The following is a 72089-nucleotide window of genomic DNA, read 5'->3' as shown; positions in this document are numbered from 1 at the left end:
AGGGTCATTATTGTTGATTTGTAATAATTTTATTTTGAAATGATGAGAAGAGTTGTTATTTTATGAGCAGAGTAATTATTTGATGGGTTGGGCGGTCCAAAGCTGCCCAACTAACCCTACCCAACTCAAACTAATAAGGTATTTTTGCGGGCAGGGTTGGGCATCGAGCTACATTTTGCATCCCATTCATTCTTTGGGTTGGGCATCGGGCAAGGTCTTGCCCAACCCAACCCTACCTATGTGCACCCTTACTAGCTAGGTATGATGATAAGTATCTTGACTACTCTAAATAAGCTACTTTATTTGATAGAATATCAGAGACATGCAATATTTGTGATTGTGCTTGGAGTATGAACAGTGGAGCTAAAGGAAGGAGAGGCAAGGTCAACTTGTAGAAGTTAAGCAATATTTTAATGAGCATGCTGATTAAAATATATTATTATTTTTAGAGACCATAATTTTATTTCAGAAGCTAAAATATATTTTGCTATATTTCGAAAGTTCTATGCAATTTGTTTTTATAAACAACGTCATTAAAATTCTAATTTTGACTATACATGTCTAAAATTTTGCCAAATTCAGGTGTGGAATGAAATTTTTTAGAGGGGCACGAGTTTATTTTAAAATGGGAACATAATTTTTTTTTTTTTATGAACAAAGGAATGCTAATTTGTTATAACGAGAGACATTTGTTGTTTCTTTATATTTATAGAATCAACAATTATTAAGGCATTGCATTGAAATAATTTGAGAGAATACTTTAAAATGAAAACACAATCCTTAGGATATCAAACCCCTAAACCTAATTGAATAATAAACTTTAAGCTCGTCTAATTTATTTTTAGAAATTGACCTAATTGAATGCTCTATATAACTGAGTCCCTGACAAAAGAAAAGAATACTCTATGTACCAAATTCAATTAGCTTTAATTTTTTAATTTAGGGATAATTTTGACTAATATTTTTAAACTTTTAATCACTCTATTCATATGCAATGAAATCTTCCCGTGCATCGCCTCAAATGCTGACAAGTGTATTCAAGCGTGCTGATATATCTATCTATATATATATATACACGCTCCTTCCATTAAAAAATGTGAGATATTTTTTAAAAAATTAAATGTTAAAAAATGTAAAATATTTTTAATTTTTTAAAATATAATCATTACTTTTTTTAAAAAAAAATACTCCTATTAATAGACTTTATATTTATTATGAAATGTTTAATAAGAATAAATATAAAAAAATAAAATTAATTTAAAAATAGATAACTACTCTATTAAAAGATGAAATTTAATTAAAATATCTTATATTTTTGTATAGAGGGAGTATAACTTTGTGAATAATGTACTTTTATATTCAAATAAAAAAGTAGTTACACATTCAAAGAGACGAAAAAAATATAACTACGCAAGTAACAAGCATTTTTCATCGAACGCTTGGCTTAATTTATTTCCAATCTCTGAACCTTTGTGACTACAGAAAATTTGAGTCAAACTATACAGCCAGTGTTCTTCAGAGAGTTTTCATTCCTGCTTTGGTCCTGTCAGATAACAGCCTACAGGCCAAATCCTTGCCAGAAGAGAAAGACATACACATTGGATAATGTTCGGTACTTGCAAATGTGTTTTTCAGAGCTAATGAGAAATATATCCTCGTTTCCTTTCTGGAAAACAATTTTCTACAAAAATATCCCTAGTTTCTGGCAAAGAAAAGGAAACAGGGCATTTAAGATGCTCATTCGTCATAACATTAGTGAAGAGCACCAAGTTTGATCAAAACTGGACACAATAATCATGTAAGAAACTGGAGAGAATCGATGAAGGGAACCTGGCAATATCAAGCTGGCAACATATAGCATGATCCGGTTTTCTAGTTAGCAGACAAAATCCTATACAAGATCTGGTATTCATGCAATCTTACTAGTAATAGAAGTCAAATCAGAAAGAGAACCGAGCAACTTCTTCATCTTCATCCTCATCTATAACATCATCGTCTTCAGTATATCTCTCCATATCATCATCAATTACCTCATCCTCTTCCTCCTCTACCTCATCCATCAAGCTTTCACCCTTTGTTTCCTTTCCCTTTAATCCAGTGCTCAAGACTACAGTTTGTCCACCAGATTTCTCCATATCCCTTCTCAATTTATCCATGTTCTCCTTCCTGCGCTCTTCCTCCAGGCGCTGCTTCTCTGCTCGCCTTTTATCAAGATCAGCCCTACAAGTCGCAGAGAATACAACACAGTTTATTTAATGGCAATGACTATATATAAACTCAATGGTACTTTAATGAATGTAACTAATGAATGATTTGTCAAGCTCAGACAATACTTGTAGCTTTCCATGTATTCCTCTGCACTGGCTTCAATGGCCTTAAAGAAGGCGTCAATTCCTGCACCAGACACTGCAGAAACTCCAACAGACCTTAGATTCTTGTAGAACTCATCTAGCACGAGAGAAAGGCTCTGAGTTAAAGTTGATGTGTAAGAGTGGTCTGAACTCATTGCTACTTGGAATGCCTCAAAATCCTCCATCCACTACACACATGAATTCAACACAAGCCATCCATAAATTTTGAACTTAAGAAATGTGTAGCAGCTTTGATCGTCCACGGGATGAAGCACAGAGAGCCAAGACATAAAATAAATAATAAATTTCTGTACTAAACCTTCTCCAACAATATTCCTTTTCCACTTTGCCTAAATGTAATTTTAGCATTTATTTAGGCCATTTATACACTAAGTGAAGGCCAGCTGCCAAAATTCAAATCCTACCCATACTGGACAGAGAAACATTTTTTTTTTTTTTTTACCTCAAAGCAGAGAAAGAAACTAAGAGCTACATAAACCACTTTTACTGCAACGCAAGGCTAATGCATGAAAGACAGAAGAAATGGTAGTGAAATGATTATACAAAAGATAGCATGGTTTCATTGGGGATTTCAAAATTTCTTCGCTTATTTGTACTCAGTATTTATTAGTTGAGCATCATTTAACAGTCTTGGTTTTTTTTTTTTTTTTTTTTGGGACCAGATTTAACAGTCTTGGTTTTGAACCATCCACTTTTAGTAGAGAAGCATTCAGGCAATTAATAGAATTAGCGAATTACAACATCAGAAACAATATTCACTCATCTCCAGGCTTGAAGAACCTAATCTCAAGGTACATGATCTGCACTAAAAGCTAACGTTCAAGAATTCATTAAAGATGGGCAATACCTCCAAGGCAAACTGATGCTGTGCCACATCAATCTTGTTGAATGCCAAGATGAGAGGTAAGCGTGTCTTGTAGAGGATACTACAAGCATAAAGCATGTTGCTCATAAAAGTAGTGGGATTTTCAGATCGAGGTGTATCAACAACATAAGCTACAACAGTGGGAAATGTGGAGGCAAAAGCTTCTGTGATGATAGCACCAGAAGCAGACCAGGTGAATATTTCAATCTGACCAGGGGTATCTACAAGAACATAATCAAGTTCATCCGCTCGCTTTTCAATGATAGAAACTACCTGAAATTTAGCAATAGAAAACACCAGTTACACAAAATCAGCATGACTTAAAACCAAAGGGCAAAAAATGCTTGACGGAACCATGTACAGATCTTAAGGCCTAGAATTTAAGATTATAAGCACCCCCCAATCACATTCTCCAAATAAAAAAAAAAAACTCCAGATGGGGAAAAAAGGACCCACGAAAGGTGAAGTTGGCACGGCCCCCTAACTAGTGATAAAAATAACCCATTGCATAACATGTTCTCGCAATTTGAGGTAAAACTTGAAAGGCAGTTACTACAGAAGAAGACAGAATGAGATGCATCCATTTGGCAAAGAAGCTCATTTAGTTACCCACAAAGTTTACCTCATCAAACTTGGTAGCAAATAAGTTGAGCGATGTCAAAATTCCACCATTTGGACCAAGGTTGAACTGCTTCATGACTTCCTTGTACTTAACGGTGTCTCTTATGTCAATGTTGGCACCAAACGGGAGCGTCATGACAGCAGGATCAAGATTCATCACATAGCCCCTAATGTTCGACAATTGTGTGTGGCAAACCAAACGATGGAGAAACGTTGTTTTCCCACTCCCTAAACAGATAAGAGGTTCACCTTGAGTCTTTTAACAAGAAAGAGAGACAAAATATCACAATTCAGGAAATACTAACTATAACAAGTAAATTGAATCACCTGCCATTCCAATAACTAAGATTATGACTGGCTTCCTTTTGAAATTAACTGATGAATTCCCAGATGACGATCCTTCAATATGCAGCTGCTTCATTGTCTCAGTTAGCTCCATTTTCTTTCTCCTTTGCCTTCAAAATAAATAGCAATGAAATTACATAAATTTTACTGAAAATTCTTAATCTCCAAGCTAAATCTTCTAAAAAGAGTGTTACGGCAAGTATTTTTAGATAGTTACGCCTTAGGGCATCATACGCCAACTTAGTGTGATGTCAAACCTTCTAAGCATAAGAACTTCAATAGAGTCATGAATTCAGGCTCCTCTTCTAATTTCACTCGTTTTCTACAACATAAAGAACGCCTATGAAGGAAAAAGTAAGTTTCAAGTGAGTGAACACCAGAAGAGTCATCCATTTTGGACTGAAACTATCATGTATTGTTAAGGATGCAACACTGTGAGATGAACTCTTTGGCCTCTACGTTCCGAAGCAGAGATGGTTGATATAGGGTCATTCCTTTTAGCTCTCGTGGGTCTCTCGAGTCTCTCCCCAGCAATTTTTCATACCGAAACCGAGAAAGAAGAGAAAAATTTTCATACCTCCTCCCCGATGCCCACCTGTGCTTCGTGCCACTGCCGCCGCGCTCCACCGCGCTACCGCCGCTGTGCTGTGCTGCGTAGTGGTTTGCTCTTTTTCGACCAGTGTTCAAGGGAGAGAGGGCGCGTGATATTTGATCGCGCAAGTAGGGTTACTTTTGATTCGGGCTGCCTTTGATTCCAAGGAGGGGCAATCTTGTCAATAAAATTCATAATTTAGGATATTGTTGTCTGAAAATTTTCAATTCTAAAATTAATAGATATAACTAGGGCTTGTTTGGTTTGCTAAAATTTAGCTTTGAGAAAAGGAAAAGAAAGAGGAAGAGAAAATTGAAAATTCCCTCACTTGGTTGACAAGAATTTAGCTTACCAAGAATCAAATTTTAAAAGAGAAAATTAAAATTGGGTTTTCCAATTATAGACAAGGAAAATTTTAGAAGGGAAATTTTTTATTTTAGCCAAGATGCCCTTTTATCATTCTTTTCTCCTGTACCACCTCTTTGACTTTCTTGGTCTAACAACCATTGTCATCCCTCATCATCACCCTCTTCATCATCTTCTCTAATTGTCACTATTGGGTTGTACATAAAGTTAAATAGGCGCAAGGTTGGGTTCAATGGGTCTAAGTTTGAAGAAGAAGAAGATCGCCAGACACTGAAGCTAGTGGTTTGGGTTCAATGGTCAAGGTTTCAAAGAAGAAGTAGATCGATGTCTATTATTGAAGCTATGGGTGTCAAGCTCGATGGATTTAGAGTTCAAAGAAGAAGAAGACTGACGGAGGTTTGATGGTTATGGGGTTCAAAGAAAAAGCACATCATCGGCCATTATTGAAGCTGTGGGTTTTAGATTCAATAGGTTCAAAGAAGAAGAAGAAGATTGGCAAAGGTTTGATGGCTTTGGGGATTGAAGAAGAAGAAAATTGATTAGTTGTAATGTATTGATTTATTGTATTTTTAGAATGAGACAGCTACAATTTTTTTTAATGATGAGATTGATGCAGACGTCGATGTATAGAGAGGAAGAATGGTGGGGAAGAGGGCATAGATAATACTGTCTTTTCATATTTTAAAATTCATTTCAATGATATACTCAAAAAACATTTCTGCCCATTTTTTCAATCATATCAAATATACTTTCAAAATTCATTTCTATTTCCTTTTCCAGTTCTAATTCCATTTCTTTTTCTAGTTTTAATTCCATCAAAAGGGTTCTAACAAACCAAACAAGACGTTTAAAGAGCCCAATTCTCCTAAATTTAATAAAAGTGAGTTATATGTTATCAAACAATTCAATTTTTAATTCTATTTTTATTTTCACTTCTCAAATTTTAATTCCATGATACCAAACATAACATTAACTTTGAAGAACCAAAGGTCAAGACTCAAATTTATCCTTAGCCCCTTTGGCATATTTGACTAATGTTTGACTACTATATCGGTATTAAAGCTTTGGTGGCTAGTTGCGGTGGTCCTGTCATAGGCAGTGACAACCTCTCACTAGGGATGAAGTTTTAGTGGCTAGTGCAGTGGCTTCAATGATGAGGGCAGGGATGCTTTTGTTTCCAAGAAAAAAGTAGGGATATTTTAGTACTTGATGCCTAAAATGTTATTACATTAAAGGACCTTAAGCTTATAGTGTATTTTCAAAATGTGTTAAACCTCAATAATAAATAAATTCATTTGGAGAGTCCTTAATGAAATTCTCAGCCTCTCTATTATATCTTAAAGCTTCGCTTGGCATGAGCGGATGAGTGATGAGGGGATGGGAATTGATAAAAGATAAAGAATGACCATTTAGGATGTTTGGCGCATGAGAGAGCTATTCCATTAACTAGAGAGATGGTCAATGTTCCTTAGGGGTTGGGAGTGATTTTTCTTTTTCTTTTTCTTTTGACCAAACTATCATTTTTTGTTCATAATTTTTTCACTCAAAATTACCCTTCAATTTTTTTTTGCTCTCTACTTCTGTTGTTTGCTACTCCACCTTTGTAGACTTCCCTCTCTATCTTTGTCAAAAATAGGCACTATGTATCCTTTGTCATCATTAACTTCTTCTTCCACCTTCGTCGATTTCTCATGCTCTTCCTTCATCAACCTTTCCCTCCGCCCTCATTGGCAATCTAGTCTCATTTGAGTTTGATGGTGAGGTTGACAATCTCATGATTTTCTTAGATTATTTGTCATTTGATTCTTTGTCGTTCAATTCTTAAACAATATTTGTCCTTCAATTTTCATTAATTTGAACTCCTAGTTTTCTAAGTTCTTCAATGAATTTTTCTAGGTTTGTTGTTCAATTCAAGATTTTGCTATCCCAACTTCTATTCCTAGGTTCATGAAATTTGATTTCGATTCTACATCATTGAGCTTTTATTTTAATTTGGGTCCATGAAATTGGATTTTGGTTCCATATGGTTGAGCTCCTATCATGTCAATCTTTATACATAGTAGTCCTAGCAACAAGGCTCAGTGGGTGGTGGTAGTTTTGGTCATGATTTAAATCAAATCTTTCCACATACCAAACATGATGTCATAGGGCACTATTCTTAGCTAACCCTTAAAAATACATCCAAACTATATTTAGGATATATTTTTGTCAAAACCAACAAATAGTTGAATTTCCTAAATATACTTTTATCACTAAAATTCAAATAATATCCCAAATTTTATTAGGTCTTGGATTTTCTTATAAATGATTGACAACTTCATTAAAATTAATAACAATAAGATCTCATGTAAGTATGTAACATCCCAAATTTATTCTTGAATTTAAGTAATAATAAGAATGGATTATTTCATGGTAAAGGAAAATTACCATGTAATCATTTAAGTAAAGAAAATTTATCTAAAATAGGTTAAATTTTAGTTATAATATCAATAAGGGACTTCTAAAATAAACCATAATAGAAAGGAAAATATTTATAATAAAAGTCTATTATGGCCCAATTACTTAAGACCAATCTTTTTAAAAGCTTAATATACACAACTATAGTAGAATAAATTCCATTGTAGTAGAATTGCTCAAAATCAAGTAAATTAAACTCATTGAAAACCTAAATAACCAAACTCAATTAAAAAATAATAATAACAAAGATAGAATCCTAAGTTTGAATAACTGGAACACATTAATTTTAAGTAAAGGCTAGTTTAAAATAGAGTTATAAATAATACAAAAATATGTGATATTGATTATACTTGAAGACCTTTGCAAATAGGTTAGAAAAGTCATTTTCACACGAGTCATTCTTAAATCATAGTTTTTCCCATCCATGAATCCTTAGTTTTTTTATCAACTTTAAACTAGTCTCCTCAATAAACAAGTAAAGACAAGCTATGTTAAAGTCCCTCAATAAAATGTGGGACAGTTTCTTAGCAAACAATAGGACGAGTGGCTAACCATTAGTTACCAAATGGCAGCCATACCATATTGATTTATCGCTATTCCTCTCCCTAAGGTGAACTCCCCTTAATCATCGTCATGAGATATACACGTGTTTGATACATTAGCATGCCATTTCTAGCATTCATCATGCTCAAACACAAATAACATATCTCATTCCTCACTCCACATTCCACACACTCATAATCACAACACATCACATAATCTCATTGAAAATTTACTATATTCAAGAATCAACAAACTTCTTGTTTATGCAATGTAACATCCCAAAATTTTAGTTATGTTATTTAGTTTATTCAAAGGACTAATGGATAGAACTTACTTTGGATGAAAACTTGAGAAGTAAGAAAGGAAAAATGTAATGACTCATCTTAGTAAAATAAGTTAACTAAGCTAATCAAGCCATTGTTTGATGGGTTATTCAAAGGAACAAGTGATTTTACTTTTAGATGGGACCTTATGTATTTTAAAATAGGCATTTCAAGCTTTTCATAGAGTCCTAATTTATAATTTTTAAAGGTCTGTGAAATAAATTATGAATTTTTAAAGTTTATTAAAAATGGGTGTTTCTCACATAATTTTCTGTGAGAAATTCTGTGAGAAGTGTCAATTTTTTTTAAAAAGGGACATTAGTAGAACGTATCAGATGCAAAGAACATTAAAGAGAAAGTGGGTTGCTCTGCTAGGGCACAAAATTTCCATCTCAAGGCTTGTTTTGAAGAATCTAATCATTCCTAATCATCAAAGTGAGGTTTTATCTTCAATCCACTATTTTTTTCAAGTTTCACCGGTTGGTTTTCTTCGTTCACTTAAATCCAAAAATATGGCTAAAAATCTGCTATGTTTGAGTTGTTTGGTAGTTAATTTATGCTCTTGGGAGTTGATTAGAGATTCTCTTTTTAAAATTTTAATGGTGGGAACTTAAATGTGTCACTTTAGCTCAAACCTTATGTGCTCAAGAAAGGGGTTTTAATTTTTAGAGCTTTTTCTCATTTGAGACTTGTAATTTGAGATTGGATAACATAATAGAGCCTATTGGAATAAGAAATTTAGCTTGGATTATAAGCTTGGAGGATGCTTGAATTTTGCTGGAATTTATATCCGAATTTTTATGGAATTTTTGTTGGAGCAAATAGGATGTTGTGTGAACAAGAGATTTATTTGATTGGAAACTTTAGATAACAAAGAAGTTTTGTTTAAAGTTTCATGGTGTTTGGAGTTGATTTGGTTTATCATTTTGAACTTGAGATTCTTACTCTGAAAATTTGGAAAAAAATGCTTATAAGATGGAAATAAAGGCCATTGATGGAAACTAGTAGTAAACTTTTGTTGTTGGGCTTGTAGGCCTATCTTGAGCTTATTGGTGGATTTGAGTTGGAGATTGGTATCTATTTACTCTGGTATTTCTAGTTGTGGTTCCCCTTCTAACATGAAGGTTAAGGGTAACTAGGAATTTATTTATTTTTGTTCTTAATTGCCAACAATTATAAATGTATAAAATTAATGATAATTAAATATAGTGTTAAATAAAATTATGAATATTCCTATGATCATGGAAGATTAAATATGCTATGGAATTGAGATTGAATATATATATATATATATATATTGTTATACTATTCTAGCTGTATTATGTTGTTGATATCAATTATGAATTCTTCATTAACACGTGGTAATGGTGCATGACTCTAAACTATTTCACCTATAGTCGGGTGGTAGAAGAAGCATGTGGCTAGTTGTTAGCCTACTTTACTAAACCATTTACCTTGAGCTCGGTAATAGAAGGTGATAGGGCTAGAGTACTACACTAAATTGGGGCACTTTTGGCTTCAAAAGGTGTAGGCCCACTAGTGCCTAAATCCTAAACTACTTAGAGTAGAAGGGAAAGGGCAGGGATGTACTATCATTAATCTAGGACTTGGTGCTAGAAGGTGATTGAAATTATTATGATAATGTTGAAGTATCAGTAATTTTAATTAACATGATTAAGAATGTTAAAAAATTTACTTTTGGTTACTGAGATTTATCTCACCTCTTGTTTAACATTTTTCAGGTGATAGCTCCAATAACGCAAGAAAGGCACTTGAGCAGTGATCTCCCTTTTCCTAATGCAAACCACATCGCCTTTATCCTATATATTTAGTACATGTGCTATAAATTGGGAGTTTATTGTACAAATGCCAAGTGTTAGATTTTGATTTATTTAGCTGACTTTTGAAATTATGTAATATCCTTTAATTCTAGTAAATTGTACTTTTAGACTTATGATTAGTGTTGGTTATGGTACTGTAATTAGGTTGAATGTTGTAATGTTATTTTATAGACTGTTTTATTATCTTTATGATTGCGTTAGGCCTCAAAGGTGGAAGCCCCCTCTACTAGCTTGGGCTACACTATTTATGTATGTGGTGGATTCATTGGGGCAATATCCTAGGCAAGTCTTTGAAAAATGTGAAATTTTATTTTATAAATTGTTATATTGAATTATAAGTTAAGGGTGTTACATGCAACAAATTGCCCACCATAACTTGATAGATATAACCTTTACCACAAAATCACATTTACTCACATAATATTCAAAATCCTCATTAACCATTATTTTCAAAAGCCACACTTGCATTAGAAGTTTCTAAGAACATGTGACATGTCGTATTCCATATGAACATAAATTCTCATATTCATTAACATGTTTATAAAATTATATAATTAATCAATAAGTAATGAAACACAAAATATAATTTTTTTATTACCTCAAACTTTTGAGAGGTTAAAAGTTATCTCTCAATAAAAACTTATTTTTAAGCTAATCCCAAGCTCAAATGATGCACAAAGTGGTTAATCTACAATTAACAACACTAACCATCATTAATATCACTAATCACACACTTTTAACTTCCTGATTTAACTCTTTAACTACCCAAAAATCTCAACCTTGGGTTTAATCACAACAATTAGGTACATTAACTCCCATTAGCTCTATTTAACTTCTTTAAACTCAACAACCACCATTATTGGCTTCCAACAACTTCCAACTATCATTTTAAATGCTCATTTTCATCTAAAAATGAGAGCCCACTCTTATGGAAATATAAAACCATCATCCATAAGAATAGATAAATTAAATAACTCACATTAACTTCATTTAAACTAATAGGACCTATAGCCCCATAAGTACAAAAGTCAACTTCCCATAGAAACCCTAGCTAAAAATCTAGCCAAAAGGAAGATGGAGGAAGGATGAAGCTTAGAGAACTTATTAAAAATGATTAAGGCTCTAAAACACTTCCAAGTGGCTGTATAATATGTAATATCCTTAAATTATAATTTGGTTATTTAAACTTGATTAGATTGATTAAGTTTATTAGAAAGGTGTATGGCTAGAAAGGTCTAATAGATGTGTTTGTTTATATTTTCAGCCCTAAAATAGGGATCTGAGGGTAGTCAGGTCACTCACGAATGAAAAGAGGAAGAAAATCTGAAGAGGAAGGTTCTGTGTCACGTGCCGCAACTTGTAGATAGGCAGTTGTGACACGTGTGTTGAATACGCTTGGGGAGATCTTTTCTGTGCCACATGTCGCGATGCATGGCCACTTTTCTACTAAAATACAGTCAAAAATTGACACAAAATAGATGAAAATCAAGAGAGAAAATGAAAGAAACATGAGAGATACTACTAAGACTTGAGGAATTCAAACATTGGGAGTACATTGTAGTTAGAAAACATTTGAGGTAAGGTTTCTAAGTTTAAATCTTCCTATGTTCTTTCATTATTTTTGATATTGGGAGTTAAGGTTTGGTTGAGAATGATAATTTTTAGTTTATATAGATTATGAGTCTAAACCTATTAATTTAAATTGAGTTAATGAGAGTATATTAAGCTAATGAAACATAGTATTTATTGTTTTATAATGATTGGTGGTTAGGAAGCATTTAATATGTGAAATTCCAATATAAGTATAAAGGTTAGGACAATATGGCTTCATTAATGGCCATTAAAGAGTTTAATGATGTTAATGAGGGCTAAAGGAAGCTAAGAAACCCTATGAGTATTTTCATTTAAGGAAAGAATGAATCTTGAGAGTGAAGAAGTATTGAGTTAGTAGTGGTAATTATCCGAAAAATGGATATTGATTAATTATATTGTAAATGTTTATAGAGTAATCTTATTGACACCATTCAAGCTTCTTGAAGCTTCAAGAGTAAGTATTTGAGGGGTGAAACCTTTGACCTCTTAAGGGTTTGAGATAATTAAGGGAATTTTATCTTGTATTGTTATGTGTTAATTAGTTTTTTGATTAATGTTTGAAAATTTAAATGTGTGAATTTGAATGAAATACAAGTGTGGCATAAATTGTTTGAAAATCCACTATGATGATTTTTGCAAAGTTGAGGACATGATATATGCAAATATTTATGGAATAATGTTGTGGAGTTCTATGATGAGTTTTTCCCTAGAGTTTAATGATTAATTGTTACGAGAATTCAACAATTATGTGTTTTAGGGGAGTACAATGAACATGTGTTAATAAAGTATTATAAGTATATATGATTATTGGGAGTTCAATGATTTGTGAAAATATGGAGTTCAATAAGATTGGTAAAGTGGAGTTTAACGATTTGATTGTGTGAATTATGTGATTATCATGTATATGATTGGGTACAATGATAAGGTGATACATGCTTGATTATTAAGTAAATGCATGCTTTAAATTGTGCATATCTATCTATTGCATAATCTTGAGAGGTGGGAGTTCACCTAGGTAGAGGAGTCAAGATTTAAATCCACATGGTAAGCCTCCCATTTGAGTTGATGGCTTCCTTGGTTTATTTTTTTATATTATCCCACTTATTCATCAAGGGATTGTCCTACTAGTTCAACGAAGGACTTGAACCTCGCTAGCTATCTACTAGTTTAATAAGAAAGCTAGTTTAGGAAGAATGACACCCTATAGTGTGAAAAATAGGGAAAACTGTGAACCATAAATGAGATGGGAAACTTTAGCAAGGTAACATCTCAAAAGTGTTTTGGCTAAGGTAGTCTCACTATATAGATGAACCTAATGTGTGATAGCCTATAGTTTCATGTTAAAGGAATGAGGAAGATATAAAGGAGGTATGATTATGTATATAGTGAGAAAAGGCACATGGTTGTCACATCGTGACCCTAGTGAAATAACAAATGTGAAAGCCTTGTTCTTGTGAAATGGCATTAATTTAATTCATATCTTATGAGTATGTATTATTGTAAATGAGAATGTAGATATTCATTCATGAAACATGTTTTATAAATCAACATCGATCATGATCTCATGTGTATGTCTTAATGAGAATGAAAATATTCACTTATGCCCTTGAATATATACATGTTTCAAATTGCTTTTTAATTTGTCACTTACATTCAAATTAATTGACATGCATTTGTATGAGTTAATTAGACTTTAGTTACTGAGTGGTTATACTTATCCCATTATCTTCAATATTACAAGAAATAGCTCAAAAGGATAAGACGAAGAAGAACAAGTAGAAGCATAGGATTATCATCCTATCCGTAGGCCTCTTTTATTTTAAGTATTTATGTGTATATGATTTTTTATGTTGCCAATTAGGACTAATTCATATTGGAACTTACTTGCATTATATACCATGTGAATTATAGAGTGTATTTTGGGCCCTAGTGTGTTTTCCTGTGATCTGTGATATTTATAACAGGGCCAAAATACTAATAAGAAATGATTATAACTGGTGATTGTTGTGGATTTTATAATGAAATGTGTGATTTTAGCTCCCCTTTCTATTTTTGAGATTTAGGGGTTAAGCATTAAAATTATGATTTATAAGTATTATGATTATTGTGGTGCATTACATGGGTTCACTTCAGTCCATTGTATGTAGTCTAAGTGGTGTCAATGACTTTTAGCTTTTGATGTATGAATTGGACACTTAGTTTGGTGTAAATTGATGAAATAGTGAGAGTTTTTGAAATATGTGTCCAAATTGTAAATGAGTAATAAGTTGAGTGTGAAATTAAAGCCATTAGTTAGAGCTTTGAAATGTTTTATGTAGACACCTAGTTTGAGGTATGTCGAAAGTTGCCCTAGAAGCTATCAATCTGATAGTAGAGTTTGCTTTCAGGAAACGTGTAATGCGCCATGATGCATTATGCAACAAGCCATATTGCATGGCATAGAGGCTTATGAGCTATGGCGTGAGTTACTATAAGCCATGGTGCATGCCTCAAATTTTGTAGAACTCTTTTGTTTTTTGATTCTAAAGCAAATGCACTAATTCTTTAAATGATCCCTTGCTTCTGCATTATCTTTATACTTTGATTTGTCAATTGTAAGACATTTTGAAATGGTCTTAGTTTTGATAATTTGGGATCCTATCTTTACAACTTAATTATGAATTGGGTAAATTTGTCTTTACCTTAAGCTAATCTCTTAATTAATTGAAATTTGGACTTAATTGGGGTATAGTAAGGGAGGAGATTACATAATCAAACCTTAACAGAGCAAGTAGTTAGCTCCCACATTTTCTCTACTTTTCTTTCCCTATTTTTTAGAACCAGAATGCTTGATATTAACTCAGAATTTGGCTACCAATGTTTTTTCTCCAATTAGGCCCAGATGGCCTAATACCACTTTAGACCCTATTAAAAAGGTGTAGATAATTCCTAAAAGGTTCATTCACCCTTTCTAACCATCCTCAAACCCATTCAAGATTGAATTTCCCTAACTATTCTCTATTTACTTAATTAATCAAGGAGTTAATTTTTATGATGTTACATGATTAGTGTTCAAGAACTTGTATTAACAATAATTAATGTTTTATTATATGTAGATTATGTTGTTGACACTGTTAGAAGTGATAGATTGCTTGTATGGGAAAAATTTACTAGAAAGAAGTAAAGATAACTTTTACTAATATGTTGTGGTTTGTGCTTTGTGATTGATTTTGTGTATTTTGTTGAAAAATAATGTTGTATAGAAAATTTTATGTGTGGAAATGCATATTATTGTTTGTTTGGAAAAATTGTTATTACCAACTGGGATTATACTGTATATAATTATGTTAGTATGTGAATTATTATTTGGAAGCATGATACAACTTTTTTGAATTTATTCTTATTTGGAAATATTATTTGCATAATTTGTAGGATTTAAAAATGTTATTGGGGATTTCTTGTTTGGACTTTGTTTGGGTGCCACATGGTACACCCTTATTTGATCAATGAGTGGCTTGTAACTTAGACTATCTTACCTTTGGCTAGATGACTTAGGCACTAGGCATGGACTTTAGTCCTAAAGTAAGGGGGATATAAGGTGTTTGTCATGCATTTTTGTCCAACTTTTTTAGAAATATGTTTGGTATGCCTCCTTAGCAATCACATAATTAGTTACATTACATGCATCATGACATATTAACATTAGTTATTGGGACTTTTATGTCTTATTCCTTATGGTTAATAATTTTTCAGGAAAGAGTACAGTTGGAGAAGCATTAGAGGTGTAGTGTTGGTATCGGATTACTAACTTGTTGTCAGGCCTTATTTGGTTGTTGAGGTTTTGTATATTTTCCAACCTAGGGCATTTTATTGTTATGAGCATTTAATGATTCCACATTTTGTTTAAACTTGTATATGATTGCTATGAGTTTGTTTTGTACATTCATGGCCTTATCTTGCTATTCTCCAAGTATTAAAATTATGATTGAAGTGAAAGATTTTCTTATGATAAGTTATGATGAATATGCCATTATAAATTATGTTTAGTAGCTGTGTAACATCTTGAAATTTAAACTTTGAGTTCTTAAGTGTTCTGAGTTTTTAAGTGTTCATAAGGGTAAATTGGTAAAATCAAGTGATTTATGAGTTGATAATATTTTCAGATGATTAATGAGATTAATAGATCATTGGATAGTCTCAAAAGAAGGCTAACTCAGATTTTAAGGGGACTGGGAACAGAGAGAGACCTAAAACATGTTGAGTCTCTTTATGCCATTAGCCGTGGTGGATGCACTATGCACTATGGTGGATGTATGAAAATATGATTATATCAGATCACACATATGTTTGAAATAGAAGGGAGAAAAGAAAGAAAATGCCGAGGGTAATGGATAAGGGCTTGAGGTCTACTAAAGCTTTGGCTTATAAGCATTTTAAGAGCATTTTGGTCAAGAATCATGTAACATCCTTGATTTTAAACCAGATCATCTAAGCCCAATCAGATTAATTAAGTGTCTATTGGTGAAGTGCGTGGCTAGAGAGGCCTAACAGTCATATTTGGTCTCAATTTCAGTACTAAATACAGGTTCAAAGGAGAATTGGGTCACTTAGGAATGAAAGAAGAAGAATTTCTGAAGAAAGTGATTCTGTGCCACACGCCGTGGCTTGTGGATGAGTCGCCACGGCACATGCGTGGTAGCACACCTGGAGGTGCCCTCTGTGCCATGCATCGCAGCACATTATATGTTTGTCACAGCCCATGGTCACTTTTTTGCTATAATAAGTTTAAAATCTAATGCAACAGACAAGGAAAGAAACGAAGAACATGGTCACTTATTTGATAAAAATGTACTTTAACTCCCCCTTGTATGTTTTTGAGATTAAGGGATTGAGTAGTGAAAATATGATCTATGAGTATTTAAGGTGATATGGTGCATTGCACAAGTTAATTTTGATGATTTGCATGTGGTCAAATTAGTATTAATGGCCATTGGCCTTTGGTAATTGAATTGGACACTTGGTTTTGTGAAAAGTATTGAAAAAAATGCAAGTTTTGAAAAGAGTGTTCAAATTTTGACTAAGTAATAATTTAATTATGAAACTAAAGCCATTAGTTAGAGTTCAAAAAGAGCTTTCCATAGATACTTAGTTCACCTCAATCGGACATCGGATAAAGAGTTGGGTGCCTTAGAAGTTGCCCAAAAGCTATCAAATTGATAGCAGAATTCACTGTTAAAATTCATGCAATTGCACCGTCGCATATGGTGCCACAAGCTACAGTGCATGTCACAGAAGCAAACATGTTGTGGCACATGTTTGAGGAGCAGCAGCCTACGCCCCAAAATTTTTCATAATTTTCTTGTTTTCAAATTCTTTAGCAAATATACTCATATGTGAAATAATTACATGCTTTCATATAATTGTGAATTCTTTTTTGTCAATTGAAAGGATTTGAAAATGGTTTTAATTTTGTAAACTTGAGATTCCCACTTTTTAAACCATTTGAAATTTGATATGATGTTAACTACCTTAATCCAATCTCATTAGTACCTGAGAATTGGAGTTGAACATGGATTATAAGGAGAAGGATATGACAAATCATCCTTGGGTAAGCTTCCTATACCTCTCCCTTTACCTACATGTGAAATTTTGGTAGATTTGGGTATTATTGAGGCTTCATTTAATTTTGCCTTAGGTTTTGATATAACCTATTGGCTTAGATAGGGCCTTAGGGAGTTAAGTCAAATTTCTAAACCTATGTTTGAGGATTTTGTAGTGATTTAAAATTTTAGTTAGGGTTTGGAGAAACACTAAGTGAAATTTGAAAAATTAAGAGCAATATGGTGAAAGTTTGTACTTATCTAAGTGTTTTGGTGTTAAATGAAATTAATAGAGTGTGTTAGAAGTGTTGATAGTGTTAAGTAGGATTTTTAAGTATTGTGGGTACCCAAAATTAGGTGAAAAAGGGATTTAATTAGAGTTGTAATTGATAATTGGTATTTAATCTTGTAGATTAAATATTGATCGAGCTCATTGAGCAAGTTTACTCTTGTGGTGCTAATATTTAACCATGGTAACCCTTTTGTCAGGTAACTAAATAATTCATTTCTATATGATTAATTGCTTAACTATTTGTGAGTAAATATATAATTTTACATATATGTGTTTTGAAAGTGTTGCATAATGTGAAAAAAGTATTTTGTACATGGAAAATGATTCAAAAATAATGAATTTATAAAAGTATCTATATATGAGTAAATATATGGATTAGATACAAACATGCAGTTTGTATGTGAGAATTGGTAGCATGATGATAGTAAGGGGTGAAAATTCACCCGTAGGAAGGAGTAGTGGAAGTCTATATGGCAATTGTTTTCCTTAGTGCCCAATGAGGCACGATATTAGAAAAATCTTTCTCCTTAGTGCCTTATAAGTATAGTGTTAGAGAACTCTCTCTCCTTAGTATCCATGTGGGGTATGGTGTTGGAAACTTGCGCTCTTTAACATCTTTATGATATGGTGTTAGAGTAACAACACCCTTATCATGTGAGATAGGGAGAAACTATAGTTCTATGTGGGATAGAACATTTTTGCCTGAGTGATTCTATCATTGGAGATGTGCTCAGGTTAGTGAGTGCATGGTTGGCCTAATGGAGCTTATGGTTTCAGTTAAGGTGAGGTGGAGGTTTGGATGGTAGATAGTCATGCTAGTAGAAAAGATATAATGTGAAAATGGTTTTCTATGAAAATGAATGTGTTTTTATACTATGTATATATGATCTTTACTTATTTTACAATTATGCATGTTTATTACTAATTGTGAATTATTTTGTTACTGAAATGTTTATCTCAACCTTGTGGTTATACTTTTAAGGTGAAGGCTCTGATAGGGGCAAAGAAAAAGAAGGTGCTATTAAAATTTGAGAGGCTAAGTTTGAATAGTTCTCTCTTTCTCCTTTTTATAGTTATAATGAATGATATGTATTAATTATGCTAACTTAGGATCATACATTGATTTTTGGGTTCATTTGCATGAAATTGTGTAATTGTGGGCATCTTGTCTTGAAATGATGCATTTGTAATGAGATTGCTATTACAGGTCGTGATATTGATGCAAGTGAAATTATTATAATGCTTGATATGTATGTGGATAGCAATAAGATGCTTATTTTGAGCTTTATGCACACCCTAGATATATGTCAAAATTGGGTTTTAATGGCCAAAATATATATGACTATTTAATTAAACTATTTGTAGTCCATTTAAGTTGATTCGGTTGGTTGTAAGGCTATTGGCACTAAGTTGGAGAGTTTTATACACCCTTGTTGTGGTTTTGAATTGCAATTGGTCAATTTCATTTGTGATTATCCAACTTTTAAATGGTATAATGTATGGTTGTAAGACTGGTGTCAATAGTTAGGCGGTTCTAAGAGCTATGAGTAAACACTTGAATTGCTCAAATCAAATGTTCGATAGTGAAAATGCACGTTCCAAAAGTTGGTTTTGGAATGCTATATTGACAACTGTTGTCATGATAGTAGGGGTACACTACACTGCACCACACAGACCAGATTGCTTGATTTTGATCATTGTATGTATGATTTTGGTTTTCATGCTTTCATTACTTTATTTTACTGTTTTAAAATATGGTTTGAATTCAAACATCATTTTCAAAAAGGTTTCTTAAGATCTCAATATTTTAAACTATTCTTTTAAACCATTGGATTATGATAATCTTATATAAGAAATTTTAATTAATCCTAATTATTATAATGGTATTTATGTTTGTATTGTGTTTTGATAATGTTAAGGCAAACATTATAGCTATAACCTAACTATTGATTTTGGTAGTATGTGGTTAAAGTGATATTTGATTTAAGTCATGTTATACATATGTGAAGTGGTCAAGTGGTTCACATGGTTTAGGAAGTTAAAATATTTGAAAGGTATGTTTTTTTTACCCATAATGGGTTTTTGTGGGTAAAAAACTTCATGCAGAAAATTTTTTGTACAAACCCAAGTCATTAACTATTTAATATGATAAGTTTTGTGTGGATATTTGAATAACTCAATTTAGAGTTGTGTAGAGATAATTATTCATGTCTAAAGTTTAAAATTTTTATTAATATGTCATATGTTAATAGGACATATTAGTTGTGGCACATGTCATTTTTAAGGAGCACCTCTTCTTTGTCATTCACCTTATAGTCATGATGAATGGCTCAAAAATTATAGAATTACCCTTGTTTTGAACAATTTTTTCTTGGGAACCATGCTCCACAATTGTGCTTGTTTTATATCAATATTTTAAATTTTTAAGTATTTATTTTAAAGGGATCCCATTTAATAAATTATTAATCCTAGTTGATTCTTTCTTAATTTATATTATTTTATTTTATACATATAATTCAAAAATTATTTTATTCAATTTGTTAATTATCAATTCTCTTACCTCCAAATATTTTAAAAATAAAGTAATATAAATTAAGCAACTACTAGCTAGAATCAAAATAAGCTGATTTGTGATATTCTAATTAAATAAATTACAAATCAAGTGGTGCTCCTAGTGCATGCAAAACTTTCTCCTCTGGATATTGCACATGTTAATAACATACATTCCACATTCAACATCCAATAACGTAAAATAAGAAACGGATGATAAGATTACCAAGAAAAAAAAAAGAAGAAACTGAGATAAAAAATTAATAATATACATATAAATATGAATAAAAAATCATTATTTCTTTATCGTTGTTAGAGGTAGTACAGGACATGAGGACAATGAAATGAACGCAGTTTGGTCTTTATCGTTTTGGATAATGACAAACCGTAATGCCACGTAAGGTTTCGTCAACGGAGTAGAAAATGGACAAAACATCAAACCCATGCAATTGCAAAACAGCTAGGAATTCCCACGCATGACGCAACGGCAACTATCTAGCTGGACGCTTCCCATTTTCTGGAATTGTGAGTAAAAATTTTTCTCAGTAACCAAACAGGAAATTCTACCGAACCAATGAGGATTTCCACCATGTTATCCCCTATCAGATGCACTGGCAAACCTTCCGCTCTCTCTTCCATCTCGCCATTCCAACCCCAGAGTTTTCTCCCCATCAAGAAACCATCTTTTCTCGAAATTCCAGTCTCAATCAAGCAAAAACGGTATCTCTGCATGGCTTCGAGTACTAGATCAGAAGATGGATCTCAGAAATCATCGATTCAGGTTCTTTCTTGGCTTATATATTTTTTTGGGGTGATCGTTTTTCCCTTACAAAATGAAATGCTTTTTCTTGATTATGTGGAGGATTCTGACCTTCAAGTACTTACTGAGCTCTGGATAATCAAAATTAATTTTTTTTATTCCTAATAGTGTCTTATATATAGAGAAAACATCCTGAATTCTGAGTTCCCAAAGATGATTTCTCTGCAGGGAGGGGAAGCATTTTTCAGGAGCGTTTTGGAAGGCATGCAATCAGTGTATTTGAGTAGAAACCCCACAGCGAAGGCCATCTTGGACCTTGTTGAATCTACTGACAATAGTCAAATCTGCTATGACCATCTGGCATTCAGGACATTTGGGGTATTTTTTTTTCCGACTTAATTTACCAAGTTTCCTCCATGACTCAACTTTACTTGTTTAAATTATTGTGTTTTTTACTGGTTTAGCTGGTAACGCTGAAATGCTGAAGTTGAGAGATTAACACAAAGAAATGGGGTGTACGGGACTTATTTAGTTTACTCACATTCCATGCTTCTGAGTCTCTCACACAACACAATATACAATAATTATTTAATGCAGAGGATCTAAATTCTTTTACTGTATGAACTAAGTATAACTACAATACATTGATCAAAAAATGGTATGTTTAGATTTGATTAGAGACCTTCTTCGGTTATCCTCCACCAGGTGCAAAAACTAAAGAGGCATTCATATTTAGGCTCAACTAATATAGATTTTCCACTTTGTTCATTTATTTGCTTTTGCATTATGCAAGAGTTTCCTTGAAAATGAATGATAAAATGTTCTGTTTTTTTCTCTTGCCCTTGAAAATGTGTGACATTGCAGGTGAATGGCTACGGAATTGATTCGATGGCTAGTTTTTTTGTGGATTATGGCTATAGGCCTCAGGAAGAGTTGAGGTTCCCAGCTAAAAAGTTGAAAGCCCTGTGGTTTTCTCCTCCTAGAAACTCGTTTACTGGTTCTGGCAGTGGTATTCATGGGCCTTTGCCAAGAGTTTTCATATCAGAGTTACTTGTAGACCAGACAAGTCCGCAAGCTCAGGTTTGTTTCCACAGTAAGAATGAATGATATGCTTGGTCAGCACTTTAAATCATGTTTTTAGTTTATTCCTTCCAAGCCTTGTGCAGTATGTCTTTCTTTCTTGGCAAAGTTGAAAAACTGATTAGATTTTTTCCCCTTTTTCCGTTGCAATGTGCCCATTACTCATTGCTCCACAGTGTAGGATTCACATATGAACTCTTTCCATCTTGCATTCCATCACTTGAAAAGAAGTCTGATTTATTTATTTTAAACTCTCAGACATGTTCCTTCTTCGTCTTGAGTGAAAACATGGAGAGATGTTATTGTTTTAGCCATCTCAGTTGTAAAAGTTGTGTTTCATGACTTAAGCAACTTGATAGCTGTGCTTGTGGAAATGCGTCCTAAGATCAAATTGGATCATCTACCGTCATACATTTGAAGAGATAGTGATACAAAAGGAAGTGACTGTGGATGGGATCCACTTCCCCTCTTGCACCCATTCTTTCTCTCTCTCTTCCTCTTAGTGCACTATATGTGCTTATTTTTGCAGCTGCAGAGGATCTGAATTGGTTGAGATAGGGTTGCATCCAAAAAATTCATATTCATGCAGCTAAAGCAGCTTAATAATTATAAAATCCTGATTGAAATTTCAAGGAATTAATTTTTGTAACAATTTCTGTGTAATTAACGGCACTATGTTCAGTGTGCTTGGGGTGTGAAACAGATTGGATACTCTACTCTGAATTTTATTATAGCACTTCAATATCTTTTAGAATTGAGATTCAATATGACTGGTTGCTTTGTGATCTGCATTATGCTATGGTATATTTCTGAATTTCATATCTGAAGTATTACACGTTTCTGTAACTTGCTTGCGAGATGGAACCTATGGCCTATACTTTTCATTTCAATGGCCAGATCATGTTTGAAGCATATTGAAATTTATTTTCAGGAAATAATTAGAAGATACACCAGTACTTCTGGTGTTGGACACAAGTATGCAGCTTTAGCAAGTTCTCTTGGAATTTTAACATGGGATAAGCCCTCTTATTCTGATTTTCAAACATTGGCAAGGTATTTGATACTCTCTATACGAATAGTAACATCAACTTCAATGTTAAGTCATTCTTTGCATCCATGATACAGATGATTTATTTAAAATGGATGAGTACTATCTTTGGATTTTTTTATACTAATTGAACTTGTGTCTTTTTTGCAATCCTTATTTCTTGGTCTAAGTGTGTTACGGTTTTAATGCACAGTGAAAGTGAGTATGCTGCTTGGACCCTCGTCAATGGACATGCCCTGAACCATGTTACTATTTCCACTCATCGACTGAAGTCACATTTGAGAAATATAAAGAATCTGAATCAGTTTATTGAGGAAAACGATATCAGACTGAATTCTGAGGGAGGAGTTCTGAAAGGTTTGTACCTTGATTTGTTACTGGATATACTGAAGTCTCCTAGATTTTGTTAACAATCCAATCATTTATCATACATTGGGCTGGTTTTTACTGAAATGTGAAAACATGGGTGAAAAGTTTCACCTTTTTCTTTATTTATTTACCTCTTGAAAGTTAGAAAAGATCTAATTCTTGAACTATGTCACTTGCATGTAGAATGGAATGAAATAAAATGAAAAATAGAATTAAAAAAATATAATAATTTTGTAGATGAAACCTGGATTTGGATCCTCTGCATTTTTCTTCACTGAAGTTCTGTGAAGTTGTTTGGTTTTTCAACTTCTTTTCTAACTAAACTCCTTTTGCTATCATTAATTTCGCCAACTTCATCAAAATCCAAATCCAAAGGAACCCAACTGGACAAAACCATCATTGTTTTTATTACATATTTGTCATTTGCACTTTGATAAGACCCCATCTCCTGTCACCATCAAAACTCACGCAAAGGAGATATAAAAAGAATGGCAAAGGGCTGAAAAGATGAGACTATTGGTTTAGAAGAAAATACAATGGGTAACAACCAGATGAGATAGAAAAGTAGGGGGAGTAAAGCTAGTGTTTTGGTAGGGGCAATCTACTTTTGGTCTTTAAATCGGTAAGATCGGTATGTTCGTGTAGAAGGAGGGAGGAATTTTGAAACTGTGAGGGTGAGAAGAGCTCTGGCCTCTCGAATGCCAGATTGAGGGTGGAGGAAGACTATCTTTCTTCATCATTTTCTTTAGTTATTTTAGTGTGTTAGTGAGTGGCTTGTGTTTGCTTCATCCTTCTATCTTTCTGCTTAGTGTTTTGTGATTCTATTCTGTGGGTGTATTTTGTTTCTCTGTAACTGTAATTTTGAGATTAGCTTGAATCATTATTTCTCTTGTAATCCACTTTAAGCATTCAGTATCAGTATTTTCAGTCCCATTTGAAGTGTATTTCTGGTTTTTTTGCTTGTTTTAAGGTGGCTAGAATAGAGGGTCCTATCACAGTTCCAGAGTTAGGTAAACAATATGTTTCTTAATTCATTCGCTTACTTATTTGCTCCTTGATTTCACTCTCCAACTTTCACTGAATGGAGATTCGGAGTTGGAGGAACTGCTCCTTCTAGTTCATAATATAGTACATACTTTAGAAGCATTGTTTAGTCCAAAATATAGGACATTGGAAAGTTCTTGTAATTTTTTTTCCATATCGCTACTTTTTATTTTTCTTTTTGAAAAAAAAAAGTTCTATTGGAATTTCAATTTCCATTATGAAGGCACTTATATATGAGATTTAATGAGGGTATAATTAGAAATGTATAAATTTTTTAATAGATTAAGGTTTCAACTAACTCATTTTAAAACTGTGAATTAATTATCAATGTTTTATATTGTGAATCGGAGGATGTACACTTTGTGGAGCATGGTTTTCTAACTTGCAAGCCGAATAATTGACACACTAACTTCACGGCCGGTTTGATGTAGAATGGGAATGGGAGTGAAAAAACTCGCTCCCTTAAACATGCAAAACACTCTAAGAAAGTCACTTTGCCATCTTTCCCTCACATTCCTTTCCTCAAATTTGTTTTCCATGCACCAAATGCAGCCTAAAGGTATTGAATATGAATTCACCTCATAGATCATTGCAATTTATTGTTCATTGCCATTAAAAAATCATATGATATGACTAAATATTTGTCCCATTACCAGTGAGTCCTGACGATCTTCTCCTGCAAAGCTCAACTGTAGCAGATTCAGTTGATTTCCTATTCTCTGATGGCATAACCAAATCTGTTCCATGCTCTTACATCGAATTCGCTGAGCGCCTTGTACTGCCTCAATATAGAAATTTGGCTGATTCAGAGGTAAATATCAGTCTTTGTTACTGACCCTAAATTTCTAGGTTCTTATTCTGCAGAAGTTTATAATCTGCAAGTTTAATCATGCTCTTGGCTAGAGACCAATTGTTGACAATGATGACTTTTATCAATATGTTGCATAAAGTTAGAGTGGTTGAACTTTGTTTCTTCATGGATCAATTACTGTTTATTGAAGTGACATCAATTTTTTTTTTTTTTTAAAAAGGGGCTGGGTAGAAATGGCCATACTTGATCTTAAATATAATAGCAGCTTTAAAAATCTGCAGCTCAATAGTAAATATTGGAAGCTCAGTTGTAAATGACTGATCCTTCGTGATTTACATTTGCATGATAGTTTTTGAAAGTCTACGGTTTTAACTTAGTAAGGGCATTTTACTCGCTGTTTTTTTTTTTTTTTTGGGGGGGGGGGATGACAATTTCAGACTTTGTGAAAGCATTAAATGTCATGGAAGGAACATGATCTTTATTTGTAATTAAAAAATAAATAATTATTAAAATAACCAATGAAATGTGACTGATAAATTTAAAAAGTAAGCAGTAAATTGATTTTTGGTAATCAAGTAAGGTGTAATTTAAGTAAGGTTACTTGTGAATTAATAGAAAGTTAGTTGTGAATAGATATATAATTTTATGAATCTACGAATAGTCACTTGTGAATCTAAGAATAGTCATTTGTGAATTTATGAAAATTCAGTTGTAAATGAATGAATAGTCTTGTGAATTTATACATTACTTGTGAAAGAGTGTCACTTTGAAATAAATGGAACCTTTATTATAAATGGATATGAATAGTTTTAATTGTAATTCAATGATTTAGGTACCTTTCATATTTTTAAATATTCATTCACAATTGATTTTTCAAAAATTCATAAGTAGTTATACTTAAATTCACAGTAATGATGTATATATTCATGAACTTGATATCCATTCACAATTGACTTTTCATATATTTACAATTGATCTTTTTTAAATTCACGTCCAGCTTTTCTTAAATTCATGAGTGACTTTCTATTAGTTATTGCAATAATTAGAAGAATTTTAATTGCAAATAAAGCCATAGTCCTTCTCTGACATTATTTCGTTTTGAGGTCTTCAATTGTCATTAATGTCTTTGTAAGGTCCATAATTGTCATTTTTCTTTTCAATTTTGCTCAGCTAAGGACCTGGTTTCATAACTGTCATTTCCCCTTGATCTATTAATTAGAGATAAAATCATTAATGCTTGTTTGTATGACTTGAACAGGTCAAAGAGCATCATAGGAGGGATGGCTTTGAGGTTGGAAATGCTGATAAGATCTTTGAAAGCACATCCAAGGTGCAGTTAAGTGGAACTGGATCATAAGATGACCAACCAAGATTAAGTACCCTTTATTACTTTCCTTGGGAAAGTGTTAGCATATTATATCTGGATAGTCTAGATTAAATGCTTTTATAATTCATCTAGGTTCTACCTGTAAAGGTGTGTTAAGATTAGGTATTTAGATTTGATATTTTCTCATCATGAAAAATCCTGATATGATTTATGCACCTTAGGCTAATAAATCTCATGTTCTTGAAAATGGAGCGACTAATTTACAGAATTTTAAAATGAGATAGAAAAGAAAATTAGAATGCTGGACGATGTGAGAGACAGTTGTAGAAATAAAAATATAATTTAAAATGAATTATGAAAATCAAGTAAGCGTGTTAAAATTTTATTATATATTTATAAAATACAATTTAGGATATTGATTAGGATGTTGTTGGTGGTCATGTTATTGAGAGGCTAATGAGTTATTTGTCCTACTGGTAACATTACTTTTCTCGTTTAGAATGGGTCTTGGGTTTGAATTTAGTGCTGACATGTTTGTGTGCGTTCATTCGGCAATACATGTGGCATGATATTGATGTTCGTTTTGAGTTTTACTGATTCAACCATAGGTCACATATGAGCTCTAGGTGGAATTTCTTCTTCCCAAATTCCATCTCTTCTAACTTCTTTTTTCGGTTGGTTACTAATTTTTTTTTGGGAAATAAAGTCAAATGACTGTGTTAACTAAAAAGCATAAACAATAGTCTTACAATTCAAAAAAATAAAAATAAAAAAGGATAATTACAGAGAAAAAGATCAACATGCCTATTATTACTATTATGATCTATCATTAATCAGCTTATTGCATAAGATACAGTTTATTTAGGTTTGACTCATGAAACTGTGCAATGTTTAATATAGTGGTATATTTGTTATGTAATTAGTCACAAGATATCTTCGTTTATTAAGAATAATTTGGTCTTTTCACATTAAAAAATAATTGCACTTGGATTTTTGGACCAGCAGAAGTATATTAGAATGAGACTACAAAGAAATTATTTTCCTTCAATGAGCCTCATATGAGATTCTCCCATTTTTTATATGACACTTATTTTATTTTTCTCAACTAAAAATCAAAATCTAATTTTTGTACATAATCTCATTTAGTACTTGACAATAATATTTAACAGAGGTATATTGAATAATAAATATTAGAATAAAATATCTTAGTTTAACATTTTAATAAGTATGGGGTAACAAATTTTACAAGTTATTATCTATATTTTGATTTTTTTTGGCAAATATCTATATTTTGATTTGATTTGGTTTGGTTTAAACGGGGTGAGAAAGTTTTAGAGTGAAGATAAGTTGTTATTTTTTTTTCCAAAATTCATAATAAAAATAAAAGAAAAGGGGGAGAGAAATTGATTCATTTAGGCTTACAAAAACTTATGTATATTACAAAGAATAAAAGATGAAGATGAATTAATTAATTTACACTAATGAAAAATTAAATACTCCCTCTGTTAAAAAATTTAAAGCATTCTTTTGAGGGATTTGATATTAAAAAATATAAGTTATTTTTAGTGTTGCAAAGTATAATTAGTGTGCCTTTTTAAAAGAGCCCATAATAAATAAATTACTTTATATTTATTTTAAAGCGAAGTGTTCTATTAAATGAGGATAAATATATAAATATGGTGTTAGTTTGAAAACAATTAACAACTTTATTGGAGCAAAATTTATTTAAAAATATCTTATATTTTTAAACGAAAAGAGTATCTTTTTATTTAATGTTGTAAAACTCATGTTTTTTAGTAACTGCACATCTATAAGTAATATTGATGCATTGACTTTTTCTACGGTAGCAATGCTAAAAAAAGAAAGAATATTTGTCTTAAAGGAAATAATATAGGGAGAATTTCAATGACCACACTCATTTAAATTTAAAATCCTTAAATTTTTAAAATTTCATTGCAGTTTAGGGATACTGATTTGATATTAAATTTTTTTTAAAAAAATGAAAAAATTGCTCTTATTTAAATTAATATTAGAACTGTCCTACTTAACTTGTTAATTGCCTCACTTTACTTATTCATTTTCTTACAAAATGTTAGTTTGCCCTACTTTACTTGCTCATTTCCTTGGAATGAAATCAAGTGAAAGTTTAACAATGAATAAGTGAAATAGGACAATAAATAACAGTTTATAAGTAAATAAACAACATATAATATAGGAATCAATAAGTTATATTAAGATAATTCAAACACTTAAAATAAAAATAAGCTAAGTAGGGCACTTAATAATAGTCCATAAGTAAATTAATAAATAAAGTTGGATAATGAGCAAGCAAAGTAAGGAAGTTCTGATATTAATTTAAATGAGGGGCAATTTTGTCATTTCTCTCATAAATTTAAATCAAATCAATACCCTTAAATTGTAGTGTAATTTTAAAAATTGAGAGGTTTTGAATTTAAATAAGTGTGATCAATGAGTTTTCATTGAAATTCTCCCTATTATATGTTCTTTATGCCTGTTAAGAGTGGTGATTTAGGACTAAGGCCAAACCAGCGAGTGAATATCTTGTTGCTAGCTAAACATATATCCTTTTCAAGAATCTTATAAGACAATCCCTTTCCACACCAATGCCTCAAAATTATTTTTAGGCACAACTATGGAAGCTCAAATTGTCTATGAAGTATCTATTGTGTGGGGAAATTGATCAACAGTGCAATTCCAAGTGGGAATTCATTGCTAATGTGTTTGAATAATGTCCCTTCATAAGAGCCATATGGTTTGAGCTTTAATCATTAAAACTGATTTAATTGGCCAAACTGGAATTCGTTAGTGGATAAGGGAATGGAATTTCAGTTTGGTAGTAATTAGGGATAATTGTATTAAAACTGATTCCTTGCTATGAAGTATCTGTTGTGTGTGGAAATTGATCAACAGTGCAATTCCAAGTGGGAATTCATTGCTCATGTGTTTGAATAATGTCCCTTCACAAGAGCCATATGGCTTGAGCTTTGATCATTAGAACTGATTCAATTGGCCAAAGTGGAATTCGTCAGTGGACAAGGGAACGGAATTTCAGTGCGGTAGTAATTAAGGATAATTGTATTACCACAGCTCATATGGTGGAAAAGAAATCAAGCAATTCATGAATATATATGTCATTCTAATTCCTTAGAAGATCATAAGAGATTTCAGTGGAATTATTCGTTACCTGGATTTTGCTTGTAAGTAGTCTTTCCCCAAGCCAATTGTTCATCAATCACAAGCACCCATCTTACAAAATCAAAATGTCTTTGATTTAATTAATCGAGGATGGACTATTTGGATCAAGAAGTTCAAGAGCAAAAGGCATTGGAAATGTGCAATTCTTACCAGATTCATGGGAGATCTTTTACTATTCTTACCTGAATTTAAGATCCCTCTAATCTATAGCTTGCATGTGTGCCAAGCTGGATTATTAAATTTTTCCAAGACAATGCAAAACTACCTGAATTTAAGATTTCTTGCACGTGTGTGAAGCTCTCTCCTCTGCATTATTAAGTTTTGCCAGACAACAGTTGGGACTGAGATTCAATAAACATAATTGGCTTCAAGACTCACTTCCTAGCTATATCCCTTAATCCCTAGATTGCCCTTCCTCCATTGATAAAGATCTGATTCACAAGTTAGAACGAGTGAATCTTAAATGCCTTGTTGGAGATGATTGTCCCTTTCCGTTCTCTAAGAGGCTGAAGAAATATAGTCACCCAGACAAAACAAATCTAGTGATTCAAGATGACCCTAAATTGGTTGGCAACTGCTCCTTTGCTAAAGGTAAAAGTCCTGGTAAATTGAAAGGCAGAAAGACAAGAAATTTCAAAGCTAAATAGATTGATTTTGATGTCCTAGTTGATGTTCCAATTAAAGGAGATCTTCCTCCTAATGTGGTTTTTCTTCCCCCACATTTTCTCTCAATTCTTCTTCTCATAGGCTTAGTGGCTTGCCTTTAAGGGCCACCAAGTAGCCATGAGTCTTCTAGCCTAGAATTGTCAAGGTTTGGGGGCTACCCTAACTAAGAATCATCTCAAATTCCTCTGCTTTACACATAAGCCCTCATAGTTTTTCTTCTAGAAACAAAAATGAAATAGAATAAGATCAAGTGTCTGAGAAGAAGAGATGGTTCGATCATGGTTTTTCTCTAGATCTTAAGGGTCATTGAGGAGGACTCTATCTTTAGTGGTCTAATACTGTTACTTTGGAAGTTCATACTGCCTCAAGGAATTTTTTCCACACTACTATTTATAACACCTTTTTTCCCTCAAGCTGTTGCTGTACTTTTGTTTTTGATCCACCAAGAGAAGAATTGAAGGAATTATGGTGGAGTCAAATAATCCATTAATCTTGGTGATGCTACCCCTTGGTTCTGTATAGTTGATTTCAATGAACTCCAATATTGTTATGAAAAGCATGGTGGAAGGACTCTTCTACCTAAGTCATCTAAACTTTTCCATCTATTTTTGTGTTCTTATAGTATGATGGATTTGAATTACAGTGGCCCTAGTTTATGGCCAACAACCATAAAGGAGAAGATGTCATCAGGGAAAGACTTGATTGCTTTATTTGTAATGTCAATTGGAGACAATTGCATAAGAATGCTTTACTCTTAGTTCTTGATCTTGTAGGGTTTGCCCACTCACCATTTTTGCTAAACTTGGAAGCCAATGTAGTTCAAAAACTTAAGAAATTTTGTTTTGAGCTCTTCCAGCTAGATCATCCTAAGTTTCTTCACATTGTTAAAGAAAATTGGGACTCTCTTAGTCCTAATCTATAGATGGAAATTTCATGGTTTAATAGGAATTTTATGCATACAAGAAAAGCTCTTTTGGTTTGAAGCAAACATAATTTTACTAATTCTGCTATCCTAGTTAGTAAGCTAATGGTGGAACTAATAGGATGTTGTGAAGGCAAATGGTCTGACACCAAAGCTAATCTATCTCAAATGCGAATTGGAGTTGCTTGAGAATAAAGAGGAAAAAAAATGGTTCTAACACACCCTTGTTAACTGGTGCAAATGAGGTGATAAAAACTCCAAAATTTTCCACATGAGCACTATCTGTAGGTAGCACTGGGCAAACGGGTTGCAGGCCAGCCCGTGGGCTAGCCCGCGCGGGCTGACAGTTTTGCGGGTTGGGTTGGGCCAGCCCACCAGATAAAACGGGCTAGAAAATCCAACCCAACCCATTTTCCAGCGGGCTAGTCAACCCGCGGGCTAGCCCACAAAAAATTATCAAATTTTTTTAATAATTTAAAATTTATATAATATAAATATATATGTATTTATTTCATATTTTAAAGCAAATTAGAAATTAAAAAACTTATAAATAAATAAAATAAATATAAAATTCAACCAAGCAAATTCATTTTGCTAGATTTTTATTATTAATCATTTTCTCACCTAGGTGTGCTATCTTTGTCACTAATAAAGAAAATTTGAATATAAACTCATATTATTTTTCTTAGTGAATTCATATTTATAATTTCAATCAATAGAATTTATGAGATTAATAAATAATATATATTCAAAACATTTCTATAAAAACTAATAAATCATCTTCATAAACTATAACAAAAATTTTATTTGCAAATTGTAAAAAGAATTTACACTATATTTTAAATGTAAAGAATATATTTAAAAGTTATAAATTATATATTTAAGAAATATTATCATTATTGTAAATTTATAAAAAGATTAACCCGCTTTTTTGCGGGTTGGGCTAACCCAGTCCGTTTTAAAAAACGGGCTAATTTTTTCAACCCAACCCGTCAAATTGTGCGGGTTAAACGGGCTAGCTTGCAAGCTCAACCCATTTTCCCAGCTCTATCTGTAGGCACTAGAAAAACAAGATTCAAAGATTAAAAAATTAGAATGGAGATTGGATAAACTCTTATAAGGAGATCAATTTTCAATTGTCCTCCTTTTACGACTCCCTCTTCCAATCTATGGGCTCGAGGGACTTTTTTGATGTCCTTGGCTTTGTTGAATGGCTTATTACTAAGGAAGATAATGAACTTTAGGTGGCTCCTTTCTCAAATCAAGAAATTAAAAAAGTAGTCTTTGATTTAGGAAGCACTAAAGCCCTTGGCCTCGATGGCTATCTAGGAATGTTTATCATAAGGTATGTCATATTGTAGGTAGTCAAATCTGTGCTGTGGTGAAATAATTTTTTAGCAATAATGGATTTCTACGGGAACTTAATGAAACGGATCTAGTTATGATCCCAAAATTTGATATTCCTGAGTTTGTGGGTCCATTTAGACCTATAAGTCTTTGCAATTTCTTATACAAAATTTTCTTCAAGCTGATTGCAAGTTGATTGAAATCTATCATGCCCCACATAATGTTTGAGAACTGAAGAGCTTTCATCCAAGGGTGAGTTATCCAAGACAATATTTTTATTGTGTATGAATTCTTCCACTACTTAAGAACCGGAAATGGTAAATATCCTAAAGTTGCTATCATAATATGTAACATCCCAAGTTCTTAATCCGAAAACTAATTAATGATTAAGGATAAATTAGTAAATTAGTGGATTAATTAATTAAATCATAATTTAGAATTTTGAATTTATATTTTGGGTCATTGGATAATCATATGATCAAGATTAGATGGAAGTAGAGTGATCCAAGAAAGAATAGGAAAGCTAGAGTGAGAAATGACTCATTGTGCTATATGCTACGGCATGGCACAATATACCGCAACACATGAAACAATAATTTGACTTTAAAGTTAGGTGTCTAGCTAATGGAATGAAGAGAAGGGGAACGAAAACATAGAAGCATTGTAGAGAAGGAGTAAAGCTATACTAAGGCAAGGAAGTTTAAGCACCTAAGAGATAGTTTCGACTTATTATCTACTAGGTAAGCTTAATACCTTCTTACTCATCTAATCTATCCCATTCTCTCTTAATTTGAGATATAGAAAAATTAGATTGTGAGGTTTTGAAGGGTTGTTTTCTAGCCTAATAGCCGTAAAAGGGTTATTGGAAGTTAAATTAAGAAATTATAGCTAATTTGGTGGTTGATTGTTGAGTTTTGAGACTTTGGCTCAATTTTAGTCTTAATTGTGAGGTTTTAAATTGTGAAAAGCCTATGTTGATAGTAATGGATTCAGCAAAAGTTGTAAGAAGTTTATGACAGTTGGTTAGGACTTAAAGTGGTCTAACGATAGAGATTAGAAGCTTAAGCTAGTTTAATAGTAGTAATAAATACTTATGCTCAATTTAGAATTTACATATATCACTTAATCTTTGTAGATTATTATGGCGCAAGTGTTTATTGAGTCACTACTATAGAAAGGTGTATAATTGACGCCCTATAATTGACGTTTATTTGAAAAAAACGACAAATAAAAAAGGCGGAGAATACTTGACGGTTTTTACGAAATAAGCGTCAAATATTTAAGTAAATACTTGATGGTTATTTAAAGATAACCGTCAAGTATATATATTTGACGTTTTTTATAAATAATCGTCATATAAAGCTAAAATTTACACGTCGATCTTCAATAAACAAACGTCAAATTAATAGTAGAAAAAAAATTAAATTTTTTCACATACTTGATGCTTGTTTTGAAATAACCGTCAATTTTGTCTGCTATATACTTGACAGTTGTTTTAAAACAAGCGTCATATATGTAATACTTGACAGTTATTATGAAATAACTATCAAGTATTGTCATTTAAATTTCCTCCAGATTTTTTTTTCACTCTCCATTTCTGCAAATCTTTCGTCTTCAGAAACAAACCCAGAGCCACCGAAACCCATTTTTCGTCACTCTAACTGCCAAAAAACACATTTTCGATCTCGATTCTTAAGGGGTTTTTGATTCTCGGCCTCCATAAGTCTCGTGGGCACTCGTTCATTTGGATTCTCGGTCTCTATCACTCTGCAACAGACTCTCCTCTCTGTTTTTCTGCACAATCGATGTTCCCTCTTCTTGTTGAGGTAGGTTCTTGCTTTCCTAATCATTAATCTTCATTTTAAATGTATGGGTTGTTGATTTTGATTTTCATACGTAATAAATAATTTTTGTGTTATTTATTTTGATCTGCATTGTTGTTCTTCCCGGTGAGTGTTTGAAGTTTTGAGTTTTTGGGTACTTAATTATTGAATTAAGGGATCATCCAATTATTTTGTTGATATGAGGAGATTCATTAAGGATATGAAAATAGTATACCACCTAATTACCTTATTTTTAATATTTTTGATATTTTAAATTGATATTTATATAGTGTTTGATGTGGTTTAATATGATTTTAATTAAAATTAAGTTTCTTATTAATGTTGTTATTATTGTTGTTAGATTATATATAGTCTCATTATGGATAACTTGATTTTTTTAAAGGCATAAAGACCTGGTAATATTCATTTTAAGCCGTTATATATACTATTAATTTTTTTTAAATTATTCTTGAATATAACTTTATGTGTTTGTTGTTGTGGATGCTGTTGTTGTTGTCATTTAGATTAATAGGAAGAGGGGATAAGGCTCGGGAAACTCTCTTTTTTAAGTTGTTATGCTGTCGAAATTATTTCAATGGCTAGCATTAAAATATAATTATTAGTTTTAAATAAGATTAAAGAGGGAATGTGCAAACATGTGGTTAGTGACTTATTGACTAATTGATCTTTGTATCTAATTTTCCCACTATCTAGGAGTAGTCAAAGTCAATAATCATATTTCCCTCTTAATCTTTCTAGGAATTATGGATAAGAAATGGATGTCTGTCAATCGTCTATCCAAGGAATATTGGGATGGGGTGGTAAATTTTGTTAAGCTTGCAGTTAAGCATGCGGAGGATCCTACTAAGATTGTTTGCCTATGTTTAAAGTATGGTCTTGTGAAGCGGGTTAGTCCAGATACTTGTGAAGAACACCTAGTGATTAATGGGATGGATCAAAGTTACAAGTGTTGGACAATGCATGGAGAGACAAGAGATGATATTGGTTGCAGCCAGAAGCATAGTGAAAGCTGTGCATCATCTCCTGATGATTTTGACACATGCACACTTGAGGAAGATTGTCTTGAATAGATGGCCAAAGCAGTTGAAGAGGACCTCGAGGATTATCCGGAAATGTTTGAGAAGTTGAAAAGTGATGTGGAGACACCGTTGTATGCTGGTTGTAATGCATCAAAGTTGTCAACAGTGTTAAAATTGTACAACATGAAGGCAAAACATGGATGGAGTGATGCAAGCTTTACTGAGTTGCTTGGGTATTTGAAAGTAGAATTACTTCCTAAGGAAAATGAGCTTCCTTGTCGAACATATGACGCAAAACAAGTATTGCGATCAATTAGCATGAGTTATGAAAAGATACACTCGTGCCCTAATGATTGCCTTTTATTTCGGAATGAATATGCGTCGTTAGTCGAGTGTTCAAAGTGTAATGCCTCATGCTACAAGCAGAACGGATCAAGTCCCGTGAAGGCACTATGGTATTTTCCAATCGTGCCTAGATTTAGACGCATGTATAGCAGTGCAGAAATTGCGAAAAACTTAACATGGCATGTGGATGAAAGGATAAAAGATGGCATACTTTGTCATCCTGCTGATTCTCCACAATGGAGAAAGATTGATTATGAGTACCCTGAATTTGGGGAAGAGAGTAGGAATCTACGCCTTGCATTGTCTACCGACGGGATGAATCCTCATGGGATTCAAAGTAGTAGCCACAGCATTTGGCCAGTCATTTTGGTGATTTAAAACCTTCCTCCATGGCTTTGCATGAAGCGCAAGTATATGATATTGTCCATGCTAATTGCGGGACCCAAGCAACCTGGGAATGACATAGACATATATTTGGCTTCTCTAATTGATGACTTGAAGATCATGTGAGAGTCAGGTATAGAGGTATATGATGGGTATAGAGAAGAAAGATTTAATTTAAGAGCTATGCTCTTCGGTACAATCAATGACTTTCCTGCTTATGGCTATCTGTCAGGGTATAGCATTAAAGGGCAACTTGGATGCCCTATTTGTGAAGAGGGAACACATTATATGAGGCTTTAGCATGGGATGAAGACTGTTTACCTCGACCACCGTAGGTTTTTACACCAAGAACATCATTATCGGCGGTTGAGAAAAGCGTTCAATAGAAATCCAGAAGAAGGTAAGACACTTTTGCCGTTAACTGGTGATGAGTTGTTTGAGAAGATTAAGGATTTGGATATTGAATTTGGCAAACCATTTGCAAGGCACCTTGGGACAACCGGATAGAAGAAGAGATCTATTTTCTTTGAACTCCCTTATTGGACCACCTTGGATGTTCGACATTTTCTTAATGTCATGCATATTGAAAAAAATGTCTGTGAGAGTCTTATTAGGACTTTAATCCAAGTGTCAGGAAAAATAAAAGATGGCATAAAAGCAAGGTTGGACATGGTCTCTTTAGGAATAAGAGAAGAATTAGCACCCCAAGATAAGGGAAACCGTACCTTTCTCCCTCCGGCAGCTTATACGCTATCTAAGAAAGAGAAAACTGCATTTTGTGAGTTCTTTAATGTAGTTAAAGTTCCTGAGGGTTACTCTTCAAACATAAAAAATATTGTATTAATGAAAGATTTGAAGTTGAAGGGCTTAAAGTCTCATGATTTCTATGTTTTAATGGAGGATTTCATTCCAGTTGCTATACGTGCAATTTTACCCCCTAAAGTATGAGAGACGATCACTAAGTTATGTTTGTTTTTCAAGTCCATTTGTAGTAAAGTGATTAACCCACATAAGTTGCCAAGGTTGCAAGCTCGAATTGTATTAACACTGTGTGAGCTTGAGATGTATTTTTCACTGGCATTCTTTGATATTATGATCCACCTAACTGTTTACTTGGTTAGGGAGGTTCAAATGTGCGGGCCTGCTTATTTAAGATGGATGTATCCTATTGAGCGCTATATGAAGATTTTGAAAGGCTATGTGAAAAATTGAAGTCGACTGGAGGGTTGTATTGTTGAACGGTATATTTGTGAAGAGGTTGTTGACTTTTGTACTGAATACCTGAGTCATATTAGCTATGTTGGGCTTGCAAAGTCTCGATATATGGGTAGAATAAGTGGAGAGGGGATCATGGGAAACAAAGTCATTACTATGTCAAGTGTACAATGGGAGCAAGCCCACTTATATGTGTTGCACAACACTGAAGAGATTGAAGAGTATGTAGACAAGCATATGGCTAAACTTAGGAGGGACAATCTCAATAAATCAGAAATTTGGTATACTAGGAAACATAACAAAACTTTTACAAGATGGTTTAAGGAGCACATTCTTCAAAAGTTAAATGTTAATTCCAATTCAGTTTCTAACAAATTGAGATAGTTAGCTAACGGTCCAAGCAGACAGGCCATTTCTTACACTGCTTACCTTGTCAATAGATACACATTTTATATAAGAGAGCAAGATGATAAGAACACAATGCAAAATAGTGGTGTAACTCTTGTAGCTCATTCCATGCATATTTCCAGCACTAAGGATAAAAATCCTATCTATGCAAACATGTCATACTTTGGTGTAATTGAGAATATATGAGATTTAGATTACATATCCTTTCGAGTTCCAGTTTTTGGTTGCAAGTGGATTGATCGAAAAAATGGCTTGAAATTTGATTACCAATTTGGCTTTGTACTAGTCAATTTAAACAAGGAAGGGTATAAGGATGAGCCTTTTATTTTAGCGCAACAAGCCAAACAAGTGTTTTATGTCCCTAACCCTGCTAATAAGGGATGGTCTATTCTTATGTTACATGCAAAAATAAATAAAAATGTAGCAATTGAAGATGACCCATTCGAAGGGACATCAAATCAAAGTAACGACACTGTTGATGAAGCTCTATACATGAGAAATGATCCCAATGAAGGCATTTGGATTTCAAAGAGGGGTAAATTATTTCAGCATAAAAAGAAAATATTTCAAGGAGGGGGAAGTAAAAAACCCAAGTTAAGGAAACAAAAAAGAGCAACTTGAACATATAACCTTTGAATTAATTATGCCATTTTTGTTTCATGTTTGAATTAATATAGTCGATTATATTTAAATTAATCATGGTTGATTAATTTTGGAATTTTATTGTGTTATAGGTAAATGGCTTCAGATTCTGAGTCCACTGAAATCCCTCCATTAGATCCGGCTACAACTTTTACTGATGCTCCATCGTCACACAAAAAATTGGAACAGGAATATTACAATATCCAGCGAGGCCTAACAATAATGGAAGAAGTCACAAAAACAAGAGCAGCAAGGAAAAAATATCAGTGCAGTGGAACAAGAAAGGCCAAGCCATCAAATCTGCAAAGTTTATAAGTTATATTGGGGTTGTGGCAAAGACAACTGTACCTATCACACAAAAATCTTGGCGCAAAGTTGATCAAGCCACGAAGGACATTGTTTGGGAGACTGTATCTGTAAGTTGCATTTGACTAAGTTATATTCTATTATAATATTTTAAATTGATGCACCTAACATATTTATTTTATTTTACAGTCAGGATTTGAAATAGACGAAAGCAAGAAGGATTTTGTCTTTCAAAAGGCTGGGAGGGCATTACGGTCTTTCAGACATTTTATTACACAAAAATATTTGAAAGACCTTAATGCTGAATTTGTAGCCCAAGTTCCTCCCCTATTACAGCCTTTAGTAAAGCAAGAAGATTGGGATGCTTTTGTTATCTCTCGGCGCGAGAAGGAATTTAAGGTATTTATGTTTCTAAAATTTAAATTTTAGTGCCTTTTATTGAATATATCTATTTGTACTAACAGGATATTTTTGTTATTGATTAAAGGGACTGAGCGCCCAAAATAAGAAGAGAGTAGCCAAGAATGAATACCCTTACAAAGCAGGGAGGTTAGGGTATGCAGGTGTGGAGCAGAAAGAAGTTGAGGCTGAGGGATCGGATGTTACCATATCCCGCCAAAGACTCTGGGCATTGGCACAAACAAATAAAGATAGAGTGATTGACAACCCTCGTGTGAAAGAGGTTGCTGAAAAAATTGTAAGTGTTATTCTTATCTATCAATTAATAAATGATTATTAAAAGGCATACTAATTAGCTCTACTTTTCACAAGATTCCCTCTCTCAAAAAGTATCACAGGGCAAGCTTCCTAAGCATGAGGATATCTTAGCTAGAGCGTTGGGGACCCCTGACCACCCTGGTCGTGTTAGGGGTGTTGGCTTCGGTGTCACAAAGAAGCAATACTTTGGCAAGATTAAGAAGCGAACATCGGCTTCTTCATCCGAGGTCTAAGAGTTGAGAGAAGAGCAAGCTGTTATAAAGCAATAGCTAGAAGCCCAAGCGAAGTTAATTGACATGCTATTGAAGGGCCAGATCCCTGGGAAGCTTTTGGGTGACGTTAGCCCCAGCGAAAAAGATAGCTGCATAGTCCCTTCAGACAAAATACCCGAGGTAATGCATTTTCTCTTTTAAATTTGCTCAACTAATTTTTTATCTAAACAACTAACGTTCTTCATTTATTTAGGGCGAGAATGACTACAACTGTTTAGCAGACGATCTGTCACGCAAAGTAGTTGCAACGAGACGCGTGTATAACATTGCCAGGGACAAAATCCATAACCTTTCCCTCCCGCTCGATTGCATTAGGGTTTCCTTGCTTGTTGCAATCGACCCCAAGTATCTATTACCTTATTCTACTGATGAGATGCAGACGGTAGGAGATGCGTTGGGGAGCTTCGTTACATGGCCCAGCCACCTTGTTATGGCTAGTACACCAAAGTTGACAAAAGACCCAAAGCCGCCAAAAGACCCCTTGTCACCAAAGAAAAAGGTATATATGATTTATATAATTATTTAAAATCTTTAATATATATATATGTGTGTCTAACTTTTTCATTGTATAGCCAAGGGGGAAAAGCAAATTGAAGAGTAAGGTGTCGGGCCATACTAAAGAGTCAGTCACAATTTCGCAACATGCAGTGCCTATGCCTATTGTAGAAAACAAATTCCGTGACTCTCTTGAGACCTATACTTCGGCTACGAGGATGATTCGTCAAGAGCCGATAGGGGATATCATTAATTTTGACGATGGGCTATTTGGTAGAGCATCATTTGAAGTCGTTCGAGATGAAATTTTAAATGAAATCCTCAAGCACGATATGGCGAGCACTAGTTTGATGACTTTCTACATGAGGTAATTCTTCAACATTTATTAGTTAATTTCTTAAATTATTTATGTGTGTGAGTATGCAAGCATATTAACTTGTATATTTTTTCACCCAAGTCACCTTTATATCTCATTTATGGTTCCTGGTGGCCTCGAGTCAAAGATCAAGCTGGTTAATCCTCATGATGTCTCTCCCCACAATAATATTACAAAGGAAGCCCTTGAAAATCAAGTAAGAATGCTTTCGGATCAATTTCAAAAAAGGGGAGCAGCGAAGAATACTTTATTTCTCGCTCCTTACTGTCAAGGGTGAGTTGTTAATATTTGTTACGAGTAAATATTTTTTTATATTTATTTGTTTGGTAACATGTGCTGTTTCTTGTTAGGGGACATTGGATGCTTATTGTGGTTAATCCCGTTGCTCCAAAAATATGGTATCTCGATCCCTTTAATGGAGAGCCAAGCAACAGGGAAGATATGGTGGTACTTTTTAATGAGTAAGTTAGATTTTTTTACTTGTTATTTCTTTTTAATTTTAGTTGTCATTATATATATTTCTCACATTCATTCCATAATTCCTTCTTAGAGCTGTGGTGTTGTATCGCACTGCGACCGACATGACTGTGTCCCCTAAGATGAGGGCATTCGAATCTTTAGAGAAATGGGTCACTGTTAAGATATTCGTTTAATTGATCAAGTTTTTAATCAAGAAATTGTCTCATTATATTTTACAATTTCATTGATATGTATTTTTTATAGTGTCCATTCCAGCCAAATTAGAGCAATGACTGTGGTTATTACTTGATGAAGTTCATGAAGGACATTATCACTCATGCCCCTACCACATTATCTAACAAGGTATATATATAAAATTTAATTACACTTCAATTATAAATTTTAAACAATTTTAATTAGCTACCTATTAACTTGAAATTGTTGTAACTATTTGCTTACAATACTTCGAGGACGTCTATTGCGTTCGTTATACGACTGCACATGTAGAAGAGGTCCTTGAAGAGGTGGCCTAATGTGTTTTCAATATGTGAGTAGCAACAGTAGTTAGGCCAGTACAATAGTTAGTGACATTTATATACATATTTTTGGGCCAATTTTTATGGGATAGGCCGCTTAATTTTGAAACATTAGTTTGCAAATAAGTTTAGATTTTAAGGTTAAATGTATAGGAATTTTTATGTTAATTAGATAGGAGATACTATTACAAACATTCATTATATTGTATTATTTTCATTGCTGGCTGGCTGTTTTTTATCTTTATCTGTATGCAGGGGGCTGCTTTAAAAGCAGCCACCATATTTAAAAAAATTATGTCATTAATACTTGACGGTTATTTCAAAATAATTATCAAGTATCAATATAGTTGATGCTTGTTTCAAAACAAGCGTCAAGTATTTGTAAATATTTGACGGTTATAAGAAAACAAGCGTCAAGTATTTATGGCCAAAAGAACTGGCAGGTTTTGGCTATAAATACTTGACGCTTATTTCAAAACAAGCGTCAAGTATTTATTATGGGAAGTACATATTTACTTCATATACTTGATGGTTTTTTTAAATAACCGTCAAGTATAAGATTAATACTTGACGGTTTTTAACCATCAAGTATTATTTCTTTAATATATGTCGCACCCTTACTTGACGGTCAAGTATTGTGAAAAATAAGCATCAAGTATGGGTATTTTCTGTGGTAGTGAGTGTTTGAAGAGAAAATAACAAAAAAATACCATGGATAACATTTTTTGGTAATAAAAAGGTTGAGATAATAAGATAATTCATACTATTTATTGATTTGTTTAACTATTTATGAGTAAATTAAAAAATTAAGTGTTTATTATATATTTAGGTAGTATGAGTTAGAATTTTAAAAAGAAAAGAGAAAATGATTTTAAGAAAGAAAATATTATATGTTTATTTATGGTGTTCCTAACTAAATTTTAAAGGATAAGAAATATGAATATGACATAGTGTGTGAATTGCATTGTGTGTGAAAGTCTAATAATGCATTATATGTGTGTAAAATTTATTATCATAATAGTGAGGGTAGGAGTTCATCCTAAGAGGAGTAGTCTTGGAAATTCATATAGTCAGGTTAACATCATGGGATATCTGGTGTAGTAATATGTGATGTACTATTACCATACATCTAGGTAGTAATGACATGATTATGAGCTCTTTAGTACCTGGAAGGATGTGGTGGAGTATACGATACCCTGATTATTTGTGTTATAGGAGGAATTTATAATTCAAAACTGGGATAGAATACCTTTGGTCGAGTAGTTTTCTTACCCTATGTTTGGCTGGGTAGAGGGGAGGGGAAATTTTAAAATTTTCCTTCCCCCCTCTCCTCCCCTCCTCTTGTTTGGTAAGGTGGAATGGGAGGGGAAATTTTAAAATTTTCCCTTCCCTTCCCTCCAAAACCTTCCCCCCCTAAATTAGGGGGATGTCCCCCTCCCCTCCCTTCCTCCTCCTCCTCCCTCCCCTCCCCTTAAACCAAACAGAGCCTTATAAAAAATGAGCTCGGATCAATTTATATGGAATTGGTCCAGTGCATAGCCTATGGATTTAGTTAAAGGTAGATCCTGAGGTTTACATGGAGAGTATGATCATGCATGTAATATTGAATATATCAATATATATATATATATATATATATAGTAACATGTGATCTATAATAATGTTTTATTTACTTGTTTATAATTTTACTTGTTAATAAATAGTTGTGAATTATTTTAGTTAATGAGAATTTGTCTCACCTTATAGTTACTATTTTATAGGTTGAGACATCAATAGGAGTAGAGGGAAAGACTTGGGCCAAGAGTAGTGAGACTGCTATTGTATGGCTCTTCTTTGTAATGTGTAATGTGTAATGAGTGTCTTTGTGTGTGTGTAAATGTTTATAAGTTTTCATAAGAATGTATTAACATTTTGGTTGCACTTGTATAATTGCATAATGTGTATATCTTAGCCTGAAATGTGAGAATGTGATAAAATGTGACAGGAAAATTGAGATATTAGTACAAGTGCATGTTATATGTTTTGGTTTGATGTGGTGTATAGAATTTCGCCAAGATAGATTATTTTATGTAAATATGCAAAGTGGCCTTGTTGATGTGAATTAAGGTATTTGGATGGCCAAATTGAGTTGTCAATGCATGGTTATTGATATGATTGTCTAATTGTTGAATATTGTCCCATTGGATCTGATTGAGGCTTGAAAATGACTAATGATACAAGTTTGGCAAATAGGACTCTTGGTTGCCAAGAAATGACATAAAAATGTTATTTTGCATCAGGGTGTTCAGTTTTCAAATGAAATATTGGAATGAAGTGAAACTTATTTTATTAGTTAAATTATGAAATAAGCTACGTATAAGTACTTAAATTACTTCAATCAAACCTCATATGTGAAAATAGGGGACATCAAAAGTTCATTACAAATGAGCTGTCATGACAGTAAATGCTGTCATGCGCACCATAGCATGTACAAAATGAGAACTACATTTTATGTGCCATATGTTAAGGCATATGTGCTTGAATAGGCAAAAATAACATTTTTGCCCTTGTTTCCTTATGTAATATGATTTTGCATTCCTATTTATTTCTATTGTGTACAAATACCTATAATTTTGAGTTTTAACCTATCTTTTAAAAGAAGTTGAGATCCTAAACATTTTCAACGATTTATTTTCTATAGTTTAACCTTTGTTGATTATGGTAAATGTAGGAGTTTAATGATTTCTAATTACCTTTGTGTGGTAAGTTGAGGTGATTAATTGATAATGTTAAGGCGAACATTATAAGATAGATATGAATAAAGCTAGAGCCGGTAATTTGGGTGGCTCGAGCTTAATTCAGGTCGGGCTTATTCGGATCAGGCTTAAAGCATCCTACCTCTTCTAAAAAGTTTATATAGCCAAGCCCGGCCCTAACACTTTCGGGTTTCGAGCTTATTCAGGCTGGCCCGAATACCCAAAACTTTTAAAAAATATTTTTTCTTTATTTTTTGAACCAATTTTAATTTTTAAATAATTCTATTAAGCGTAAAATATTATCTTAATTTTAAAAGAATAAAATAAAAAATAACTTATCAACTTTGTATTTAAATAGCTCTGTTTTTATTTTATTATATTATGTATAATTTATACATGAATGTTTCCTTTACTTGTAAATTAATGTTTTAGTTATTTAAATATTACTCTTATTATAGTCATATATAAATTTTTATATATTTAATAAAATTATATTATTTTAATTATGATTAAATTGATTTCAATTCAATCACAGTTAGACTACTAACTTAAAATTATTATCTCGATTAGTTCAAAATTTTTAATAACTTTTAGGTAAATTGTACTTTTCATTTTTATGAATATAAAAAAAAATTGCCATCATTATATTATATAAAAAAATTATTTAATTATGAGTAAAATATTATTTTTTGAAATCATTTTTCTTTAACTTTTATATTATTTAACTCTTACATAAAAGGAATTCTTATTCTAATTTACACTTAATTTTTAATCAAATCTAGCATGGACAATAACTAAGTAATTATTCAAGAATATTACTCTATTTATTATGTTTATCTAATAGTAGAGTCGGGAATTTGTGCATGTCTAAATTTTATTTTTAAAATTATTTTTACTTTAAAATTAATTATCTTAATTTATAAAAATATAAAATTATTTTTTTATATGCAAATGATTTATAGGACTCAAATTTTTTTTTTAACAAAAATTGGGTCCTAAAATATTAAAATTAATATTAAAATATATTTTAAATATTACTTTGAGATATTTTATTGATTAAAAATAATAAAAATATGAAATATAACTATTTTTAATTTTTTAAAAAATAACTACATTAAAACACTATATATATAGTATTTTGGTATAAAATGATATAAGACTTAAAAAATTAATTAATATTTATCATATTTTATATATATTTTAATATTTTTTTATTCGGGTATTCGGGCCAAGCTTGAACGCAATCGGGCTTGGCCTGAATTTTCTCGAGCCTATTCGGGCCGCCCGAATAGACTCAAACAATAAAAAAATAATTTTTTCTTTTGGCTTGGCCCTAAATTTTTCGGGCGGGTTCAGGCTAGCCCATTAGGCTCGACCCAAATTATCAGCTCTAAATAAAGCCTTTGACCATGCTGAATGAAACTTTCTTCAAGTTATGCTTTTAAAACTAGGTTTCTTTGAGCATTGTGTTGCTAAAATTATGGCGTGTATTACTTCTGTACACTTTAATTTTCTGTTATTAGGTAGGAAGATCTCTAAAGTTGTTATGTCCCATATAATTATAAAAAATTAATTAATTAATTAAAAGTTAAGTTAAGACATTTTGATATTATTTTTATATGATTTAGATAAAAGAAGTGATGGTTTAGTGGACCCTTATTAGACAAATATTCTCCAGTTTTAGGTTCGAATATCTATTGCATTGGGGAGCATTTTTTTAGCTTTAAGAAATTTCTCATTTGCCCTACCAAAATTATAATAAAAAAGAAGCAGCAGTAGGAGATTTTTTCCAATTCCTTCTCCCTTCCTTCTCATTTACACAATACCGACGGTGAGAAGAGAGAGAGAATGTTCACAACCCATTGTCCAAAACCTCACCATTTCTCTCTTCTTTCATTCCTTCTCCCTATTTCTTTGAATCAGCCTGAGACCATGAGAAATTTTGAACCCAAAGCCCCTGCCATCCTTTGTCATCTTTATTCTTCTTCATTGTTTGCTGCTAGTGTTCGGGCTCATCATTAATTCACTGTTATTGGGGTTTGAGCCACGAGTTTGTCCTCTCCCTTATTTTTTCATCGACCTCTTGTCTTCTTTTCCTTCAGGCAACAGTAGCATTCAGACACTCTCCCCTATTCTACATTGTCTCTGTGCTTGTGTGGCTGGTGAGAAGCTTCAATCTTCTTCTTCTCTATACATGGCTTGTGTGTGTGTGAGCTAAGTTTTGGCTCTCTTCCTTCTCAATGCTAGATTATTCTTCTTCCTGGTTTAGTGTCATTTACTCTTCTGGTAAGTGAATCTCACCTCCCTTTTTCCCTCATATGTGTGTGTTTGTGTTAAATTGTTGAAATTTGATATTCCCTCTTTTTAAGGTGCTGCTTGTGTTTGGTAGTAGGGATTAAATTTTTTTTCCTAAGCTTTAAACTAATTTTATAAGGAATGAATTTGGGAAGCTCTATAATTTGAATATGGATATAATAATATTGTGGAAAAGGGGCTAGAAGAGGAATAAGGTTGGTAATTCAGTATGAAATATTGGTGCATGCAAGTATTAATAATAAGTGTGATACAAGGGCTATAGATTAATTGAGTAATTAAACATGGTCTATGTAAATGTTGTTACTTAAAGTATGACTGCATAATATTAGTAGAAAATTTATTTAACTTGTAATAGAGAGTCTATTAAATTCTTCATATATGTTTGATAGGGTTTTTGGAAGAAGAAAAAAAAAACTTGATTGAAGTTGTAAGAAGGGAATTTTAAGACTTACTGGATATCAGGTAAATAGATAACGTTCCCAGTGGATGGAGTGAATGTCTTTCACTTACCTCATTTTCTTTTATTTTGGATAGATTTTTCTTCTTTTACTTTTATGATTAAGTTTGTTTAAAATGCAAAAATAGTTTATTCAAGCCATGAATTGATTTGTATAACATTTCTTATGATATTTACTTTCCTAAAGGTATTATATATGCATGGACTGGACAAATCACTTTGAAAATAGCATTTATATCTTATAAATAAAGGATAGTTTGAACTCAAAGGACTTTCAGTTTCCATGCATGCCAAAAATATTTTATGGGATCAAATACAGAATATTGATTGCTAATGACAGTTTTGTTAGCTCTTAACACGTCATGGCATACCTAATTAGTGGGGTGCATAGAAGGTGCTAGCCTCGTATATCACCAATATACATGGGGGAAGGATTAAATTTCGTGAATATAATCCAAAATTGTTATTCATGAGATTTATACTTGTGCCTGTTTTTTGTGACTTTCCAAACATGCTAGATGTTACTTTCTCTCATGGATTGTCTGTCCATATCGTTATTCGCTATGTTTAAGTCCTAATAGAAACTAAGTTTTTTTAGTTATATCTTTGCTCTTAAGAATTGTATTTTCATAATTGTTTTAATATAAAAGCTATATTTTAATTGGTTGATTATGATTATCTATTTTTTCTTTTATTTTGTGTACTCAATTTTCAAAAATAAATTGTGATGTTTTTTATCTATACCATTGGTAATTAGATAACTTGTTTCCTATTGTTTATGTTTATGATTTTCATTTTACTTATTATTGTTTTAGAACGTTTATTTACTGAAGAAGTTTTTGGTGTTCAGCTAATAGAAGTGGACTGCTTTTCAGTTGACCTCATGGGACTCTTGAGAAAAGAAATATTTTGGTGCTTTAATTACGCTGTGGATTAATGTAAATATTTATGTATGTTTTTTTGTTATAGGGCACTCCATGAATCTTATAGGCAAGAACCTTGTTTAAAGCATTTGGTTTGAATGTACATATATATTGAATAGAGTAGAACTTTGAATGCTGGTTGTATATTCTTTTTTTAGTAGGTTGTAGAGATTTTGAGAAGTCCAACTTATAATAGAGATTTTGTTAAGATTTCCACAACAAGCTTAAGTATTTTGTTCCTATTAATAGTTGCTTAGTATAAATAATGATTGTGTGATAAAAATGTAATTAATATGTTACATATGTTAAGGCTTTAGGTTTATGAAATATGAGTTTTCTTGTACTCTGGCCTATCACACTTTGGCAGTTTAGGGGTGTGACAAAAAGTGACTCCACAAAGGGGATTAGGCAAGGGGACCCCTTTTCTGCTATCTTTTCATTGTCATAGAAGATATGTTGTCTTGAATGTTAATTAATTTTGCTTATCGTTCCCTTTTAATTGGAGTTAGACTTGCCTAACACTACCACAAGTCACACACTCATTCTTGCGAATGATTCTCTATTCATCACAAAGCTACTCATATAATTGTCTGTCGCTTATTGAGATTTAAGGAATTATTGTTCTACCTCAGGCCAAAGCATTTAACTTTGATAGATCATGCTACTTTTTCTCTCCTACCATGCCCTTAATACTAAGGAAGAACTTTGTCAAACTCTTTGGCATATATGAAACTACTTCACCAGCCAACTATCCTAGCCTCTAAAGCGTTGGGGGGTAGATAAAGCCAAAGCACTTGCTTTTGTTAGAGACAAATTTCTCAAAAAAAGTGCAAGACTAGAAAAATAGACTCCTCTCTCAAGCTCAAAGAGAAGTCCTTATAAAAGATGTAGCTCAAGCCATTCCACATATTCATGAATTGTTTCTAATTCCTTGTGCAAACCTATAAGGATCTTAATAGAATCATCTCCGGCTTTTTGGTGGGGTCAAAAAGAAAATGAGAAGAAAATGTATTAGATTGCATGGAGTAAACTAATTAGGTGTAAGTCTTAAGTAGAATGGGCTTTAAAAGACTTTTAGACCTTTAATCAAGCTCTTCTTGCCAAGCAATGTTAGTGTTTGATGTCCAATCTGTTGGATCTTTGGGCAAAGGTCATCAAAGGTCCAAAACTTCACTTTTGCAGGCAAAGAGAGGTGCATGACCTTCTTGGGCATGGAATAGTATAATATTGCCTCAATGTCTTTTAATTCAACCATTAATTCATACACTACTATAGTAATTAAGGATTAACTACCCCTAATCTACTTACCATGGTAGAAAAAAGAAATTAATTATAGTTAAGAAAAAACTAATCATGTAGAAAAGAAAAGAGTTAAAGGTCTACTATAAAGATACACTAAGTTTATAAGTTTATTTATAATGAGGTATGAAATAAGATTAATAAGTAAAATTGATCATCGATAGGAGTTTTAAAGTCATTTAATAACTATTAGTATACTAGAAAATATTTAAACCTGTTTTCATGACCATCAAAATAAATAATCAAATCATTGAGATCCAAAGTCATTAATAAATTTCAAGCATAAAAAGGTCCACTTAATCATAAATCAAAATTTAAAAGCATTTGGAAGCATAAGATACCCTTTGGGTTGGAAAACAGGAGTAAAAAAGGGTTTAAAAAATGTCTTTTCGTAAAATTTTTGGGCCTCCATTGTGGTTTACCTCAGTCTATTTGGTGAGACCCTTCTTTATGCCACACACCATGACACACTATATAAAGATAGTAGCATTTTTTCTATCAAAAGCATAGCACTGAGGGCAAACTTTGATGCATCCCAAGCCTTTGTTTGACATCCGATTGAAATGATTTGTGTGTTTATAGAAAGTTATTCAGTAAAATGGTTAATGGCATTTCAAAATTGCATTAACTGAAAACTTTTGGGACACCTGGAACAAATAACTCATTTTTCATACTTAAGCACTTTCAAAGTATCCAAAACCTAAATCATGTGACAAAAGCCTAAACAACAACTACTTAGTCCAAGTCCCATAGCTTAGAACAACCTATACAATGCCACATTACATAGATTGACTGTATACTCATTTTCACGCCTAACCTGATTTCAAAAAAACCACAGGGGAGGCAAAAATACATAAACCCATCATTTTTCTATTGTACAATAATTCAAAATAAACATAAAAACCTACTTACACCAATATTTAGTCCTTATTTGACATTAACATCATATATAATAGTGATAGGGTATTAAATACAATCAATTTCACAAATATTATGTATTGGTGCGAGTAAACCAAAATAATTATCTTAATTGGCAATTAATCATCATAAATTACCAATTGAACAAAAAGAAAGAGGCATGTTCTAGTAACATATTTCTATGCCTCAAGCTCCTTTTCTTTAGTCTTCTTAGAACTGAAGCTTATAATATGAATAAATAGGGGTGAATACGCTATTCAATAACTAAGGATAACTCTAAATCATGCACATGCAAGTTAAATCAATTAAGGCATACAAAATAGGCATTTGAAATCCAATCAGATACACACACACACCCCACAATATCACATCGCATGATATTATACATGCATGATCAAATACTCCTTATCTCCTCCATTGTCGACTAAATATGTGGGCTGATAATTTAATAAGATTAAGTTGATGTGAATAAACTAGCCTAAGCTTACCAATTATAAGGAGCTACTCAGCCAAAGGTGTTACATTTACTCTTAAAACTATGAATTCCTCTAATTCTTGAATTCATCAGGGTGTCATATGTCTCACTATTCACTAGGCTAGGGTGAGGTAAGGATAGAGTGTAGGCAACCTGTACTTACACTTATTTTTAGGTGAGATTTAAAAAGATCTGATCCAGAGCCAAACATCAAGGACACCTATGATGTTTGTTATATTCCACGTGGAAATAAAATACCAACTCCTAAAATACCAACTCCTCTTAGGACATTCTTCCACCTAATTATTGAAAAGTCTTAGCATATTAAATTAATGGTTAAGAGCCATTTTTATCCCTCAACTTTACTTAAAAGTCAATGGGGACTTCAAACTCAATTATGGGTCAATTATGTCCCTTGACTTTAAATATTCACTTTTTCCTCCCTCATCTCCTTATCACAATCTTACAATTAATTAACTATTAGTGGGCCCCATATTATATTTTTTTTTATATTTTTAATTATAAAATATCTGAGTTGAGGGTGCCTAGTAGCCCTTCAAATAAAAGTTGAATGCCTAATGAACATTAAATGTTTTTAATATCAGGATGAATGAAGGAGAAAATTTTTAACATTGAGGGACAAAAGTAACCTATAGTGAGTTTAGAGTCCCTATTGATCTTTCGTTAAGTTGAGGGATAAAAATGACCTTTAACCTAAATTAACACAGCATGCATGTAATGTCACAAGTTTTTATATCAATTCATTCCATAATATATATCACTTCCAAAAATATAATTTATTTCAATTGATACCAAAAAAGCCACATTTGTATTCCATTTTCTAAAACAATAACAAGTTTATATTTGAATAAGAACCACATTAATCATGTTCACAAACAATCAAAATCAATCCAATAAGCAATTAGCACAAGGTGAAATTTCTCTCATTTACCTCAAACCTTTGTGAACTCAAAGGTTGCTCTTAACACTTGCTTCTCTGACTTGCAATGATTTCACACAATTGCATGACAAGCAAAACTAACAACTAACAACAACCAACATCACTAGTTAACAACTATAATACCATTTCTAACACCCACTCACACTTTAAAAACTCACTTCCCAACCACAAACTCAACTTCACTACCCCATGAATTTATTAATTTTCATTAACCTCATTTAGCTTCCATTAGCTTAAATAAAAACTAATATATCATCCAACAATTTAAAATTTTACTCAAAATGGCTAAGGTTGTCCAAAATCCTAGACCCAAACTCAAAAACTTGTAAAACTTCAAAACTAAGTTTATATGGGTTAAGTAACTTTCATTAATCCCATAAGAATCAATTGGTTCAAGCCTACAGCCCTAAGTCTAAAAATGTTCATCATCTTCCAATCCTAAAACTTGAGTTAAAAAATCATGTAGAGGGGAGTGGAGAGGAAATAAAAGACTTACCAAGATGAAACCAAACTAGAAACACCTCCAAAATGCCTAAAGATTGAAGCCCTAACAAACCAAAAGCCTTCCCTCATTGAGTCTCTCTCAATCTCGTTCTTTCTCTTTTCCTCTCTACTATTGCAAGCTTTAATAGATAATTTACATTTCTGACCATCCATTATGGTGCATGGTGCCTCCACCATTGTGGATGGAACATAAAAGGCCAATCTAAATTACTCCTCAGTCGTGGGCCCAAGGGGCCCAAATCACTTCCAGCCCAAATCCTAAGGATGTATCCATATCAAGACAACCTGTTAACCATCTTTAGACATCAATAAACCCATTTATATGAACTTTCACCTAATTACTCTTGTTAAATTAATTTCATCCAATAGTTAAAATTTAGGATGTTACAAATAGCCTACTTGTTGAGTGAGAAGTCATTTTGCATAGCATTTGTTGAAGTGTGGGTAATGGTGCTAATATTTATATCTGGGAAGATCCCTAGATTCCTATACTTCCTAATTTTAAACTCCACTCTCCCCAACCAACTGTCCAAGCCAAACAACTTATGGTGGATTTCCTCATTACTGATAGCACCTGGATCTTTCACTTTTGATGGATTATCACTCTCAAGAGGAAATGCAAGCTATCCTTAGCATGCCCTTATCCAGCAGGCCAATTCTAGATAAAACATTCTAGTTAGGAACTAAAAATGGGATTTACAGTGTCAAATATGGTTATTAATTAATCTCTAATTTAGCTTGTCATCTCTTTGAAAGCTAGCACCTCTTTTGCACTGCATAAAGGTCTATAGAAAACTATGTGGAAGCTATAGGTGTCAAAAAGAGTTAAGCACTTCATTTGGAGACTATTTAATAATGCACTCGCTTCCAGTGAATGCCTTTGGAGAAACACTACCGTTCTAACCCTTTCTATAGCTTGTTGTAATTATGAAGTTGAGTCCGATGAGCATCTCTTACTCCGCTATGAGTAGTCAAGAAAGGCATGGCTCACTAGCTTTATTGGGCTGCACTTGATAATTCCAATGGAGTATATAGGTGGTTTTTGGAATTCTCTTTAGCCCCTAATACTGATGATTGGCACTTAGCTCTTTTTGCTATGAATTGCCGGTTTATCTGGGAAGGCAGATCTGCAAATTACTTTGAAAACATCCTCTCTTTCACAAGAGAGAGATTTTGCACCGCTTCACCATTTTCGAGTAATGCTTTTACTTTGTACAAAGCTCTTTGCCTTGCCTCAAACCATGGCTTTGCTTTAGTGGAGTTTGAAACTGACTGCAAATTACTTGTTGATACCATCAATTCTGATTGCATTTGTCTTGAATGGACTAGCTCCATTCTCATGGCTGACATAATACTACTTGGTCCTTATCTTGGATCCCTAGAACAGCGAGCCTAGCTAGTTATTGGATAGGTAAAGAGCATCATAAGGGGGTGTGCCCTTCTGGATGGAAAACTTTTCTGCTTTTGATGCAGATGCTTTGTCTTAGGTAATGATATTTCTCCTTTGAAACCCCAAAAAAAAAAAAAAGAACGGTTGGCTTCAAGAAATCTCCTATAAATCAAATTGCCTTGCATGACTAAACGGGCTGGACGCGTTGGTGCAAGATGTCCAATCCTTTCTCTTCTTTTTTCTTTAATCAATTTCGATTTTTATATTTCTCATAATATTTCTTTTTCTTTTCCAAGAGCTAATCACCTTTACCTAACCCATTAAGGAAGTGATTTTTAAGTAGTTTTTCTTTTTTTTTTCTTTTTTATTACTTCTTTGTGCTTTTTAAAATTTGTCTTAATATAAAAAAAAGTACTTTTGAATAAAATCATCCAAATATATATAAATTTTCCCCTAAAACCACTCTTGCTGGAAAAAATCTAAGCCAAAATTGCTTTTGCCAATATATATCTTCTTTCAAAATCATTTGTTTATAAAATTAGGTTTATGAAATTTTGCAATGTTGGCTCGGAACTTTTACAAATAATTAAAAGAAAAAAAATTTCAAATTATTTTGATACATTATTTGAATAAGTCCATAAAGTTAATCAAGTGCGATAGTAGAGCATGAAAGAGAATATCCTAAAAATATAAAAATATACAAAGATATCATAAATTTTGAAATAATTAGATAATAAATCTTTGTTATGGACAAAGATAAACAAAAATATCATAAAATATGAAAATCGTTAAATAATAATTATGTTTTAAGATTGTAATAATCAAAAATACAAAAATAACTTCTACTTTATGTAAAAGCTATACACAATAAATCACTTTTCATAAAAATTTCTATACTACCTAAAAATTACTTATTTTCTTAAATATAAAAAAAAATTGCCTTGATAACAATACAAACCGCCATTGCTCAGGCATCATCCATTTCGGTTTCTCAACTGTTATTGAGGTCCATTCAACCAAAAATGCAGCAAAATGTCATGGGATCATTACTCTCTCCCAAAAGGTTAATCAATTAGGGCGTGCGGTACATCCGCTTATATAGCCAGAACCCTCCCCAAGTCCCGCTGATGTGGGACTTGATAACTCTTCTGACCAATCCGTGATGCCCCCATCATGGGTGGCCCACCAGAGGGGTCCACCGACTGGACAAACTCGGGTTTAGCTCTGATATCATTTTGTCACGGGGCTATTACTCTCTTCCTAAAAGACTAATCTATTAGGGCGTGCAGCGCACCTACTTATATAGTCAGGACCCTCCCCAAGTCTCTCCATGTGGGACCTGACAAAAAACTACTATATTAAAAAAGAGATTCTTTGCTAGTGTTAGACAAGTACATTTCACCCCAAAAAAAAAAAAAAAACACTCACACATTAACATTACACTCTTCCACATATAAAGATTTGTAACATTCGTCTTTTTCAAGCCCATGGTGATTACAATACAAAATTGCAGCTGGATTTTCAACAATAAATTAACTTGCCGACTTCATCAAAATGCTACAGCGATGGAAGTTAGTATTCGTCAAGGTCCATTCTATTACTTTGAATTAATCATATGACATATTGGCCCAAAAAAAAAAAGAATAAATCATGACATAAAATGAGACCAGCCGAAGTCCCATTCAAATTAATCCCTGCGAAAAATGCTGGAGGTTGCATTTACCTTTAGGGAGCGTTCAGGGACATAAGCAACACCTGTAGACGAGAAAGTAGACACATAAGAAACAAGAGAAAGTTAGCATTTTGCAACATGATTGCAAGTCAACAATTTGAAAGCAAACAAACATGGTAACTACAAAAAGATTGAATACATCTTTAAGAAGTTGGGACAAAGAAATTTTAGTTTTTTAAATTTATTTCAATTATCAATTTGGTCATCTAAGTTTAATTTTTATCAATTTAGTCTCTTGTATTTTTTAAATTATCATATTAGTCCTTTAAATTTTAAAACATAAATTGACTTTTAAATTAATCTAATGTGTAAAGTATATGGCTAAACTATACTTTTAATGCCTGAACTTTACATGAGATTTTTATTTTGATCCCTTAAATTTATAAAGTGTTTTTCTATTCATTGAATCCTAACAATGTTAGTTCTATCACACAAAAATTTTACATTAGATTTTTAAATATTGACAAAACATTATAAAATATTGACATATTAAATTTAACTTTTTTAAAATAATAGTGATCGACACAAAAAAATAATCATATAAAACTAATGGTATTAGGGTTAAGGAACTAAAAAAATACTTCATAAAATTAAGGGAGTAAATTGAAACCTTGTATAAATTTAAAGGATCAAAGGTATACTTTAACTTAAGTATATTGATAACTTGATATGTATGTGTGGCTAAATAAGAACAAATTAAATCCTTAAAATAAGTTTAATTTTAATCAATATAGCCTCTTATATTGAGTTTTGTTCTTTTGTTTTTTAAAATTTGTCTTTTTTTCCAACCAAAATAATTACACCTTTCATTAATCTACATGGCTGCCATCGTATTCTGTTATCTATATTAATAGATTTTAACAGTATTACTTTTTTTTAAATAATAAAAACTAAATTAATAACCAAGGTAAACTTAGGGACCAAATTGATAATTGTAGTAAATTTGAGGGATTAAAAATTTCATTTCTTAAGGAAGATCGAGAATGCAATTTAGTAGAAAAAGAATGGTAAGGAAAAAAAAAAGTATACAAACCTTTTTCTTTGACATCAATTTGCAGAGTGTCAAGAATAATTATACCATCAGTCAATGGAAGTAGCTCAAGCTTGATGGTGGCTGAAGATTGAGATGGTGTAGATCTGATATGGGCCAAACAAAGTTGTGGTCAGTATAATTTCAAACAAGAATTTTGAATGAAAAAAGTTGATACATTACCCTAAAGGAACTCTACTATGTAGCCACAAATGTGAACAAATCAAGTCAGAATTGGGAACAATATCATCACTAATGGAATCAGTCTGAGGTATGTCATCATCTATTTGTTTCTCAGTCTCTTCACTATCCAGTCTTTTACTATTTACTCTTCCCAAGCATTCTGCGAACCCAACGAAAGGACTCACTGGTGTAGTTGGTGAATTAAGTGAAACCACTGAAGGTGGTGAAGTAAACGAGGCTGGAGCCAGTACCGTCAAAGTTAGATCTTCTAATGTGAAATTAGAAACTTGAAGAGTTAACACCTGACATCAAAGCCATTGATTCAACTCATTGTATTTACTTACCAATACGAGTAAACCAAACAGAATTCTTGAGCAAAGTCCCAACTTTGAGATACTCAATAGTTAAACATGTATACAAACCTGAACAGGAAGTTGGGAGTTTCTTTCATTAGGGTGAAAGAGACTGTCCTGACATCTCACATGCAACAGATATCATAATATCCCTTGAGGTGCGTGGTCGCCAACTAGTTGGCTGCTTAAAGAACAACCTTGATGCTAGTTTAAGTAAAAAAAAATAAAAAATGGGTCAAAAAAAATTATTAACCGCTCAACAATCATTAGACTCCATAGCAAACTAAGGGGACAAATCTTACCTGTATAATTGCACCGGCATGAGACCATAATAGCATAGTTATCTTCCATTAAAGCAGCCTTCCTTTTGTCAAGATTCTTGGTGGAAAGATTCAATTTTGATGTTGACTTTGCAATTTGTAACTTTGATGATTGAGAATTTTTTCCTTGAAGCTCCATATTTTTCCACATAGAAATTGCTGGTTTAAGAATAAAAGAATGTTCTTCCCCTCTCCTGTAATTGTTTTTTTTTAAATGAAGTCAAAATATATACAAACGATAAGACGATTACAGTCAAAATACCTTTAGATCATACAAAACCTAAAGGCCCAACAAAAGACGACAAAAGACAAACTATAAACACAGTCGAACAAAAACAAAAAAGCAAGAAGCAAGAAGCAGAAAGCATAAACGATTAGATAGACCACCTAGAGCTAACATGAGAAAAGGGCCAAAGTAGCTAAGCACAAACTCTTGTAGATGATCATTTTGAAGGCTCATATAAAAAATGATCAATAACTAGTTTAAAAACGAGCCCATATGACAGGTTGAAAAGCACATTGAGCCAAAATAAGAACTGATTATTAAATGACCATTTAAGCTCTTACATATATCAATTTCTAAAGGGCATTGATCTCAACTAAGCCATTCAATTTTCTCCTGATTTAAACGCCAAAGCAAAAACATGTAATATTGGGTAAATGGGTTACGGGCTAACCTGCAGGCTAGCCCATGCGGGCTGGCATTTTTGCAAGTTGAGTTGGACCAGCCTGCCAGATAAAACGGGTTGGAAAATCCAACCCAACCTACTTTCTAGTAGGTTAGCCAACCTGCGGGTTAGCCTGCAAAAAATTATCAAAATTTTTTTTAATAATTTAAAATTTATATAATATAAATATAAATATATATATTTATTTCATATTTTAAAGCAAATTAGCAATTAAAAAACTTGTAAATAAATAAAATAAACATAAAATTTAACCAAGCAAATTTATTTTGCTAGATTTTTATTATTAATTATTTTTTTGCCTAGGTGTGCTATCTTTGTCACTAAGAAAAAAATTTAAATATAAACTCATATTATTTTTCTCGGTGAATTCATATTTATAATTTTCAATCAATAGATCTTATGAGATTAATAAATAATATATATTTAAAATATTTCTGTAAAAACTAATAAATCATCTTCACAAACTATAACAAAAATTTTATTTGCAAATTATAAAAAAGATTTACACTATCTTTCAAATGTAAGGAACATATTTGAAAGTCATAAATTATATATTTAAGAAATATTATCATTATTGTAGATTTATAAAAAGATATAATGTAATTAAAAAAATTTTAAAATATGTTAGCCTGCAGGCCAGCTCATTTAGCTCTCAGGCTAGCCCATTTTAACCTGTTATTTTTGTGGGTTGGGCTAACTCAGCCCGTTTTAAAAAATGGGCCAATTTCTTCAATCCAACTCTTCAAATTGTGTGGATTAAACGGACTAGCCTGTGAGCTCAACCCGTTTTCCTAACTCTAGAAACATGTGTATATTCATGGGAATACACAATGTCTTCATCCACAACAAGGTTATCACTTTTTGGTTTAAAAAAGTTAAAGTATTCTTTAGCGTTTATGTATTAATAGAACAATCCTCTATTCAAGGAGTTTGAAACATTTTTGGATAAACAACAAAAAATAAAATGAAAAAGAAAAGGAGACAAAATCACAAAGTGAATGTGCTTGGTGACGTGGCAATATACAATCCAGCAGAAGCCAGGCTATTAGCAGGAAAACATCCACATCACAGCATGAAAACATCCCCATCACATAAGTTGATCTCTTCCGTATATGTTTGGAATCTCTAAACTCAAAGAATTCGTTTCATTAGTAATTTGATTAATTAAAAAATTTTCACGGTCTATGAACCCTATGCATTTTCATAGAATCTCGAATAATTTCTTTCAGAATGACTTTTTTTCCTTGTTTCTATAAATAAATAAACACTAAAACCTTTCAACAAGTAAAGGTTATTGGTCTTTCACCCATCTACACGCACACTATTATAGTACTTGTCACTTGAATTAAAAGGGAAAAAAAGTCTTCGAACAAATGAATCTCAATTTTTCAAACCGTAACTTATACATTTACTAAGTAGTTTCGCTTGTATCCCATAGCCTTACAGCTTTGTTTTTCAACCAAAACACTGACAATTGAGGGAATTTCTCCAACATTTCCATTAAAGTAAGATTTTAAGATTTAAAAAGAAAAATCATTAAGCAACAAGAACTGTCTAGTGACTAATTTTTTGTCATATATGCTTTTGGATATGCTAGTTCGCCAATCCTCCCAAATTAATGTCAAACAAATCTCAAATTAAGTTTCTTTAATAGAAACTTTTTCTCACTAAAATTAGGTAGAGATAACTTATTCAAATTGTTAAATATTGCTTAAGAAGTTTTCAAGACTAAAGTTTGTGCCTTCACCATAAAAAATTTTAATAAAAGAGCATATCAAGGCTAACCTTTAAATCTATAAGCTTCCTTCACAAAACCAATTTGAGCAATAGATAATTCAAGGTTTTTTCTATAGCTGACTTTTGGTTTTCTGAAGTTGATACCAAACTCAAACGCAAGTTTGGGTGGCATGCTTTTATGGAGTATCATATCTGACAAGTACAAATACAAACAATAATTAAAAAAATCACAACCTGAGAGATAGATTTGGTAAAGAATGGTCATTTCCAGCTTCAATGCATGCAATCGGTAATGATGAAGGTGGTCCACCATCTGTAGCCTCCCCAAAGACAAGTGATATGGCATCTACAAATATCACAATCTCTGGAGCATGTGCTGGAGCAACATTCTGGCAAACAACTTTAAAAATATTGATAAAAGTAAAAACTGAACAGCATGCCAACCTGATTTGTAGTAGTAGATGTAACTTGTCAAATAAATAAACCAAAATATATCATAATTCAGACCTTAATCTGAACACAAAGAAGATCCTCTGAATTGCAGTCGGCATTAAAAGAATGAATCTCTATGGGATGAATTATTTCAATCTTTCTTCTCCACCTTCTTCCTGGTGTATAGATACCTTCTAACCCACACCGAACAGAAAATCTTTCTCTCTCCAATGAGACACCTCGAAAAGACAAAAGCTCTTCAACCTTAATATTTTTCCTTAAAAACTTCTGTGGATCCCAGTCATTAAGGTCAAAGCTAGGCTTAGAACTAGCTGCTTTAACAGGAGCCGTTGGCAAGTTTGTATTATGAGGTAACGATGACATGGAGTAACTTCTAAAATGAGTCAAGGAGAATAATTGAGAGCCAGATGATGTTGAAGAGTTAGATCTCTGAGAAGTAATACCAATTCCTGAGTTGGAACTTAAATGAGGAGGTGACAAGGATCGAGCTGTACTAGAAGTAATATTATCTAAAGGAAGTAGCCATTTTAGTAGCTCTTCACATGGTTGCTTTTTGGTAGAAAATAAATTATCCTGATTCTCAGAAGGAAAATCTTTCTCTTCAAACTTCTCAAATTGGAGAATTTCAATGCAAGGGTCTGTAAGAAAATTAACGCCAACATTCACCTGTAAAAGAACCTGCATCCTTCCAAACAGTAAAATAGATCAGATTAGAAATCAGTAAAAATGGTCAACCAATCATGAAGAACAAGGCTTGCATATTAAAAAAAAAAAAATGGCTCATGTTATATATGAAGCATTTGTTTATCGAATCAATGAAAAGAGAGGCTTGAAACAATAAATTTTGAATCGCAGGATGGTAGGAGGCAAAATATTCTAGAGAGCTTGTTAACAATGATATTAGGATTACTACTTTGCAAAATCCAGTTCATTCCCTTCATCATGTACAAGTTTCACATGAATATCTGAAGCTGCAAAACTCCGAAAACTCCACATAGTAGAAGCTGAAAATGTTGACAAAATAAAACTGCTGCAAGCTGAACCAAAACTAAACTTAAAATAAAAATTCATTACTGAGCTTCATCCAAATTTAGTATGAAATTATTAATAGAAAGATTCTCCATGACTTTCACTCACAAGTTGAACAAATATATCAAAATCCTACACTTGCCTTCGTAAAGTCTAATTAGAAGCAAGGACGAACAATGTATCTACAGAACAATACTCTTACGTACAAAATATATTATTATCCACTTACACTATGGTTGTAGATAAAGGTAATAAACCATTTTGGTCATAGTAATAAAATAATATAAATGAAAATAAGGGGAATGTAAACAGAGTTCTTTCATCTAATCAAAAAGAAACAATAGAAGAGGAGAAGTTTCATACATTAAAACGTTGACCTAGCCTATTTATGTTGATTTATCTTCTAAAAAAGAAACAAGGCGATATAGATATAGTACATTCCAAATATGAATGGCATATGACTCCTAAACTTAAGAAGACTTTACTATTAATTTAATTAGGCTCCTAGATCTACAACTAATAAGGCCAAATAGCTTGTAATTATTAACCAAATAAGGATAGGCAAAGAAAATATAACAATTCTCATGATTATTATTCATGAATGTAATAACACGAAATGAACTATCATAGTTTCATAAGTTTTATAGCACGTACCACTATGTCTCCATTAGGAAGAGCGAAACACTGAGCAGAACTTCTAGCCATTCCACTAGATATGGTTGCATCCAACTTTCCTCTATCAATAACTGCACTAGAACAAGACATCTTTCTTGTAGCTGCTTTAGTTCCAATTGTTGAGGCCTTCTGACTGTTTGTTTCAGCTGAACTGGAAATTTTTTCTGAAACACCTCTTTTGGACCAAAGTGGCTCATCAAACTCAGAAATCCTCACAAAGAAATGAGAAGTCTCAATTCTTTGCAGCAACAACTCAGTCCGTCTTTTGTGCTCTTCCCTCCTAAGAAGAGATTCGCAGTTTGTCTCTTGACTGCTAGGACTCATTTCCACTTCTTCTGACATTAAATTATTTCCATGTTCGACATTTTCATGCTCTCCCTCAGAGCTGTGACCCATGCCATTCTTAATCATCACCGCAGCAATTTTAAATGGAGTAATAATCTCAGTATCCTGGTTACATGCAGACAAGCATGCTAGGATATGAATTTGTTCACCTGAATTATAGGTATAACTTAGGTCTAGTCAACTTTTCATCAGAGTTGAGAGACCAACCCATGCATTCCAAAAATGACATTCATATATTTAATGATGGAAAGAGTCTGTTACCAGGGAAAAGAAAGGAACGGTCAAGAGAACGCAGGGATTCTATGTTTGATGTCTGGTTCCAATTTTCAGGGATTTCCTCTGTGAAAAGAATATAGAAAGATGTATCACATAAGAAATGTAAACCTCATTTGTAAGATCATATATAAGAGGAATAACCTGAAAAGAAACTACTTTTCAATGTTTTAATAAAATAACTAGTGATAATGACATAATGTGATTATAACAGTGAAAACCATAATCTGCTTATAATTGCATTCATGTTATAAGTCTGTTATGAATACAACAAAAAGTGTTAATGCATTCAAGACATTCAAGTACCTAAATCTATATAAAAGCATTCTACAACTTTTAAAACCAAACGCCATCTAATGCTCTAAATATATTTATACTAATTCATAATATCCAATCCACTTTGGCAGCATATGCCACAAATGGTGGATTTTAGCCTAATATTTAACTTTACCCTCTTTTGCTAGCACAAACCACACGTATTCAAATGTTCAAATGACACGTAATTAGTCTCTGACAGAATTATGGCACAGTAACAAAGGTTTAGTGACTAGATCACATTATAAAATTTTAAAACTATAGGAATTCAATTACAAACTTAAAGACTAGATAAAAGATTGAATAAAAATATGGAGATTAACATTGTAGTTTAACCAAATATCTCAAATAAACATATTCTTGCACTAAGAAACTAATGATTCAAGAGCCAATACAAAAGCCAAACAAGACCATTTCGACATCAAGTTGTAGCTGCAAAAAATGAGAGCCTTCTCCTGATCACAATGCCTACGTCCTTCCCTCCTCCCTTCTGCACTTGTGTTTTTAAAGGATTGAAATTTATAATACTTAAGAAGAAGTAATTATCTAGAAATGATGTTAATCTATAAAATATGTAACAGCAACTTAAACATATCAAGTTCAGTGGACAAAAATTTCTAGGCTTGGACATAAATCAAGACTTTGTAACAACATCCAAATCTCACTTCTCATACTCAACCAAAATGAATAATCAAACTAGGTCAATGGTGATGACATACTATATGGAATTGTAATCCATCCTTCTTCTTCCAAAACATCTGAGTGCTTAAATAACCCATCTTTTGAATTTCGACCATTCATGCAGCTACCTTCACTTCCAACTCCGCTAGCCTGTCCATCATGCCCTTCAATTGCGGAATACCGTGTATATGGATCTTCAGATATAAAAGACTCCAAAGTTGCTCCTGTTGTTGATCTACTATATATATCTGTTTGTGATTCGGAAATAGGGGGAACATTTGCATGTTCTACGGATACATGTGCAGAAGATCGCATCAAAAAATTCATTGTGCCTGTAAAAGTACCTGCAAAATTTATTCGAGAGTTCCCAAAAGTGTGAATCAGATAGAAGAATGTACAATGGACTAACAAATAAAATGATAATCGATGAATTTTCACTTCACTAATATGATTAATTTCTCCTTCCATTTCTTTTCATTTGATCTTTTATAGCATAACCGTCTTCAAACTTACAAGGCAAATTGTTAAAAAAGTTAATATTGAGTGTTCTTCATTCATGTTCTAGTAACTTGTGGTCATAAAGCCAAGAGAAATACTAGCTACTAAATATTGCTTTATATATGGTTTGGCTCTCGTTTTATGTAGTCAGTGTTGTTTTCTCAAATTTCAATCAAAAGCAACGGCAAATACTCTGGTTGAGATTGAAAGTCCCAAAAACTTCATTTTAATGAGCACTAGTTTGCTCCAACACAATGCCCTTATATTCGTTTGAAGATTAAGGATAGTTCATTGATGAAGAAGAAGAAGAAAAAGGACAATTGTACAAAAAATTAATTGGAAAAGTTGCAATAAGCTCTTCTTAACATTGACAAAGAATATCAACGCAAAACTTCATTAAGAGGCAGCAATTAAAATATTATTATAATTATATAAACACAAAAAGGAGTTTTGTTTGATGCCATAAATCAAAACTTGTTTGATAAAAGCAAGAACAATACAACAAAATTGAGAATTGATAATAGATTACTGCAGAACATGGAACTAAGTAACCACAATAGCAATAATATCGATATTTTACCTGGAGGAGGATCGAGCAGAATCTTGGAGAAAGAGAATCAGGAGGAGTGAGGAGATTCAATGTTTGCATTGCGAGTAAAAGACCTCTCGCTTGTCTTGCATCTCGATCTGATTCTGATGCCTTGAAACACACACGCACGGTGAAACCCAAATTCATCATCAAACTAACCATGAAAAATTTGGCCAAAAACATTTTATAGTAAAAATCTATTCAAAACTGAAGAAGTCACGCGCGCCGTTTTGCAGGTACATCTCAACGGAATTTTTTTTTTTTTTTTTTTTTTTGGGTGCATGATGTCTTGGCCAATTTTTAATTTTCAAAAAATTTTCACGTGCATGTGTGTCACTTTTTTTTTTGGTCGAGAGACAATTACCTAAATATACCCACTTACCCACCTGTATTTACAAAGGAAACTCACACACCCTGTCACAAATTTCCTATTCTAAGCTCGAACCTACCCTCTACTTGTAACAGGGGGTACAATACCGCAATTCGCAAATAATGAGTCATGATCAGCTGATTATGAAATTTAATTTTAGGATCATGATTTTTTTTTTTTTGGAATGTTAAAAATAATAATTTGATTAAAATACTCTGGTTTGGTGACCAAGTTTGCAAGTTGGGGAAAAAAACTTTTTTTAACTCAAGTAAAGTGATTTCATTACTCTTTTAATTAAATTTCTAATCCAATAAAAGTGATTTTACCATTAGCAAATTTTATGTTAGATAATTACAAAGTCTTGTGACCAATTATGCAAGTCTAAGAGTGAAAAAAAAAATTCAACTCAAATAAAATAATTTCATAATCCGCTTCAACTAAATTTCCAGCCCAATTAAAAATGATTTCAATACTAGAAAATTTTAATTTAGTTAATTGTAAGTTTAAAAATAAAAACATTTTCAATTCAAAGTGATTCCATAATCCCCTTCAATTAAATTAAGGATAAATGAACAAACTAGCCCTTAAACTACAGGGCCAAAATGAGTATGGAACTCTAACTCATTTTTTACATAATATTTCCTTTCAACTTATTAGAACAGTGTAATTTGACTTATATTATTAATAAAAATTAACTTTGATTATTAGTTGACTAGAAAATGATAGAAAAAAATTAAATTTACAAACAAAATAACTAAAAAATTGTAATAAAGGACCCAAAAATAACATACAAGGATATAAAAATTTAAAAAAAAAAGATAAAGAAATTTTTTTGATCCTTTTATGTCATTTTTCATGTCTTTTTATGTTATTTTCTAGTAAAATAACTATCAAAATTAATTTTTGTTAACAACAAGGGTTAATTTGTATCATTTACAAAAGTTTAAAGGAAATTTGCAGAAAAAATGAGTTCAAAATCCCATACATTTCTGGATTTAGAATTTAAAAGACAATTTGCTTGTTTAACCATAAATTTATAACCCAATCAAACTGATTTCAACACTAGTGAATTTTAAATTGACATTTCAAATAGGAGCATTTTACTCAAAGTATTATTTTTAAAACTTAAAAAAAATCATGTCCTAAAATTTAATTTCATAATTTGGTGGTGCTAATTAGTTATTTTGATATTAGAAGATTCTTATTTATAATTTCTTCAATTTAAAAGATTAAATTTATTAGAAAATTACCTCTAGGCAAGGAGGGAGAGAGAAGACACAGTTTTAATGCACAGTCATATTCATCACTTAGTAGTAGATGTACTACGTCATTTCATATGTTTTTTTTTTCTTTTTTTCCTTCTAAAACTGCAAAGTTATTATAATAAAAATAAAAAAATATTATAAAATTATTATTATTATATTAAAATAAATTTAAATTGTTGAATTTAACCAAAACAATAGAATTTGACTTAAAAATTTATAAATCAATTAAAAAATTAGAAAAAAAATGTCCTAAGCAATTTAGAATGGCAGTTAGGGCTAGCAAAATAAACTAGTTTCTAAACTTCAACAACTAGTGTTGAAAATGTTTTTACATTTATTATCTGATTGTAGAAAAAATATTTTTAATTACAATTCTAATTTATTCAGTGTATTTCTAGACTATTCAAGTGAAAATTTATATATAAACTGTTAAAGTCTAATTTCAACGATTTAAATTTATTCATTTATTTAATATTAATAATAATTTTATAATATTTATTATTATGATTATTATTATTATTATTATTATTATTGTACCTTTGTGGTTTTAGAAGGAAACCAAACGAAAGGGACATATACAAGGGCCAAAAATATGGTCTTGTCACTGAATAATGGTCCAACTACTAAAAGGAAAAGCACCAGGCTCAAACAGTAGGCTTGCCATTTGGAAATAACATGATCAAAAAATGGAAAAACATTGCAAAATTGTGAAAAGTAATGGAGATGCGGGGTATCGATCCCCGTACCTCTCGCATGCTAAGCGAGCGCTCTACCATCTGAGCTACATCCCCGCACGTGCCTCTGTCGACCAAATTCAATATTTTTTAAAACCTAAGACAGAGCTACATCTCTCTTTCCCCTTTAGTAAAGTCAGATCGAGAATAGCACCCAACAAGATGAACACGAGAACCATTTTATATTAATATTTAATATCACAGGAATGGTTTTTTTTTTTTAACGGGAGAAACATTACAGCTGAAGAAAATACAAACCAACCAGCCAAAAAGAAAATTAAAAACAAGTTACATAGGCTTAAGACTTACAAACATAAAAAACTTAAGAAAAACCATAATATCAGGAATGACTAAAGAACAAAGATCCATTGAACCAGCAAACTTTTCACATAAGGTCTTCAAAAGACAAGTGGGACCATAGAGTGAAAGACTTGGTTCTGACGACATGGGCAAATATTTGAGATGAATATAAGAAGCCTTCCAATTTTACGGGGGCTAAAAGAACAATATATATATATATATATATATGATAATTAAAATAAAATTATATATATCATCATCATAACATAAATATTTCAATGTACATATTTATATTTAATTTTACAAATATATAAGAAAAATAGATATATATTCATTCTTTAAATTTTACTTATTGATTTTTCATAGCGTAAAAATATTTAATTATCATATATACGATAAATTTTTAAACAATTTTCCTTTTAATAGAAACTATCATTAACTTGGTGCATAATTCAATTTCCCATGAGCATTAAATAATTTAAATGCAACATTAAAGTTTAAAGTTATATTCAATTTAAGAAGCTCTATTAGTTACTTATTGAATTTATTATTTAATTTTTTAATTAATAATTATATTAAATAAATATATCAACACTATAACGGTATTCAATTATCACAAGTTCTTTATGTTGATGAGATCTAATTATACCATAATAAAAATTATTTATATAATAAATTTTAATAGCTTAGTTATTACAGAAAAAAGTAATTTACTTTTTAGAAGAACATATATTAATGATAACATCTTAACTTTTAGATAAATGATTTTATGGTAGACATCAAGCATATAAAATTTAATATATTTTATCAAATATAAAATAAAAATAAAATCAAATGACATCAATGCTTTAAAAGCAAGTGTAGCATTCTCTTGTTAAAAATAAGTAAATCTTACAATAAATATATCTTCAAGCTATTGAAATAGGTGGGCTACACATGCATCAAAGACTACATATAAAATTGAAATGAGAATTTTATCTACTTATATAATGTACCAACTTAAGAGCCAAAAATATATAACTCTACATTTTATTTAAAAAAAAAATCAAAAGGTTAAGAAGATCATGACCCTTGTTAGTCTCCCTATCTCCACCACTGCTTGTTGTTGTTGTGCTTTTAGACACTTTTCATAAAACTCAAACATATGTTGTTGTTAAAATAATATTCTAGATTGGATCAAAAGACAACCCACACCTCGTTCCCTTGAACATCCACAACCAAAAACTTGCCAGTCAGCCATTTGGTTCAAGAATCCATGTACAAGGTCTTTCTTTAAACCTAGTGCTCTCCTTGATTATGCTAGCCTAATGCCTAAGGGTCAAAGACTTGTTCAAACTGACCTCAGGAGTAGCTTAAAAGCCCTGATGCACCAGCTTATTTCGACTTCTCTAAATTGAGTATAGAATTGGTAGGAAGTCAATCCTACCACCCATATCCAAGTGTAAGAAAGCATCTTTTAATCAAACAACAATATCAGAACGTAAGACTCAAAGAAGGAGCAAACCACAGCCATAGAGTTATATCATGACCGCAATCCCGAAAAACACGAGCTCTCGGTTCAAGATCATTGCCACATGAAAAACAAACTTTTTATTTAATCTGAAAACATAATCTTTTAACGAAATACTTTTTACATGCAAAAAGAAACGTCTTAAGAATATTGTAAGTTGACTTTAATCAAAAGCGTTTTTAGATGCATAATTACTAAAAAAGCACACCATTTTTGTAATATTAAATAGAAATATACTTAATTTTTAGGATTAATGAGTATCTTGTGCAACATCTTGAGTTTTAAACCTTGAAATTTTTAGTATTTAGGAGGATTATTTGGTCAAAATAAGTTATTTATGAATTAATGGTGTTTTTGAAACACTAATAAGGTTTTTGAACTTTTGTACAACTCAAGAAATAAGCTATGATGGTGTATAGGTCAATCATGCTCGAGTGGGAGACCATTTTGGCATGTGTCACTTGCTGTGCCATATGACACTGCGCATGGCCAAATTCTAGCATTAATCAAATATGAAACACATCTGATTTTAAAGAAGAGAAAGAAATAAAATGTGAGGAGCAATGAAAGAAGGGCTTGTGGCTGCTAAGGCTTAATCTTATGAGTGATTTGGAGGCATTTTTAAGCTTGCTACATATTAGGTAAGCTTCATATATATCTCCATCTTCTTTTTGTGTGAATTTTTTTATGATTGGGGTAATGTAAGACTTGATTTCAATTTTTCTTGGGTTATAACCTAACCTATTGCCTTATTTAAGGTTTTGGAGGGTCAAATCAAGTCGTTAAACCTAAATTTATGGATTTTGTAGTGATTTAAAATTTTTGAGTAAGGTTTAGACAAACCGTAAGTGGGAATTGGGAGATTAAGAGCACGTGGGTATAGATTTGTGGTTATTAGTGTGTTTGAGTGTTAAATAAAATTATTGGAGTGTGTTGGAAGAGTTAATATTGTTAAAGTAAGATTTTTGGTATAGTGGGTACCAAAACTATGTTAAAAATGGGTCAATTAGTATGTGAATTGATAATTAAATGTTTAATCTTGTAAATTAAATATTAACCGAGTGTTTTCACATTAGTGGACATATGTGGAGCTAAGTCTTGACCACAGTAATCCTTTTAAATGATAAAAAGAGTTGAAGTAACTTAATTGTCTAAACTCTTTTTTTGTGTATTTGGATGGTTGTGTAATAGTTATTAAAGTTAATTCCCTTGTTTGTACTAGTATAATATTAATATGAAATGATTATGATTTAGAAACTTTATGTAAAGTAGAATGAAAAATTATATTTTGAACATTGTGGCTCTGAAGATTAGATCATATATTCAAGTATAAATATTTGTAAAATTTTATGATTTATGTGGAAATAACCATTATGGCGGAAATTACATGTTATAGTTATGTATGGAATCATTAAGCATATATTTAGTATGATCATTGTGAGAGAGTGAGAGTTCACCCTAATGTGGTATTGGGGGCATTATTTGAAAATCTATATGGCACACTAGCATTGTGGAGGCCTCGTGCGCAGTTCTATATTTGTTTGAAAGTTCCAGTATTATGTGATATAGGTTGGGCATTGACATCCCTAATATTCATGAACAGGGAGAATATGAGGTCCATAGTGGACAAAAGCGCTCTTAGCCGATGTTGCCTCCTATGATTGGTAAGTTTAGGCCAATCTAGTCACATGAATTTAGTTCTATTAAGTTGTCAGACTATCGATTCAGTTGAAAGATATAAGGAGAGTATAAGGTGGTGTATTGATTATGCATACCATTTTATGATCATATGCATATATGTATGTATGTATGTATGTATGTATGTATGTATGTATGTAACTTATTATGTGTTTATGTGCCACTTCAAATACTCACTGTCTATTATTACACATGAGTAGTTTGATTAAATTATTTAGTTATTAACTTCTTAACTCACCTCGTGGTTACAAATTTTAGGTAATGGCTCTAATAGGGATAAAGGAAAGGAAGGTGCTGTTGATCATTAAAAGGACTTGTGTTTGTATGGTCCTTTCTCTTTCTTTTAGTTTTGTAACGAATTATTTATGTCTATGCCAACTTAAGATCATAAAGCAATTTTATTGTCATTTGCATGAATTTTTATTGTAGATTATGGATATCTCGACCTAAAATATTGTAATTGTGGTGTAATGGTTATGAGAGGTTGAGATACTATCACAAGTATTGATTTTGTAGATCTGTGTATTTAAATGGCCATAATGATTATTGCATTGTTATTACGCCTTTTCAATTTAAGCTAATTTAGGGTTTTGATGGCCAAATCTTGTATGAAATGTTATTGTTGTGATTTAACTGTACAAATAAGTTGTTTGTAGTCCATTTGAGTTACTTCAAATAATATCATATGTAACATCTCAATTTAAATTTTATGAGTTAATTTGAGTTAATAAAAATCTTAAAAAATATTTAGAGATAAGTAAATTAGTAGGAGAAGACTATTACATTTAATTTGGAATATAGTTTTAAATTAAATTTTTTTAAAAAAATTATTGTTGTTATTAAGAAAGAAGAAAAAGAAATATAAAAGAGAGAGAGATTGATAAATGAAAAAAAAAAAATATATATATATATATATAGAGAAAAGAAGGGGGTGGATTTTCATTTCCGCAGGCATGTGTGGTGTGTATACACGTTTGGAAAAAATAAATAAATAAAAGAAAGGAAAAGAAAGAAAAATGTGTGGGACCCACACGTTTTAAAAGAAACACGTGCCTTTTTTTATTTTGCAGTTTTCTTCCTCTTTTCTCCTCTCTCCGTGCGCGACCGTGCTCGGAATAAAAAGAAACAGAGCATGCGCAAGAACTGTGAAGGAAATCTAATTCAAGCTTCATAATAGAATATTTTGATTAAGGCTCTGTTTGGTTGGAGGTAAATGGAGGGGAGGGGAGGGGTTCCATTTCTCTCATTTGGTTTAAAATTTTTGGAGGGGAGGGGAGCCAAAATTTTGGCTCCCTTCCCCTCCCCTCCCCTTATTTTGGCTCCCTCCAAATTGGGGTTTTTTGGAGGGAGAGGTAAATTTATTGACTAATTTACCCTCATTATTT

At 32.2% G+C, this 72089-nt stretch overlaps 4 protein-coding genes, 1 long non-coding RNA gene and 1 other non-coding gene across 6 annotated transcripts; 3 read left to right on the top strand and 3 right to left on the bottom strand.

The window, feature by feature from the left end:
* Positions 1–1638: 1638 nt before the first annotated feature.
* On the bottom strand, positions 1639–4934 carry LOC129322718 (GPN-loop GTPase QQT2). The gene is made up of 6 exons (XM_054969056.1): positions 4781–4934; positions 4186–4313; positions 3860–4086; positions 3220–3510; positions 2334–2539; positions 1639–2220 (listed from the first exon to the last, which is right to left on the bottom strand). The coding sequence occupies exons 2-6, from the start codon at positions 4295–4297 to the stop codon at positions 1941–1943; spliced, it is 1116 nt and encodes a 371-aa protein (XP_054825031.1). The 5' UTR covers positions 4298–4313; positions 4781–4934; the 3' UTR covers positions 1639–1940.
* A 15860-nt stretch (positions 4935–20794) lies between these two features.
* LOC129322875 (uncharacterized) lies at positions 20795–27025 on the top strand. Its single transcript, XM_054969322.1, has 7 exons — positions 20795–21120; positions 21328–21477; positions 21964–22179; positions 23111–23232; positions 23421–23584; positions 25297–25451; positions 26710–27025. Exons 1-7 carry the CDS (start codon positions 20914–20916, stop codon positions 26806–26808), a joined length of 1113 nt encoding a protein of 370 aa, XP_054825297.1. The 5' UTR covers positions 20795–20913; the 3' UTR covers positions 26809–27025.
* Positions 27026–34695: 7670 nt separating this feature from the next.
* LOC129321846 (uncharacterized) lies at positions 34696–39693 on the top strand. The gene is made up of 4 exons (XR_008596117.1): positions 34696–34755; positions 38879–39202; positions 39282–39491; positions 39580–39693. It is a non-coding gene; the product is annotated as an uncharacterized LOC129321846 (long non-coding RNA).
* A 272-nt stretch (positions 39694–39965) lies between these two features.
* On the top strand, positions 39966–43818 carry LOC129321659 (uncharacterized). Its single transcript, XM_054967513.1, has 7 exons — positions 39966–40201; positions 40275–40580; positions 40654–40943; positions 41034–41225; positions 41303–41413; positions 41676–41774; positions 43708–43818. Exons 1-6 carry the CDS (start codon positions 40106–40108, stop codon positions 41719–41721), a joined length of 1041 nt encoding a protein of 346 aa, XP_054823488.1. The 5' UTR covers positions 39966–40105; the 3' UTR covers positions 41722–41774; positions 43708–43818.
* Positions 43819–55354: 11536 nt separating this feature from the next.
* LOC129322920 (uncharacterized) lies at positions 55355–64967 on the bottom strand. The gene is given in 12 exon segments (XM_054969385.1): positions 55355–55680; positions 56691–56794; positions 56871–57172; positions 57293–57325; positions 57327–57427; positions 57526–57737; positions 60204–60358; positions 60477–61100; positions 62106–62620; positions 62733–62810; positions 63779–64084; positions 64819–64967. Coding segments are annotated over 11 exon segments (2481 nt in total). The 5' UTR covers positions 64068–64084; positions 64819–64967; the 3' UTR covers positions 55355–55612.
* A 2213-nt stretch (positions 64968–67180) lies between these two features.
* Positions 67181–67253, bottom strand: TRNAA-AGC (transfer RNA alanine (anticodon AGC)). Its single transcript has one exon. It is a non-coding gene; the product is annotated as a tRNA-Ala (tRNA).
* Between the last annotated feature and the right edge of the window lie 4836 nt (positions 67254–72089).

This window comes from Prosopis cineraria, unplaced genomic scaffold, assembly GCF_029017545.1.
Source record: "Prosopis cineraria cultivar Desert tree isolate PC_DT_omini unplaced genomic scaffold, ASM2901754v1 PC10, whole genome shotgun sequence".
In the NCBI taxonomy this organism is placed as follows: domain Eukaryota; kingdom Viridiplantae; phylum Streptophyta; class Magnoliopsida; order Fabales; family Fabaceae; genus Prosopis; species Prosopis cineraria.
Note: the sequence above shows the minus strand (reverse complement) of the source record. Positions and strands in the feature narration are given on the sequence as shown.

Excerpts from the sequence above, each read along its gene's own strand:
- LOC129322718 (XM_054969056.1), bottom strand. The coding sequence starts at position 4,297 with ATGGAGCTAACTGAGACAATGAAGCAGCTGCATATTGAAGGATCGTCA. Across the intron at positions 3,511-3,859 it reads TTGCTACCAAGTTTGATGAG|GTAGTTTCTATCATTGAAAA; the intron begins GTAAACTTTGTG and ends GCTAAATTTCAG. Across the intron at positions 2,540-3,219 it reads AGCATCAGTTTGCCTTGGAG|TGGATGGAGGATTTTGAGGC; the intron begins GTATTGCCCATC and ends TCATGTGTGTAG.
- LOC129322875 (XM_054969322.1), top strand. The coding sequence starts at position 20,914 with ATGAGGATTTCCACCATGTTATCCCCTATCAGATGCACTGGCAAACCT. Across the intron at positions 21,478-21,963 it reads TGGCATTCAGGACATTTGGG|GTGAATGGCTACGGAATTGA; the intron begins GTATTTTTTTTT and ends GTGACATTGCAG. Across the intron at positions 23,585-25,296 it reads TGAGGGAGGAGTTCTGAAAG|TGAGTCCTGACGATCTTCTC; the intron begins GTTTGTACCTTG and ends TCCCATTACCAG.
- LOC129321659 (XM_054967513.1), top strand. The coding sequence starts at position 40,106 with ATGCTATTGAAGGGCCAGATCCCTGGGAAGCTTTTGGGTGACGTTAGC. Across the intron at positions 40,944-41,033 it reads TTGATGACTTTCTACATGAG|TCACCTTTATATCTCATTTA; the intron begins GTAATTCTTCAA and ends TTTTCACCCAAG. Across the intron at positions 41,226-41,302 it reads CTCGCTCCTTACTGTCAAGG|GGGACATTGGATGCTTATTG; the intron begins GTGAGTTGTTAA and ends GTTTCTTGTTAG.